The 72,089-nt window shown below is 37.3% G+C and overlaps 2 protein-coding genes across 2 annotated transcripts; one reads left to right on the top strand and one right to left on the bottom strand.

The window, feature by feature from the left end:
• Positions 1-25,990: 25,990 nt before the first annotated feature.
• six2b (SIX homeobox 2b) lies at positions 25,991-27,837 on the top strand. Its single transcript, XM_051668044.1, has 2 exons — positions 25,991-26,550; positions 27,410-27,837. The coding sequence occupies exons 1-2, from the start codon at positions 25,991-25,993 to the stop codon at positions 27,711-27,713; spliced, it is 864 nt and encodes a 287-aa protein (XP_051524004.1). The 3' UTR covers positions 27,714-27,837.
• Positions 27,838-39,128: 11,291 nt separating this feature from the next.
• LOC127423594 (homeobox protein SIX3-like) lies at positions 39,129-41,461 on the bottom strand. The gene is made up of 2 exons (XM_051668040.1): positions 40,633-41,461; positions 39,129-39,986 (listed from the first exon to the last, which is right to left on the bottom strand). The coding sequence occupies exons 1-2, from the start codon at positions 41,322-41,324 to the stop codon at positions 39,797-39,799; spliced, it is 882 nt and encodes a 293-aa protein (XP_051524000.1). The 5' UTR covers positions 41,325-41,461; the 3' UTR covers positions 39,129-39,796.
• Between the last annotated feature and the right edge of the window lie 30,628 nt (positions 41,462-72,089).

Genomic DNA, 72,089 nt, shown 5'->3' with positions numbered 1-72,089 from the left:
AAAGTATTTACATGTACATAATATAAGAAAAGAAGACTAAATATACAGTGTACAGTTAAAAAATAGAAAGTAGAAAGAACCATGTTATATAATGTAAAATAATTTACACATGAAGAAAAAACAAAATTAAAACTTTATTTTAAATATTATGTGATGTTATTAAGTATATGGGCATGCAATTCTCATTGAATACATTAATGTGTAATAATTGAGATTTTTGTTGAAAAAACTAGGAGGACATGGCTCTCTGATCATTTTCGACTTTTGCTCAATAAGGTTATATTTTTATCAGCCAGATCAGTAGCATATGTTGGTTCTAGAGCATGGATTAATGATATTCAGGAAATGTATCACATAGAAACACAGAGCTACTTAGAGCTCTAGTTGCTACTCATTCAAGTGATTTGTTTGCAGTAGAAAGTGTATGGTTGTTTTATTTAGTGAACTCTAATGGCTGAAAATATTGCTACATAGGTAATATTGCTTGACCTCACAGGAGTTAGTCCTGCAGGCCAAACAGATATAGGGGTGAAAAGTTGACAACTGATATGGAACTAAACAAACAAACAAACAAACGAACAAACAAACAAACCATCCATGTAAATGGAATTCTTTAAGAGATCAAACAGTAAGGATTACTTGACTGAGGCACGAATGCAATTAAAACAATATTCCAGTGGGTGGCACTGTAGGTTTAGGTTATATTTTACCAAGTCGCACATACCATTCCTGTCAAAATCAGAACCATCTCTCTTTATTTGAGGATTTAAAGTGCATATATGATTTTTATCTGTTTTAAAAGTTCAGAAACCATTGATTATTATTGTTATTAACAATGAAGAGAGAACAGGTTTTAAATTGAGTGTGGCTCTCACTCTGCCCCACCATGGGGGTGCAGTACCATTCCAGCAAGGCAGAGGGTAGTCTTGTGTATGGGTCAGGGGCTCAGACACCAGAAGGGGGATTAGAAAGAGTGTGGACCTCTCATTCATGGGAGCACAAATGCAGAGCAAAAAAAAAAAGATGATACTCTGCCATGCGTGATGGCCATGAATTAGAAAGCTTACTGTCTGCAAGATAACACAGGAACATGCTATATTATTTCCTCACTGTTTTTCCTAGCTACTTCCCTTGAGGCATTCATGCATTATTTTATGTTTACATTTTTAGATGACCATGAAATGAATGAGTTAAAGTGCTGCACTTAGATGATGAAATTATTGCAACAATGTAAAAATCTGTGTTTATGAATACACACTTTTTTCTGATATTACAACAAATCTATAGATAGAAAAAGTCTGTCGAGACGAACTTTGATGGTGGCTTGACAAAGCCTTGTCTGACAGTTTAAAAGTTTAAAAACCTTTTTGTTTTAAGGTTATACAGGACTTACAGACAAAAAGAACAGGCAGACAGACAGTGCTTTACTAAATACTGAAGTTCCTTACCAGGGTGGTATCTGGGTGTTGCTAGGGTAGTCTGGCTGGTTGCTAGACATTGCTAGGCTGTTCTACTGGAGCTGAAGTGGTTGCTAGGCTGTTCTGGCTTGTTGCTAGTCATCGCTAGGATATTTTGACTGGTTGCTAAGCATTGCTAGGGTCTCACAAAGACCATCAGACAGACAGATAAACTGCCAGATGGACAGACAAGATGATTGATAGATTTTTGAAGTCCGCTATGGGAAAACCGTAAATCTGATCAGGTAGAAAAGACATAATCCGCTTTTCCTCCTTCGGACTGAACGGTTCTGAGCACAGTAAGGAACGGTTCTAGCAGGCCCAACTCCAGGTGAGCTATCGACGCTCCTAAGCACTTGTTTCCCTTTTAGCTAGTCTGGGAACTTTTACATTTCTGTGTGTTTAATTCGGTGGCATGCACAGTCCCTCAGCAAATAACGGTAAACCTCTCGCCTTTTTCTCTTTTTGCAACATGGGACATGTCTTCCTTGTACTTTAGCAGAGTAAAAACCAGGGGAAAATGCAGTCAACCTCCATAGCACACTTGCTCCAATGTTTGCCTCTCATGCCGTCGTCAACTGATGTATTTGTTACATACATTCAAGCACCGATGGTGGAAAAGCAGCTATAGAAAACCGAGTCAGAACAGTCTGAAGGTCTGTGCTGAGATTGGTGGATGTTGCTTGAAAGCTCCATGAGTTACAATTGGACGTTTCGGCCTAGGTTTAGAGATTTTAGAAAAACAGCATGTTGTTGTAGTTGTTTTGAATGCAACATACAAATCAGATCCCTAAAATGATTATTGTGAAACAGAAATAACTGTCTCAAGTTGCCCTGAGTTCCAGTATAACAACAGGGTGAAGCCAAAAAGAGTAAGTCTATATTTCCTCCTCTCATACAACAGGGAAGCATTCTGCAGCTTGAAGTTTTCTGTCATAATACTCAAATGTTCCATATAAGAGAAAGAGAGGGGAACAAGCTTGCTTTAATTATACATGCTGCCAGAATCATACTCATGCCCACGATCACACTGATTAGCACAAGTCAGTGCAGAGTAAGGAACCTCATTGTTGCTTTCCTCCATTTTTCTGCCTTGGGTTTGGTAACATGTACTCATCACTTTGTATTCAGGCAAAACTGAAAATAATTTGATCCCGTGTTGTAGTGGAATCAAGATGGACCAGCGCGGGAGTCTTGTGGGCGAGTACTGAATCCTAGATCGTAAACAAAAACAAAGGAATGTGTATGATCAAAAGGAACATTCCTTTGTTTTTGTCTTTGAAAACATGATTAATATTTCAATCTGACATGTTTAGGTGCTTAAGCTCTGAAATTTGTTTGGCAAGCAAGTTCTCATAAACAACCACAGATTTATTAAAAGGCAAAAGATCTTGCTCTTTGAAGTAAGTCTGGGACCTCAAACCTGGCTGGCATTAGTTCCTCTCTGCTTAAGGTGCACAAAGGTGTATTGATTTGGTTCATTCCAGCCATGTGAGGGAGAACAGCTCTTGTTCTTAGATTCAGCTGCACAGGTGTGTGGTCCTTTTACAGCACACTCCTTTCTGCTCCTCTCAGGTGTGCAAACCTGCTGTTTACCAACACAGGTGTCCACAGTGGATGGGTCATGGGATCTCAAAGCCACGAGAGAGGTCACACATTTGGGTGACTACATGTGCCCAACATCAGTTTTAAAGTTAATATCCACTTTCTAATCAAAGCATGAACCTGCATTACTTTTTTCTTTTTTTGCTGTAAAACATGTAAAACAGCTGCTCACATGCAGTGCGATTATTGGATGATTATTATTAGATAATCATGGGACTATGATGAGGCAGATGGAGTTTCTTTAGATTTCTTATAGGGATATTCTGGGTTCAATACCAGTTAAGCTCAGTTGACAGCATTTGTGGCATAATGTTGATTACCACAAAAATAATTTTGACTTGTCACTTGTTTATTAAAAACAAAGAAAAATTCAAGGTTACAGTAAGGCACTTAAAATGGAAGTGAATGGGTCCATAAACATTCAAATACAAACTGTTTCAAAAGTATAGCCACAAGACGTAAACATTATATGTGTAAACATGATATTAGTGTGATAAAATTGCTTACTAACATTCTGTACAATATTGGATGAGTATCCAATATTACAGCTTTGTTGCCATGACGATGTAATGCTGAAAAGACTGTAATCAATTTTATCACCCTACGATCACGTAGAGCTGAGACTTTATCACAGTAAAATCATTTAATGCATATAATATTTATAATATTTTTTAAACAGTTTATATTTTAGCATTTATGAACTGGCCCCATTCACTTGTAATCAAGATTTTGGCTTTTTGCAAGTAATCAAGGGATGAGCTGAAATAATATTCTGTGGTAATTTTCAACATTATGTTACAAATGCTGTCAACTGAACTTAACTTGTATTTAAACTGAAACAGTCCTTTAAGGCCAGTGGTTATCAATAAGTTTTGTTTCATGACCCATATTTTATATTGGACATCAAGTGGCAACCCAACACAGTACCAACATTTTTTATTTTGTAATGCTGTCAGTCGATCAAATATTTAAATTTGTAGTTAAACGCGATAAATCTGAAATAAGTGCTGAAATTTGACCAAATATATATAAATATTTTCCTGTCAAAATGCATTTATTTGCATCTTAGGAAAGAAAACAAAACAGTATGTAACAATATAGTGCTTTATTAAAATTTTTCAAACGAAGCCTTCCACAGTATAAAGATAGAAATGCATTAAAATAGCACCAATACAAGTAATCCCTGCAGGAAAATTCAGCTCAAGATGGTAGCTGTGTTTTGGAACATGATAGCTGGTCCAAGCAGGTCCTTAGATGGTCATGAGCTGGTCCAAGTTGGTCATGAGCTGGTCCAAGATGGCCCTTAGCTGGTCATGAACTGTTCCAAGTTGGTCATGAGCTGGTCCAAGTTAGTCATGAGCTGGTCCAAGCTGGTCCTTAGCTGGTCGAGCATCTACCATGTTCCAAAAACCAGCTTGACCACCTTGAGCTGGTATGACAGCTAAAGACCAGCTTGGACCAGCTCATGACCAGCTTGGACCAGCTAGAATCCAGCTAACATGTTCTAAAGCACATCTACCAGCTTAAGCTGGATTTTCCAGCAGCGTGAACATTTCCAATGACGTGATTCTGTGGTAATAAACTGCATCTAAAATAGGCTGAAAAATATTTTATTTCTATAGAAAGCCTTAAGCAGTCATTTCTCCATCATTTTATCACTAACACAGAAGCGCTATTGTGTGTGTTTGTGAAGTGTGTGTCAGTGTAATGACTCCGGCGGTCACACTGCAAAGGTTCCGTCCTTCCAACCAGTGTTTATGCTGTATTAACGGTAAATGCGTTAATCACAATTATGAAAAATGAACGCGTTAAACTTTTTGAATCAATCATGAGTTAACGCGTAAACTCTGGCAGCTCTAAAAAATGCATAAATGTATTATTATTTTGTAAAAGTAAAAACATATAATATATTAATATTACCCTGAACTGCATAGGTCAAACAATATGCAAAATTATTAACATGACTTAGGCTGAAGAGGAAAGTTGTCAATTTTATAAATGTATAAACAACAACAACATAATGTAAGTGTTATTTCCCAGCCTAACTTTTATTGGAATTTAGAATTGTTTTTTCTCTGCTGTCCACAACACTATCAGAACAGACCTGCGACCCACAGCTGCAAGGTGCAAGTTAATGTGATGTCAGTGTTTACAGTTTGATACTGCATGCTTTTTCAGAGGGCTATGCATTGTTACTACAGTGAGAGAGACACCTATTGAACCTGAGCAAGTTTTGCTTGTTCATAGACTATGTTTTAGCCAAATTAAATTGGTTTAAGAGGCGTGTGTGTGTGTGTGTGGCTGAGTGGAGCCTGTAAGTTGATGTGTGTGCCCTTGAGGGAAGTGTCATTTTCTGTTCTGAACAATGGTAGTATAACATTGCATTGTAACATTAGTGAGAGGATGTGCCTGCGGCATACACTGTAAACCTATACACCCCAAACTCTTCCAGTGAATCACAGAGGGCTCATTTCAGTCCAACAGACTGGGCTAAAAATACCTGGTTTGTGTGCACATAGAAATATGAGTGTATATGGCTGGGTGAGTGTGTACCTCTATGCAAAAAGCTTGTGATTTAAATATACATTTCTGTTTTGGCATTATAAATGATAAGGCAAAACAATCACTTGACTGACTCTCAAAATTCATCTCCATCCCTTCTCTCTGGACTTATCCTTGAATATACACCAATCAGTCACAACATTAAAACTACCTGCCTAATATTATGTAGGTCCCCCTCGAGCCACCAAAACAGCACCAACCCACATCACAGAATAGCATTCTGAGATGCTGTTCTGATCACTACAATTGTACAGAGTGGTTATCTGAGTTACCGTAGACTTTGTCAGTTCGAACCAGTCTGGCCATTCTCTGTTGACCTCTCTCATCAATGAGGCATTTCCATCCACGGAACTGCCGCTCACTGGATGTTTTTTGTTTTTGGCACCATTAGTAAATTCTAGAGACTGTTGTGTGTGAAAATCCCAGGAGATCAGCAGTTACAGAAATACTCAAACCAGCCTGTGTGGCACCAACAATCATCCATGCGATTATCTAATCAGCCCAGCAGGGGCAGACTGGCCATAGGGAGCACCTGGCATTTTCCCGGTGGGTCGCTGGGTAATTTGGGCCAGCCCGCCGCTGTGTAAATACTGGCCCGTCTTACAGGCGATACAGGCAGCCACCCTGGGCTCCAACATGCCCGCACAGACCTCGTAACAAAAAAAAAAATGTAATAAACTCTGCAAGTCAAGTAAATATAATAGCTTTTATGTTGAATTAATGTAATGGCTGGCTTTTGATTTGAAACAGCCTACACATCTGAATGCATATCTATATGTACATGTCAACTCCATGTGGACCTCATTATCTGACATATAAATCACAATAATGGTGACAACTAAAAACAACATAAGTATAAGGTGAGCTCAGAATAATCACTAAATGACAAATAACTGCAAGTTACAACAAGTACAAAAACATTAGCATAAATAAAATTGGAAAACAGTAAAGCTATGAGCAGTAAATATTAATTTGCATAATTATTCATACCGGAAAGCATTTCTGGGAGCTGAAGCGCGGCTTGCTGATCAATGCTCACCCCTATAAACATACAGAAAAGAAGTCATCAACAATATTACTTAGTGGCTATTTGAGTCTTTGAGGCTTACTTTGTTTAAAGGATAGCAGAAACAGCACTTGTCAATCATAGGGCTTTTCTCTTTTTCTCAAGAATAATCTGGGGAAGAAATATAAAAACTGCAGATATAAAGATGCAACAAACTCACATAGAGTGAAAATATGAGCAATTAATCTGCAAAATATCGGCAAAGCTCTACACTTCAAGAGGTATGTTTGTTTATTTATTTATTTATTTTTTACATATATTTATATTCATATATTTATATATGTACATATTCTGGCCATTTGTTTTTTTTTTTTTACTGATATTTTAAAATAAACATTTACACATAGTTATGTGAGTAATTAATTAGCTGTGTGACACTTTCTTCATCTAACTATTGTAAACCACATATGATTTTGTATAGCTATAAATAAATATATAATATATTATTATTATACTTGTTGTTTTCACAACCTCATATTAACTAAGACAACAGTTTATTTGCACTTCTAGAAAAAAGTTGAAAGGTGATTAAGATCTTTAAAACTTTGATGAAATGCTGACATGTCACAGCACCTAAAATACACACTTTCCCTTGTATTTTCATTTGTACATTTTAATCTAACATCTGTATGTTGGAAAAAAAAAAGTTTTCGGACATGTTATCTGTCTGATTTATAAAGTACTTATTTTTAGTGCTTTCTCAAAAAAATCCACTCATCACATTTACAGTTGTTTTATATGTAAAAAAAAGAAAACGTGAAAATTGAAAATTGTTGCACTGGTGGGGCCCATTGTCATAACTAGCAGTTAATAGAAATGTCTTCTTTTTTTTTTTTCAACACAAAAATTTGAAATTGAGCCAGAAAATGAAATTAATGAGCCAGTGTGTTATGGTGTGGTGTGTTGGCCCAGAAAGTCCAGGGCCACTTTTTAGTCCGAGTCCACCCCTGAATCCAGTAGCGGATCCTGGCATAGGCGATACAGGCAGCCACCTAGGGCGACAACGCTCTCTGGTGCGACATGACAGGATACCTGATTGGCCAAAAAAGAAACTCTTTCTCTAGAAACTCATCAGTCATTCATTGTTTTGAGGAATGAAGGATATACAATGCTTGAAAGTGCCAAAAAACTGAAGATTTCATACAAAGGTGTACACTACAGTCTTCAAAGACAAAGGACATTTGGCTTTAACAAAGACAGAAAGAGATGTGGAAAGCCAGATGTACATGTAAACAAGAGGATAAGTACATCAGTCTCTAGTTTGAGAAATAGATGCCTGCAGGGCTTATGGGAAGAATTGTAAAGAAAAAGCCACTTTTGAAACAGAAAAACAAAAAGAAAAGGTTAGAGTGGGCAAAGAAACACAGACATTGGACAACAGATAATTGGAAAAGAGCGTTATGGATTTTAACCCCATTGAGCTTTTGTAGGATCAGGTAGACTGTAAGGTGCGTGAGAATTGCCAGACAAGACAGCCACATCTATGGCAAGTGCTACAGGAAGCGTGAGGTGAAATGTCACCTTAGTATCTGGACAAACTGACAGCTAGAATGCCAAGGATCTGCAAAGCTGTCATTGCTGCACATGGAGGATTTTTTGATGAGAACTCTTTGAAGTAGTTTAAGAAGTTCAAACATTTTTTTTTTTCAAATTATAATAGTAATTTTTCACGTTATTAATGTCCTGACTGTACATTGCGATCAGCTGAATGTCACTTTGGTGAATAAAAGTACCAATCTCTTTCCATAAGAGCAAAATCTGTACATTATTCCAAACATTTGGCCACCAGTGCATATATATATATATATATATATATATACAGTTGTGCTCAAAATTTTGCATACCCTTGGAGAATTGGTAATATATGTACCATTTTTAAAGAAAACATGAGTGAGCAGGCAAAACACATTTCTTTTATTTCTTATGGGATTCATATTCAAATGTAGGTTATAACAGAATGGCACAATCATAAAACAAAACATGGCATCAAAGAAAAGAATGAAATGACCCCTGTTCAAAAGTCTGCATACCCTTAGTTCTTAGTTCAATGACAGCGTGCAGTCTTTTGTAATAGTTGTCTATGAGGCCCCAAATTCTTGCAGGTGGTATAGCTGCCCATTCGTCTTGGCAAAATGCCTCCAGGTCATGCAAAGTCTTTGGTCGTCTTGCAGGAACCGCACGTTTGAGATCTCCCCAGAGTGGCTCGATGATATTAAGGTCAGGAGACTGTGATGGCCACTCCAGAACCTTCACCTTTTTCTGCTGTAACCACTGGAGGGTCAACTTGGCCTTGTGCTTAGGGTCATTGTCATACTGGAAAGTCCAAGTGCGTCACATGTGCAGCTTTCTTGCAGAAGAATGCAAATTGTCTGCCAGTATTTTCTGATAACATGCTGCATTCATCTTGCCATCAATTTTCACAAGATTCCCCGTGCCTTTAGAGCTCACACACCCCCAAAACATCAGTCAGCCACCAACATGCTTCACAGTGGGGATGGTATTCTTTTCACTATAGGTCTTGTTGACCCCTCTCCAAACATAGCACTTATGGTTGTGACTATAAAGCTCTATTTTGGTCTCGTCACTCCAAATTACAGTGTGCCAGAAGCTGTGAGGCGTGTCAAGGTGTTGTCGGGCGTATTGTAATCGGGCTTTTTTGTGGCATTGGTACAGTAAAGGCTTCTTTCTGGCAACTCAACCATGCAGCTCATTTTTGTTCAAGTATCATCATATTGTGCTCCTTGAAACAACCACACTGTCTTTTTCCAGAGCAGCCTGTATCTCTCCTGAGGTTACCTGTGGGTTTTTCTTTGTATCCCGAACAACTCTTCTGGCAGTTGTGGCAGAAATCTTTCTTGGTCTACCTGACCTTGGCTTGGTATCAAGAGATCCCCGAATTTTCCATTCTTAATAAGTGGTTGAACAGTACTGACTGGCATTTTCAAGGCTTTGGATATCTTTTTATATCCTTTTCCATCTTTATATAGTTCCATTACCTTGTTACGCAGGTCTTTTGACAGTTCTTTTCTGCTCCCCATGGCTCAGTATCTAGCCTGCTCAGTGCATCCACGTGAGAGCTAACAAACTCATTGACTATTTATACACAGGCACTAATTGCAATTTAAAAAGCCACAGGTGTGGGAAATTAAACTTTAATTGCCATTTAAACCTGTGTGTGTCTCCTTGTGTGTCTGTAACAAGGCCAAATATTCAAGGGTATGTAAACTTTTGATCAGGGCCATTTGGGTGATTTCTTTTATCATTATGATTTAAAAAGGAGCCAAACAACTATGTGATAATAAATGTCTTCATTTGATCACTATCCTTAAATAAAAGATAGTTATTTTGCACGATCAGTCCTATTTTCAAAATCAATGCCAAAATTTCACAATTTCTGCCAGGGTATGCAAACTTTTGAGCACAACTGTATATATATATATATATATATATATATATATATATATATATATATATATATATAATTTATATATTATATTATACCTGTATATATGTATATACAGTATATACATACACACACACACACACACACACACACACATATATATATATATATATATATATATATATATATACTGTAGTTCATTTCTATATTCATTGTCTAGTTATTTTTAGTTAAAGGGATAGTTTACCCAAAAATTTTAATTCTCTCATCATTTACTCACGCCCATGCCATTCCAGAAACATGGCTTTCTTTATTTTGCAGAATACAAATTAATATTTTTAGAAGAATATTTCAGCTCTCTAGGTCCATAAAATGCAAGTGAATGTTAGCCAGAACTTTGAAGCTCTGAAAAAGCAAATAAAGGCAGCATAAAAGTAATCCATAAGACTCCAGTGGTTAAATCTATGTCTTCAGAAGCAACATGATAGATGTGGGTGAGAAACAGATCAATATTTAAGTCCCTTTGTACTTTGTAAAAAACTAAACAGGCATCAAATGTGACTTTCAAATGTGAAAGTCGAGATTTAGAGTATAAAAAGGACTTCAATTTTGATCTGTTTCTCATGTTGTTGTTGTTGATATTAGGGGGGCGCCAGGTCAGATCTCATCTAAGGCACCAAGTAAGCCATAACCGCCACTGCCTGAATCAGCCAATCGTGTGGCAGCAGTGAAGTGCATAAAATCATGCAGATATGGGTCACGAGCTTCAGTTAATGTTCACATCAACCATCAGAATGGGGGAAAATGTGATCTCAGTGATTTGGACCGTGGCATGACTGTTGGTGCCAGACGGGCTGGTTTGAGAATTTCTGTAACTGCTGATCTCCTGGGATTTTCACGCACAACCATCACTAGAATTTACTCAGAATGGTGCCAAAACAAAAAGCATCCAGTGAGCGGCAATTCTATGGATGGAAACGCCTTGTTGATGAGAGAGGTCAACAGAGAATGGCCAGACTGGTTCGAACTGACAAAGTCTACAGTAACTCAGATAACCCCTCTGTACAACTGTGGTGAGAAGAATATCATCTCAGAATGCTATTCTGAGATGCGGGTTGGCGCTGTTTTGGTGGCACGAGGGGGATCTACACAATATTAGGCAGGTGGTTTTAATGTACTGTATGGATATGTATATGTTTAGTGAGTATAGTGTGTATATGATTTATCTCTTGTTGCCAAAGCTTGTGTGTTTTTAGGGCACTGAATGTCAAAACTGGTGGGGGAGGTGGATTCTTTGCAGAATAATATGCATGTGAAGGAAAGGATGTTTGTAAAACAGATTTATTTGTGTTAAACACACAAACTAACACAGCTATGACCTATGAGCTGAACCATGCAAATGTATTTGCATTAAAATTCCCATCTTAGGTAAAAAAATTTAAATGAGTGGTAAAAGGATCCATAGGGTGCATTTCAAACACAATCATTTGTTTTGTTCTTTGCAACAATTATTGTTTATAATTGTGATAACATTCATTTAAAATCTTAATGAAAGTCATTTTGTTGGTTTACAGTAGTAGATGAACTTGGACATCATTGCTCTCATCTGATAATCTAGAGTTTTATGATAGGGGAAACCAGGGTGACTAAAGGGGAAACTCAGTGGCAGGCAATGAAAGTGAGAACACACATAAGAAACTGAGTCAGCTCATACAAAAGCGTATGACTTATACTTCCATAGAGAAAAATGAACAAACCAACGAACCACTTTTCCACCATCAGGCTGAACGTTTCTCGTTGCGAAACTGTCAAATACATCAGTTGACGACGGCGTTAGAGGTAAACATTAGAGCTAGTGCGCTATTTAGGATACATTCCAGTTTTTAGGACTGCTTTTTCCCCTGGTTTTTACTCTGCAAAAGCACTGGAAAGACACGGCCCATGACGCAAAAAAGAAAGCAAAGAGTAAAAGGCGAGAGGTTTACCATTATTTACAGCGGCGTTGTGCACGCCACCAGAAACTAGCACACAGAAAATTAAAAGTTCCCAGACTAGCTAAAAAGGACATTTATTGACAAAATATTCAAGTAACATAATGATATATTATGTGAGTTTTAATGAGCTAGCTTGTGTAATCTACTTCCCTGAAGAAAATGTTGTATAGAAAAATATGTACTATACTAGTTAAACCATCATCATAGATTCATGAAGAAACACCAAACATACACTATTTTTATTACATTTTATTATCCTCACCATAACAAACTTTGCCAGCTAACGAGAAACAAATGAGTTAAATTGACAATCGTCAGTCACCACATATTAAAGCCATTTCACCAGCATGGCCAAGCGCGGTTAAGCACTGTTAACCATGCTGATAAAATCAGGACCGAGAACAGTGCTGTAACGTAGGCTGGCAGTAACAATGACAGGCAGATGATGATGAAGTGTAGAACCCAAATGCAGTTTAATACAAACGTGAAATCCAAAAACAGTCAATCCAAACGTGAACGTGAACGTGAACGTGAACATGAGCATGAACATGAGCATGAACATGAGCATGAACATGAGCATGAACATGAGCATGAACATGAGCATGACTAGACTTGACGATGCTTGACTTAACTACCAAACTATGTTACAACACACAATACCTGACAAAGGACCAAGGCAAACATGAGGGTATAAATACATGGACAAGTGTAACAAGACAACCAATGAACAGACAGAACTATAAACAAGATAACAAGACAATAAACCAATGAAAACAAGACACATGAACATGGAGGGAAACAGGATGATCACATGACTTGACATGGAAACAGGGAATCACATGACATGGCAGGGAAACAGGAAATAACATGATATGGAACACATGACTATAAAACAGGAACTAAACTTCCAAAATAAAAGACATTAACACAAAACACGAACAAAACACATAAAACCATGACAAGTGCTCAAGTGGAAGTGCTACTGAAACCGTTCCTTATCGTACTCAAAACCGTTCGGCCCGGTGGTAGAAAAGTGGCTCATGTTATTACGATTCCTAACCCAAACCTAAACCTAACCATAAAGTGTAACCCCTTACCCAAACCCTAAACCTAAAAATGATTTTAGGAGGAAAATCACTGTTGTTTACCACGGAAGAAAGAAAACATCCAGGAAGCATATTACAGGTTATTGACACATCAGTCATTAGTACTGCATAAATAAATTTGGAATGAGTAACCAGATTTAACCAAATTTGTACAAGCCAGCCAAGTTTTATAATATCTTACAATTTCACCATATTGTATGCATTATTACGAGTTGTTATGAGACTATGTTGACACACACAAACAAGAATACTCATATACATACATGCATTGCCTGAAACAGTGTAAAATCCTGCAGTTGGCCTACAGGGAATTATGCAGGGTTAGAGTGTCAATAGCAACTCAACCCTCCATTAACACTTCATCATTAGCACACATTTAAACCTATCAGCACAGGCCTAACAACCTTGTTTAGACATGGGAAACTTCAAACATACATGCACACTGGCATGCATTGCATACAGACTTAAGCTTACATACGAAGGGCTTTACACACAGTCCACACTGACAGACTCCAAAAACAGGCCCCTGCTGTTGATTTATAAACCCTCATGACAAAATCTGATGAAGCTGATTTGTGCGTTATTGCAGCCTTACAAATGCCGTTGGTATTTGAATTAGCAGTTATAGTGTCACAGAGGAAAGGACAGATAGCAAGGAAATCATCATGTAAAGGCTTCCCCAGTATCTACCAAAAGCCTCCCTCTGCTTATTCCTCAAATTGCTCTCAACTTGATGGTTAAACGTGTTGACCCCTCGTTTGGCATGGGGGAAATGGGCTTGCGAATAGGACAGCTGCTTTAGCACAGGTCAGATGACTTAGTCAACTGGACTGATTTCTGTCCCCGAGTCCCAAGATCTGCTTTCAGTCTCTGGCAAGCAGAAGAGGACTGTGTAGTCAGAATGTTTTCCACATTGTAGCGAGTGTATGATTTCACTGATGGGTACACGATTACAAAATATTTGCAGAACACTCTTTATAACACCAGAACAACAACTTTGGGAGTGCAAACAAGAACTAGTATCACGTAAATAGGCTACGGTCAGTTGTGTTCAGTGTCCTCCTGTGTTTGAATAGGTTGAAGTTACTCAAGAAAGTAATTTAAAAATTTTAACCAGATTATTTTACTGATTACTTGGTGGAAAAAATAATCTCATTCCTAAATGCTTTACTGTTAAGTTGCTTTCTAAGGCCACTTCCACACTTATAGTTGGATTTCGATGGAAATAAAATTTATTTTTCTACATTTATGCATCTCATCCACACTAAAACAGCATTTTCCTCCACAGAAAACATAGCATTTTGAAAACGCTCTCTATTAGCGCATACTTTAAAAAAATGATGATGTTAGGAAACTGAAAACTACGTTTTTAAACTTAAATGGATTAGTATAAATGTGGCCTAAAAAACTTTTCAGAGAAAGTTTTTGTATTCAAAATAATATCTATATTTCCTCATTGTTCACTGTTGTTGTCCCTTCAGCTGTGACAGAAACATTAACAGGTGTACATACTGTATGAACATAATTCATATTTTAAATGTATTCTAAATGAAGACCCAAGTAATGTACTCAAAAGTAATTACCTTAATTGAAAGTCAGTAAGTATCTGATTACAAGAATTTAAATTGTAACACTACTTTTCAAACGTTAAATTCTCTCATCATTTACTCACCCTCATGCCATCCCAGATGTGTCTGACTTTCTTTCTTCTGCTGAACACAAATTAAGATTTTTAGAAGAATTTCTCAGCTCTGTTGGTCCTTACAATGCAAGTGAATGTAAAAAGTAATTAGATTAAAGTAACGAATTACTTTGTAAGCAGATTACACCCAACACTGATGCTTGATTGGATTGGCCCTTAATGGTCCATTGGCGATTGAGGTAAACTTCCACATGACAAAGACTGACAAGTCACTCTCCATTCCATATTATTCTATGTTTTCGATGTTTTCTAGACAGCTACATTAAAACACAGACCATATGGTAACAATTTGTTGATTTTAGGCACTGGCAGCTCTTTTGAAATATTAAACCTTTCATAAAACAAACTTTGGATTTGTGGTTCTGAAATATGTTTCCTCTAATCACTGTATGAAAAAGATCAATTGGTTCAATAATCTGATGGAATGATGACAATCATACACCATTCTTACACTGTGCGTGTTCTTGCACAACAGTATACATAAACTCAGCAAAAAAAGAAACGTCCTCTCACTTTCAACTGCTTTTAATTTCAGCAAACTTAACATGTGTAAATATTTGTATGAACATAAAAAGATTCAACAACTAAGACATAAACTGAACAAGTTTCACAGACATGTGACTAACAGAAATGGAATAATGTGTCCCTGAACAAAGGGGGGGCTCAAAATCAAAAGTAACAGTCAGTATCTGGTGTGGCCACCAGCTGCATTAAGTACTGCAGTGCATCTCCTCCTCATGGACTGCACCAGATTTGCCAGTTCTTGCTGTGAGATGTTATCCCACTCTTCCACCAAGGCACTTGCAAGTTTCTGGACATTTCTGGGGGGAATGGCCCTAGCCCTCACCCTCCGATCCAACAGGTCCCAGACATGCTCAATGGGATTGAGATCTGGGCTCTTTGCTGGCCATGGCAGAATACTGACATTCCTGTCTTGCAGGAAATCACGCACAGAACGGGCAGTATGGCTGGTGGCATTGTCATGCTGGAGGGTCATATCAGGATGAGCCTGCAGGAAGGGTACTACGTGAGGGAGGAGGATGTCTTCCCTGTAATGCACAGTGTTGAGATTGTCTGCAATGACAACAAGCTCAGTCCAATGATGCTGTGACACACCGCCCCAGACCATGACGGACCCTCCAAATCGATCCCGCTCCAGAGTACAGGCCTCGGTGTAACACTCATTGCTTTGACGATAAACACGAGTCCGACCATCATCCCTGGTAAGACAAAACCATGACTCGTCAGTGAAGAGCACTTTTTGCCAGTCATGTCTGGTCCAGTGAAGGTGGGTTTGTGCCCATAGGCGACGTTGTTGCAGGTGATGTCTGGTAAGGACCTGCCTTACAACAGGCCTACAAGCCCTCAGTCCAGCCTCTCTCAGCCTAATGTGGAAAGTCTGAGCACTGATGGAGGGATTGTGCATTCCTGGTGTAACTCGTGCAGTTGTTGTTGCCATCCTGTTCCTGTCCCGCAGGTGTGATATTCCGATCCTGTGCAGGTGTTGTTACATGTGGTCTACCACTGCGAGGATGATAAGCTGTCCTTCCTGTCTCCCTGTAGTGCTGTCTTAGGCGTCTCACAGTACGGATATTGCAATTTATTGCCCTGGCCACATCTGCAGTCCTTATGCCTCCATGCAGCATGCCTAAGGCACGTTCACGCAGATGAGCAGGGACGCTGGGCAACTTTCTTTTGGTGTTTTTCAGAGTCAGTGGAAAGGTCTCTTTAGTGTCCTAAGTTTTTATAACTGTGACCTTAATTTCCTACCGTCTGTACATGTAGGTGCATGTTCATTAATTATTTATGGTTCATTGAACAAGCATGGGAAACATTGTTTAAAGTGCACCTATTATGATTTTTAAACGTGCCTAATTTTGTTTTAAAGGTCTCATACAATAGATTTACATGCATCCAAGGTCAAAAAACACTTTAATTTGCTCAAAATTTAAATTGCAGCATTACCTTTTTTTCCCAGTGTCAAAAACGACTCCTTCAATGATCCGTTCTAAAGGATTCATTCTAAACTCCTCCTTTCAGAGAGCCTACTCTGCTCTGATTGGTCAGATGTCCCAGTCTGTTGTGATTGGTCTACCGCTTACAACGCGTGTTGGAAAGGAAACGCCCACTGCTATATCCGAGATTCAGCTCCGTCTCAAAAAATTTCTGTTTTACCAATTTGAGCCCGAGTCTGATAGTGATACATTGGAAGATCAACCTGAACCACCATCGCAAGCACGACGAGAACAGGACGTTTCTCTGTGGTAAGTTTATATGTAGTTTGACAATAATGTGAGTTAGCCGGTTAGCAGAGGCTAACAGCTAAAAGGCTAATAGCCTGCACTGGCTGTACATGTAAACAGACCAGAGGCGGGTTTTTTGTTACCAAATTACGTAAGTTATTACAGGAAATAAGTCTGGAGTTCAGAATGTTCAAAATCGGTTCTTTTTTTGGGTGTCAATAACTCCATATTTCATGTACTTTGATTTTTGAAACTTTGCAGACTTTTTTTACATTCACAAACAGCTATATAACACACTACATGAAAGGTAATATTTGAAAAACCATAATAGGTGCTCTTTAAACCTTTACAATAAAGATCTGTAAAGTTATTTGTATTTTTAGAAAATTATCTTTAAAATACAGTGTCCTGAAAAAGGGATGTTTCTTTTTTTGCTGAGTATGAGGGAAAAATAATTTTTCTGGAAAATAAATCTAACACAAATTTGCATTTACAGATAATGCTCAGAGACGCTCATATGGCATTGTTCAGGACTCAATTTACTGTTCCGGTATATGTATAGTAGAGTGCAAACAATCCACCATTTAGAGAATAGCAGTAAACAAAGCCTGCAAAAAGAGCTCTGCAGTGACTGTTCCCTTCCATGACGCTCTGTGCATGATGCAGTCGGTCTTCTTACACTCTTAAACTACATATATATATATATATGTATATATATATATATATATATATATATATATATATATATATATATATATATATATATATATATATATGTATATTTGCAAATATCTGAATATTTTGCAAAAACAAACAATAATATATTGCTTCCATACTTACAATCAACAACTTTAAATCAATTTATATTTATCCATTGTTTTTAATTCAACTGCATCATTGCAATGCTTCATGTGATTGTAGTTCATGTCCTCGTTAAAAACATCACACTGTCTGTACAAAAATTTAGCTTTGTCTGATTTTTTTTTTTTTTGGGTATTAAAATAAAAATCTAAGCTGGTTTGGATCATGACTTAGAACTCTTTATGAAAGATTTTATGAAATCCATATGGAAAAAAATGTATGAGAAAAATTCTTCCGGAACCAAGACAGCTGAAAAGGTGGGCGGGCACTGTTGCGCTTTATAGCTGCTCTGCTGTATGTGTATGGAGACATTCCTCAAATATATATGAAGCATTATGGAGAGTCACTTCCTGGCCAAGCCTTTCATTCGCTATAAGCCAACATGCCCAATGAAACACTTGAGAATGCAGAGGATCAGCTGTTTATAAGATCTGTGATGAAGTTAGATTTATATGTCACAGGTGTTTCAACACTTTACACATTGTAACAACATTACTGTAATTGGTATGGGATTAACAAATACAGTATATTCACACTGGTAATTATATAATTTAACAGAAACACTATTATAGATCATTCATACTGTAGCTCAAGAAGTTATATATATATTAAAAAAAAGAGAATAAGAGACAATAAGAATATATAAGAGTAAGTAAATGAGATAAAGAGATAGAAAGAGAGGGAGAATGAAAGATAGTGCTTTGATTACAGTCTGAGAAGCATGTTCCTGCCCAGACACTGGTGGTGTCACTTCCCTATGCATGAACATTTAATCCCTCTGCCTGCCAGGAGGACAGAGGGCTGAAACTTGATCACCCAGGGGGCCAACACACAGGAGGACAAGAGAAGGAGAGTGAGAGAGAGAAAGAGGGCGAGAGAACAGGCACTGACATGATTTAGCACCATAGATAATGGTGCAATACTCTGATTCTCTGTGTTGAAGTCTGAAATGATGCACGTGGTGGTGAAACATGTGCTTATGTCTTTCGAACTATCAATAGATGTGAACGCAATCAAATGACTGTTAAATTGTTGCTTCTATCAAGTTATCGCCTGCTACAAAAGTGTCACTGGTACACTACTGTGAATTCTCTCTGTGTCAACGACTAGATGGCAAAGATGAAACTTATGTTATAGACTGACATCCCTACTATACGACTCCTCTCGCTCATGCAAATGCACTCACTCACACATATACAGCTATGCGAAGCCTCTCCCGGCGCTATCAGGTTTCGCGTCCCTCCTGAGAGGGAAGGTGAGCCAAATTCATTAATCATTTAGAGTGTGCACTGTGAGTGGAGAACAGTGTGATTGCCGGGTGTTGGGTGTCTCTGCCCATGGCCCCCTAAACAACTGCCTTGATTTGAATAAAGAAAAAGGTTTAGGCCACTGGATGGTCAGCAACGGGCCTCCAGGAAAAATGAACACTGCCCAGTCGCATGGGCAGATTAGCAGACCTCTCCCTCACTCATGGCCCGAGAAACATTAGACAGGTGCAGGTGTGTGCAGAGAGCTGCTTGGATTGCCCATTCTTCCTCTCTGGGTGCAGCTGGTGATGTGCGTTAACTAGGATGCCAAGTCCCAAAGTGTAAAATGCTTTTAGCGTACACAGTGCTGATATATCAGATAACTCTCACAAAGAGATGCTCCAAAGAAAGTTTGCAAGGGTGTGCCAAAGACCAGATTCATACGATAATGATGACTTTTATTAACTCACTTTTATTAAAATCAGAATAGTACCTAAGATGAATATCAGTGTTGGGCAAGTTACTTAAAGTAATCCATTATAGATTACTAATTATTTCTTTAAAATTTTAATCAGAATACTTTACTGATTATGTCATCGAAAAAGTAATCTCATTACTAATTATTTACTTTTAAGTTACTTTCTGAAACACGTCACAGAAAAGTTTATTTTTTCACTCTATGAATTCAAAATAATGTCTATATTATAATGTCTATATTCACTGTTCAGCTGTCACAGAAATGCAAACAGACATACATGCAGTATAAACATAATGCATGTGAATTCTACATAATTATTGTTTAGAAATGTGTAACCCAAGAAATTTACTTTACCGTTTATGGACCAAATTTGGCTTGCTGTGACAAAATAAATCATCCAATTCATGAGTCCTGTCTTAATCAAAACGGGAGGACCCCGTTCTAACTAACAGAAATAAGTATGCAAATGTTGGTCATATGATCCATTTGCAACCAATTTAAATGCTCTTTCAGCAGGTGTACCTGTGTAGCAGTGGCATATTTTCCCCTATGAAAAGTGAACCATTCTGAAATGTTCCTGTCATTTTTCATCAAGATAAAAAACATATCAACATTTATGATAAGTAAAGATGTATTTTGAATAATTTTATATAATTTATACATATATGTGTGATAGAGAACTATGAAAATGTTCATGTTGCCCTGTAGCGACATTGTACCATAATGGAGTTACACTAGGCCAGTATTAGGAAAGTACATTGAATGTATAAGGAACAAAGTTAGAATGATTAAAATAATATCTTAGTTAATGTTAGTAATAAAAATATGATTGTTCATTGTTAGTTCATGTTAGTTCATAGTGCATTAACTAATTTAACAAGCTCAACTTGTAATTGTAAAATATTATTAGTATACGTTGACATTAACCAAGATTAACAAATTCTGTGAAAGTATTGTTCATTGTTACTTCATGTTAACTGATGTAGTCAACTAATGTTAACAAATGGAACCTTATTGTAAAGTGTTACCATTTTTTTTTTTTTTTTTAATATTTACTTTTTATGTGTCATGTGTTATATATGTGATGTATTAGATAATTATATTGGTATTGACAAAAAGGAGGTGCAATGCCTGGCATTCCCCATTACTCTAAAGCAGTGATTTTCTCTTCCACACTGATTCAAGTTTGTTTCATTATGGTGCAGTGTTGCCAAAATTCTTCAAAATTAAAAATATTTAGAAATTGATAATGATTATGTTTCAGTGTTCAGTTATAATAATAAAAAAGTTTTTTTTTTTTTTACCCAGCGGTATCATAATGCATAGAGGGTTAAAAAGTAATTAACTTAATTGAAAGTCAGTAACTGTAATCTGAATAAAAGTAATTAGATTACAGTAAGTAATTACTTATTTATCAGATTACACCCAACACTGGTAAATATACTGCAGGCCTTTCATTTAGCAAGCTATTGGTTTCATTGCACCAAAAAAAAAACAAACAAAAAAAAAAAAAACATACTCAAAAGTTATCTAAAGTGATATGTTTAACTTTGAAGTGAAATGATTGCATGGTGTACGTTCACCAAAAAAACAAAAAAAAATCTGACATCAACCAATATTTATACACCAATATTTAGGACCTTACACCAATAGTGTGGTGGAACCATAATACAATGATGGTGTCAAGATAGTAATACCATGGTTCTGAATGGTTACCATGGTACAAGTCCAAAAAATGATTGTTATTTTTTGAAAGTGATTAGTCTAATGTCTAGGATTCAATTTAATACATACTGAATTTCTATCAACACTGAAAATGACATGACCGCTTATAACAATTAATAAAGCTGTCTACACTGCAAGTATGCAATGTTGGAAATGCGGTTGCAATCAAGTATTCTTTTTATGAACTTACAATTCATAGAAAAGTCTTTTTTTCTGCACTGTTACTCATCAGAGGCCACGCTACTTTGATGTTCCGGGGCAAATTCCCCTCTGCATTTTTGCACCCTTGAAAGGCACTGCGGGAAGGGGTACTCGAAAGTTTGTTCCAAACAAAAGTGAGAAAATAAATCTTTTCTTGAAGGGCCCTTCCACTAGACTGTTAGCGAAGGGTAAATTCATACCATGTTCCCTTCAGAGTACCTACTTCAAGGGCTCAGCACTTTAGAGTGAGTAGGGCATAGGGATAATTTTGTTTTTATCTAATTATTTTATTTCTATTATAAAACAATTTGCACCCCTGCTGCCTCACTTCTGTGCACACCACTGGTTGACTATACTGGATGGGCACGTGTGAGCTCCAGGTTCCAGGTGTCGACAGATAGCACTTTTCCACTGAAATGGCGATGGTTCTCGTGCTGAGCCTGTGCTCGGCTGGTTCATGGCCGTGCAATCCTGAGCCTATTGTAAACTGGCCTTGCTTTTCCACTGACTTAAGAGCCGAACGGTGACGTCATGGGTTACCTGGCTACGTGGTAGTTTTACGTGACTGCCTCAAACTTAAACAAACATGGCGCATCACTGTGTTTGTGTAGCCTACAGTTTTAACACCTGTTTTTAGAAGACATATTTAAACATACAGAGAAATGCAATCCAACATTATTACATTGCTCAACAAGATTGCCAGAGATGATACTATGCCCATGATGACAGGTACTGTGATTACATTATTATAAACTTTTTAAAGTGGCTTATCTTGCTAAGTTCTATAAACTGTTACAGTGGAATCCTTATTAACATTGGTGTAGCAGATGGAAATATTTGGATTTTTGCAATTGCATATAATATTATGTTTACGTCTTGATTGAGAATACCACCGGTTTACATAACAGATATAGCAGTGATCTTCCTAACTAAATGAGATCTTATTTTGTGCTGAACAAAACAATGCACAAAATAATATAAGAAGAGTGTTAGGAAAGCTAACAAAGTTGGCAAATATAATTAATTACAGAGATTAGCTGCAGAGGACACCAGATATTCCGTGTTTATCTCAAGTGAGACTGAATTCAGTGCCAAGGTTAGTTATCTGACTTGTCTGTGTCCAAGCACAGAGTCCAAGACATCGTTGCTCCATCCACCAATGCTTTTGCTTTGGTCTTTTATGCTCCCTGTACTCTCTTTAAAGTTTAAAATTTGTTTAAGATTTGGTCAAAAGTCCAATTGAAGCCGGTGTGTATCTCCTCGTACATTTTTTTTTTTACCTTTGTGATCTCTCTAGTTTGTCTTGGATCTCTGTAGAAGACCGTATCGCAAGTATCACTCGTTTAGTCCATGTGTCCTGAACGCTTTTGATTTCTGACATTTTTGTGGGGTTTTTATTGTTGTTATAGAGTAACAAAAGTACTTCTTGATGCAGACAGTAGCTACTGTTGTGGTTTGGAAAACTTTGGTGACTAAACATTATCCTGCCCTCCGCCCCCCAACATAATTGGTTCCTATAGAGACAGCAAGCTTTTGGGGCTGGTGCGGAACCAGATTTTCCAACCCAATCTCATGAAAAAGTTAGCTATTTTGTATGATTTTGTATGATTTTGTACGATTTTGTTCGTATGAATTTGTACAATTTCATCACGTGCAAATGCCCGGATGTTTAATGCGAAGCAAGCATGAGTTCCGCGTGCAAGGTGTCAAGGACATGCTTATTAATATTATGTCCATACCTAAACCCCTTATCTAAACCTAACCAGTCAGTAGAGAGTGTAAACATAATAAGAAGCTGTTGTGTGTGACAGAAGCAAGTAATTGTCTAAATCAATAGATGGAAACAATGTCCAGCAACATCATTGGCTGTAGTGAAACTCATATGAATTCATACGAGTGCAGTCGTATAATAACATACGAATTAGCCAAATTTAGGAGAGTTGTACTAATCCTTACAATTTTGCTGTGAGAGTATGTTGGATTTTCCGCCTGAGAATGTCCTTTACAGTGGTATAAACACGCAAAACAGTTCAAGAATTCGCACCGGCCCAGTAACCCACCTCTGAACCATGTCAGTGGACAAGGGGTAAGAGTGGTGCCAAAAGCTAGTTGTATTTTTTGTTGTAAATGATGTAATACAGTCAACAGGAATGCATATTTATTGATTCTACCCCTTAACCCAAAACCTAACCATCAGTGGAGTAAAAAATGAATTTTAGAATGTAAATGCAACCTCTGAATCACAATCACCATTGTTTATGTGAGCGTGATTATTTCCAGGTTCCTATGGGTCTTTCGTTTTTGACTTTTTGTTCAATTTATTTGTGATCATGTTGTTGGAACACAAAAAGAGGATGTTAGGAATAATGTTAGGGACAGAAAGCCTCAGTCACCATTTCCTTTCATTGCACCTTTTTTTCCATACAATGTAAGTAAATGGTGACTGAGACCTTTTGTCTCCTTTTGTGTTTCACGGACGAAAGAAAATCAAGTGGGTTTGAAACTACATGAAGGTGAGTAAATTATGACATAATTTTAATGATTATTTATTAAGCTGAACTATCCCTCTAAAGAGAATGGCTTTTAGAATAGACTTGTACTGACTCCCTCTGTCCAGCTGCAAGCTGAACACACTCACTGAACTTCCACCATCGCCCCTCTTTGCTGCCGCTGCTGTGGCTGCCTTCAGGAGGTCTCAGACTGGCTAATAACTGCTCAGACACCTCCTCCCCTTTCCCCTGAAAATGATCCCAGCCATGTATAATCAATCAGGTCATTTGACTGAAAACTCAACCTTTTCCGTCTGTGTGTGCTTGTATGTGTGGTGTGTCTGTGTACATGTGTGAGACAGAGAGAGAGGATTTGTGTTGGCAGGCAACAGACATGGGTGTAGACTTTTTACAAAAAGAGACTTGAAAAGATGTAATACAATGTCACACAATGCAAACACATGAAATACGCAATGCAAATTTAAAGGTACTTGGGGGATTTACGCAACTACCATTTCTGAATAGGATATTATGGTAATAATGTTTCAGTTTCGAATGTACCAATGGGCTACTTTTGTATAGCATATTTAGCTGAGATGGCATATAAGAGAATTACACAATACATAAAGATACATTTGAAGTATGGTAATTGGTGACTCTTTGTCCTTTTCTTTAAAGACTTATATATATAGCTTACACATTCATATTCAAATATTTATGCCTACTACATTTGAAATGCATTACATTTTAATACCAGTGAGGATGATATATATAAAGCAACCTTTTTTGTCAACACATTAAATTATGTTCACGACTCTGAGAGATCTGGCAATATATTAGCCATCGAAAAAACGAATTTGGAAAATATATGTGTCCCTCTGGAAGCAAATGCTAGATTTACAATGTCCATTTGAAAAAGTACGCTGGAGTCGCGTTACATTCCAAAATAACTCGTCAGACACACGACACCAGAGACTTCTCGTCACAAACATCAATCCAGCAAACCTTTGATACTCTGAGCCATCAATCTAAACGATCATCTTAAAGCGATAATAATTTTTTTTCCTTTTTCCCCACACTCATTTACTAAATGTTTAATAATAATAATAATAATAATAATAATAATAATAATAATAATAATAATAATAATAAATATATTTAAATCTGATGCTTATTTGTATTGGTTTGGAAAATGAAGTAGATGAAACTATGTTAAAGTACATTTCAGACACTGAAAAAAATATCATGTTTGCAATTCACTTCCTCTTGTTATGAGATTACAATACACTAGTGTCTGTTTTGGATGTCGCGCTCTGAGTGGGTTGCGCGCACTCCTTCCCCCGAGGTGCATGACATCCAAGTGCCACTCTCTCTCCAAAAGGCAGGGTCAGTTTCTGCTACACAACTTCTCTCCACACTTGCCCGTATGACTCCCCAGGAGGATGCGCTAACCGTCCTTACACACTAGCGAATGTGTAAGAGATATGACAACCAGAGGGCGGGCTGATAGCGAAGGACAGTCGAGGAAAGAATCTATTGCGCACGACGAGAGCGCGTAAGACAAGAATGAAATGATTAGAGCGTCGTGATAGTTCAACTAATGTAATCGAGCAGTGCATAACACAGAATCAAACTGTTAGTTTGGGTTTTGTTTTGCGACTGGTAATTTTCTTTTGCTTTGGGCTGATTTAAAAGCCATTTTTCATGGAACCATGTACATCAAGTAGCATACTGATTGTTATTTCTGTTGGGAAAGCTTCAGTGCCTGAGTCTCCATAGTGGATACTGACTTATGGACTTAAGAGTGGGTAAGATACGTGCAGCACATCAGGCACCCCATTACCCTCAACTATGTCTATGCCACCAACCTTTGGATTTACCCAAGAGCAGGTTGCTTGCGTCTGTGAGGTCCTTCAGCAAGGTGGAAGTATCGAACGTCTCGGGCGCTTTTTGTGGTCCTTGCCTGCTTGTGAGCACCTCCACAAAAACGAGAGTGTTTTGAAAGCCAAAGCCGTGGTTGCTTTTCACCGAGGCAACTTCAGGGAACTCTACAAAGTTTTAGAGAGCCACCAGTTTTCTCCGCATAACCACCCTAAACTGCAACAGCTCTGGCTGAAAGCTCACTACATCGAAGCGGAGAAACTGCGTGGCCGCCCTCTGGGTGCCGTGGGAAAATACCGCGTGCGCAGAAAGTTCCCTCTACCTCGCACCATCTGGGATGGAGAGGAGACGAGTTATTGTTTCAAGGAGAAGAGCCGGTGTGTGCTTAAAGAGTGGTACACTCACAACCCGTACCCTTCCCCAAGAGAGAAGAGAGAACTGGCCGAGGCCACTGGCCTCACCACGACGCAGGTCAGCAACTGGTTCAAGAACAGGAGGCAGAGGGACCGTGCCGCAGAAGCAAAAGAAAGGTGAGAGAAATAGTAGTTTGTAACACCTAAAACTTTAAAACAAGCTGAGTTCTGTTCTGTAAAACAATGCAGAATTGATCACCAAAATAATCGAAACGTGAGAATAATTCCATTAATTGTAGTGCTCTTGAGCGTAAATCACAAAGAAATTATTAGGCTAGTGAAGAAGATACAAAATCAAGCAAGGTGTCAAAATTATTATTGCACATTTGGAATCTTTAAAGGTTTTACTAAATTAGGCCCTAAAAATGTTTAATTTCACTTAGCACATTTTTATGTAGCAGACTGTATGAATGACCTGTTTAATAACATTTTTAATTTTTTTTTTTTTTTTTTTAACCTGTCTTTTTACTCTGGGTGTGATGCCAAAGTCAATTTTAACCACGCAAATATATCTATAAATAAATAATACAGATATATTATTAAATCGTATGTTTACCTTATTGAAAAATAATCGTCTCAATTAATAAAAAAATAAAAAAATTCATCCAGAAATTGGAAAACATGTTTAAAGGAGCTAAAGGAGAACTTATAATCATGATGATAATCATCATTATCATAAATATTATGCTATAATTATTCTAGCTATATAAAACAGCCTATCGTTTATAAATATAAATACCGTTAACATAAACCGAAATAGTATTGATATGTTGATTTAAATGTTTTATGCCAACATTTAAAATACTCTAACAGGCCTTTTTTTAATGGTGAAAAATAAAAGCACGATGCTCTATTAGCACCATCTGATTGTGCATATGCACGCTCAAGGTGTTTGTACAGTATGTGCAAAAGTTGGTTGTTGTTGTTGTTGTTGTTTGCTGGCCTGCCAATGAAACTGAGTGATGTCCTCCAACAGGGAAAACGAGGGCGCAAATCCAAACGGCAACAATTCACTGACCTCTCACGTGAACGAAAATAAATCTCTATGTGAAAGTTCAGAGGACGACAAATCTCCCGCGGCGACCCCGGATCACACTTCCATGAGCCCAGGCATCCTCTTGCCCTCCAGTTCAGGTCTGCCACCCCTGCACAGCTTTGCTCCACCCGGCCCCAGCGTCTCCATCATCCCCGTCAGCGGCTCAAACACTCATCACCACTTCTCCATGCACGACGGCCTTCTCAACCCCATGACGGCAAGCCTGGTGGAACTTGGATCATAAGAAATGAAACTCATGATCTTTGACTTTTACCCCCCAAATAACTAGCTTCGTTATCATTATTCAAGCCTAGAGGACATTAGCCAAAAATCCCCAAACTACCAGATGACGGGAAATATCTGATTGTATCTAGCCTATACGTGGAGAATGATGTTACCATCAAAAAATTACTGTAACAATTTATTATAACCAAGGGATAGTTTTTGATATGTCTAGCTATAAAAATAACCAATAAAATGTATATTTAATGAAGTGTAAATGTGTTGTGTCCTTGCAATTGAACAATATGTGCGTTTGGTGTAATTTACATGTCACTGTGGAGCACAGAACTGTATATATTATGATCGATAGTGGGGAGGAAATATTTCATTTTTTGAGCAGAACCGCTGCTGGATCATTACTGCGATAAAATACATGCGACAAACATAATATTAATAAAGTATTTTTAGATATTTTTGTGTGTTATCATGACTCCCCCACCCAAATAAAATGTCTTAATCATTTGGATTTCTACTTTCATAAACCATACTGCATTATTGCCATGTTTGGATGGAGGCCTGTTTTTTATTTCTAATTTTGCATACATTTTTTATGAACTGTATTCATTATTATTATTTAAAAAAATAATATTATCAAGGCATTAGTTGGCTAAATGTAACAATTTGAATGTGGAAAAGACACAAAAGTAAGCAAAAACAGAAAATTAAAGGTGAAATATAGCTGCAAGCAGCGATGACAGGCCCAAGCACAACTGGTCCATTTCCACCAAGTGGCTTTTGGAAAACAATGCAAGGTGGACACATGCATTTGGCATTTGACATTATTCTAAACAATTTTGAAGCACTTTGGGGAAATATAAGAGGACTATTTTAAAGTCTGTTGTAAGAGCCACACTTCCTGCTGCCAGGTGGTGGCACTATGACCGTGACCCAAAATAGTCAAATCCATGTGATTAGCCCCCAAGACTAAACATACATCTCAATTTTGATCTAAATCACACATGTGCTGTGTGGAGTGATGACGAAGGAGGGACTACAGGCTTTAGTGTATGCAAAGGGAAACTTGCATGAATATTGATACCTCCCAGCTGACAAGCCAGGTTCTCTCTGAAATCTATCTGGGTTAAGTTCACCGGTCTACTCTCATCCCCTGGTGCTATATAAATATGTTGCCATTCCTTAAACAATATGAAACTATTGAGGACGGCAATGTCTATGAAGTGGAAAAAAAGAGTCTTCCACCACTTCTGAGTTTTTTGTAGGATGTCGTAAGATTTTATCATTTGGTCTGACCTATCAACACCGCCCATGTTTTTGTTATAATCGCTGATGACAGTGGGCTGGAGGGCTACTTCTTTTGTCCAGTCGCCATCATTTTTTACAAACCTAGTAATTTCGGTTGAGCCATTCGCATTGTGGAAATTGGAGAGGCATGCAACTTCACGCGTGTCCTTCCACTAAATTACAAGTATATTCCCCTCAATCCTACACCACCTCATATCCCCACGAGCTGTCTTGGGTTCCCGTCTTCTGATGTCTTTAAATTCTGCAGGAAACAGTTTACGATTCACCCTGCATGTCCCACAGGCATTAGTTCCCATTTCTAACAACTTAACCATAAGAACTGGGGACGTGTAAAAGTTGTCAAACCAAACATTGTGGCCCTGGTCTTTGAATGGCTGCAGTAATGATTCAACTACTTTGGTGGCCAAGTCAGTGACACGCCTATCATGACTACCTGTGTAAACATTAAAGTCAGAGTATACCCCGAGTCTGATGTTGCAATTACCCATAATTTAAAACCCCACCGAGTAGGCTTGTCCTTCATGTATTGTTTAAATCCTGAGCGAGCTTTAGACATGACCATACATTCATCTATTGCGAGATTTTGGTTAGGTTGAAAGAGCTGCTGGCATTTTTGTTTGAGGTGGTCCATAAGATAATGCAACTTTCTACGGTGATCCTGATTATCCTCTGTGGTAGGGTCTACAACATGTAGAGCTGCCAAAAGAGCACTGTAGCGGTCACACAACATAAATACCCTCGCCCACGAGCCCTGAAGTGTCTTGGTTCCCCAATGACGATGGGAATCAGGGAGAATTGAAAACCCCATGTAAATGAGCAACCCAAGAAATTTGTATAATTCATTGGGGGTCACCTCCATCCAAGCTCCTTGGTAGCTGGAATATGACGGACAGTTTAGGATGAGCTCCCACTCCTGACAGTTTGTAAAGCTGCATATCTCAGCAACTACAGCCTGAGTAGAAAACAGCAAGAAAAAGTCAATTTCTCGCAACATCATATTGGAGGTTGACCTCACAGCCTGACGCACGCTACCCAAGTCAATACCGAATGGACGGCTAGGCTTAAATGGGAGAGGTTTTGGTGCCTGTGAATCGATGTCAGAGTACGAGGGATAAGAAACAGAGTCAGGGAAGCGTTTACGCTTCCTAGCTTACTTGGGACCTGTGCAAGAATGGCTAGCCATACCCAAAATAATAAGAGTAACAGTGTTAGTGTTACTGTGAGTATCAGTCATATGAGAAATAGAAACAAACAATACATACACATTCATATATACCCAGTTGATGGTCTTGACTGGGGATCAGGTTCCATCTCATCCTCCATCTCCTCATGGTCCGGGTCTTCCTGCAGTAGTTCCTGGTCCAGCAGATCTTCCTCCTGTGTGCTCATGCCCTCATGAGCCATGTCCTCCTCTGCTATGAACCTAAGCTCATCAGCAGCCAGCTGCCTCCTCCTCTTGAGGGTGCTGAGCAGGGAGCCATTGTCTCTATCCATCTCTACAACAGAAAAAAGTACACAATTGGTAGCCAGCAGTGTGTTCTTCACAAATCGGTACACTGAATAGTCACCAAAGGCTTGCAGACTAACCAGAATGTCCAACTGCAGACAGCCCTCTCACACTTTCCTTGTGAACAGGAAGCTACACACAATCTAAAATCATGTCTGTGTGATGGATGGGTAAGGCTTTCTGCTAAATTATAGAAAGATATCTACCATTTTTTTTATTACATGGGAAAATCAACAAGCTAGATAACTTATCTAATTAGCAGGCCAGTTTCCAGGCAGGTCTGAACAGCGTCTGCTCTCTGCCTCACATTACTTCAGGCGGATTTTCACAAGTGACAAAATTGGCAAAAAAAGTTATTGATATTTAGTTAAAAATGTACATAGTATTGCTAGCTAATGTTTATTTAGCAAGTTTCACAGAAACTGCCATAAAAAAGGTTGATATAAATAGAGGCTCGCCGATGATGGTCACATACATTTTTCCAGAAAAAAAAGTAGCTAGCGCAAATAAATGCTTCGTAACTAAAAAAAGGTTTGACTATCTTCCACAAGTGACAAAATTGGCCAAAAAGGTTATTGATATTTAGGTAGAAATGTACATAGTATTGCAAGCTAATGTTTATTTAGCAAGTTTCACAGAAATTTGCTTAAAAATAGAGGCTAGCTGCCTGTCATATGAACGCTGACGGTCATGTAAATGTTTCCAGAAATAACTAGCGTTACTCCTACAAATAAATGCTTCGTAACTAAAACTTTTTGACTTTCAATAGAAAATACTGACAACACATGTTAAATAACTTGTCTTACCTCGAAAGATCGCCTCAGTTTTCAATTTGAAGCAGTAAGTCCAACACTGGAGGTAATCTCCCTGGATATCCTCTCTGGCTCCGCCCAGGCAAATGGAGGATGACAATGATGACAATATATTTATTATTCACGGCCAGTAACCCCTTAACCAATCATATGTGCTTTTAGCTTATATTGTTATGAGTATCTGGCAGTTTTCAGAAATAAAATTGGTGATTGGACGGCGAAGATACTGGGACAGGAAACATGGGAATAATTGTTCCCAAATTTGAACGCTCCAGCTGGTAAGGGTTAAAGGGGGCGCTACAAAGCCGCCCTACATGCCCATGCGTGAACTTTTGGCCAGTCCTAATGGCCAACGACTCTGATGTGTGTGCAAAATTTCATGAAATTTTAAGCATGCCAAGTGCCTCAAAAACACCCAAATATAGGAAGAAAGGAATAATAACATTTAATGCGTTGCCATGGCAACAATATTTAATATATCAAATATTCCTTTACAATTTTACATCAGCAGTGCCTTGACATTATTCTAAAGAATTTTGAAGCAATTCATGTAAACACAAGAGGGCTATTTCAAAGTTTGTTAAAAGTGCCATACTTCCTGCTGCCAGTTGGTGGCACTATGACCGTGACCCATAATAGCTGCATCAGTGTGATCAGCCCCTCATTACCAAACACACAGCTGAATTTTCATCAAAATCACACAATGCACACAGAAGATATAAGTCGCTTCCTGTTTTCCATTTTCACCAAAAATGTATTGCTTCACCATGGCGAATATCAAAATAACAAATATCAAATCAAATATCAAATATCACCGTTCAAAATATAAAAAATCCGTTTGAAATTTGGCATCTACAATGTCTTGGCATGATGTTGTACAAATCTGGTGCCAATCATATGAATCCCCCAGCAGGAGTATTTTAAAGTTCAGAGCCTGTGATTTTCAGGAAATCCAAAATGTTTGACTTCCTGCTGGGCGGAGCTAATGACTGTAAGTATGAAAGTTGTTTGGCTTTATGAGAACTATATTTGTACCAATTTTGGTGACTGTAGGTGAAAATGGGGGTGCTACAGAGCCCCCTTACATGCCCATTTCCCTCTGCACACAACTTTGCCCTACCCTATTGGCCGACGACTCTGCTGTGAAATTTCAAGAGTTTTCAGGCATGTTAAGTACCCCAAAAGTACCGAAAACCTTGAAAGAATATATCCTTATAATAATCCTTAGAAGAACAATAGGGTCTCTGCACATTCAGTGCTTGGGTCCTAATTACAAGTGGGATATTAAAAAGATTTAATATCTAGCTAGGCCAGGGGTCGGGAACCTATGGCTTAGGAGCCACAAGTGGTTTGTTTAAAATCAAGTGGCTCCCCGGATGTCTCACCATTCACCAACACATGATTGTTTAAAACTTTCTAGAGATAAATTTCCAGCAGAAAGTGTGGGTGCGATTGCAAAGTTTGAAGTCAATAACACTGTTTTGATTTCCTGTCTTCCGAATTTGTCGTACAGCCTACTCCTGGTGAACAAGGTTTGCAATGAACGCCTGCCAAATGCGGATTTTTCATGCAGAGTATTTTGCTGATGTATCAGCCACTGTGGAAGGCGACCAGTAAGACTTCTCGGAGTGATATATTACAAGAAATTAGACACCAAGATGCGTGTTTGAAACGTGATTATATTTTGAAGAACAGACGAAAGAAAATGTGCGTGTGATTTTATATGTGCGCAGTGAGCTCCGCTGTTCACCAGTGCAATGAAAGCGCTTCTCCAAGACACGCACATTCATAGAGTTCTGGGCCTCCTTTCCCAATAACTATTGATCTTAGCTGTTAAGAGCATTCTCTACGAGCGATTATATGAACCTTCTTTATTTTTTATGTGCACCCAGGGTGTGATATTGCACCCGCCACCCGCAAAATCCAGTTCGTGAGCCCCTCATCCAAATGTATTTCATGCGCGAGTGATTTTGCTCATCTACCCCCAACAGGCAGGTGACCTGTAAGACATCTCAGAGTGACACATGACAAGAAATGCTGTTAGTCAAAAAGACGCGCTTGAAGAAACACACTTTATTATATTTTTAAGAACAGAAAAAAGTAAAGCGGTCAATGCTCGTGTCTGATTCGCTGTTTGTTCAGAGACTGCAACGGGACACTGTCTCGTGGAACAAGCGCATGTAAAGAGTTATCACTCCTTTTTCTCTGTTTCACTCGACTGAAAACTGTTTGGAAGAATAATGTAATCTATGAGAATGCTGCAAATGATCTCCGATCATCTCGTGAGGTGCTGTGAGTTTTGCTTTATTTCCACGGAGCAGTTCACTCTTTCACACTGTGAACGCAACTCTGCAGGTTCAGAAATATAGACAGGTATCTTTGTATTAAAGAAGCAAAGACGAAAGTGATTAAATCATAAAGTAATACAAGACACGTTCACCTTGAACCTAAAATGTAATTCTGTTTTCTTTTCTTTAGGCAGCATAAACTGTATTACCAAAACGCAAAACAAACACATTCGATAAGAACACACATTTGGCAGCATTTTTTGGGAACACAGGGGAATTTATTAGGTTTATTTATTATGATGATTATTATAATTATCTTTACATGTATAATTGTCTTTAGTTCTTAATTTGTATGCTGTTAGTAATTTTTCACCTGTTGATGGTACTGATACTTGCGTGATGGCATTGGGGCTGTCGGAGAGGGTAAATGTTTGGATTTGGGGAGGTGGTTATATATAAGATTTTTTAATCACTTCGTTATTTTAATTTCTTTTTTCGTTTCGTTTAAAGTGCGATTTGAATTTAGAAATGTCTTTTGTTTAAGTTTTTCGTGTTTCAATAAATTAATTTAATTTTTAAAGCAAAATCAATAAAGCAAAAATATTCACCGACCTTGGGGGTTGACCATATAATCGGATATCGCGATATTTTAAATGAGATTATCATTCAAATATTTTATTTACATATCGCCAAGCCCAAAATGAAGTAATTTTATGGAGACCTGCACAAACGCCTGTAAAAACGCCAAATCATTTTTGCATATTTGTTTGTTTTTGAGTAGTCTATGGGCAATATAAATATTTTATTTGATTGAAAAACTTTGTTTTTTGAAAATAGTAAATTATTCGTTTGTGGTATGGCTCTTTCGAAAAAATGCATCAACCAAAAATAAAAAAATTGGCTCCTTAGTGAAAAAAGGTTCCCGACCCCTGAGCTAGGCTATATGTGGCTTTAATGCAATTTTGGGGGCATTTATGCATTTGAAAAACATGCCTCGAAGATCCTTTATAACCTTGCCTGAACTGGAATAAATTAAAGCTGAATATCTGCGTGTTGTTTATCCTGAGACTCACAGTTTTGAAAACTGGTTGCAAAGTGAAGCTAGTGAAATTCTCTGTTGTATGAAACGCAGAACTCTGTCCACTATCCAAGCAGATGAAAAGTGTATATCAATGTATGTACTCCATTAAACATAACTTTATCATCTTGTAAAGTGCAGTATAACATTAACAACAAAATTCCGTATGATACATAAATACTAAACTATTTAAAAATGTTAATTAAAAAACCTTACGACTGACTTCTAACCTTACGTTTTCACTTTATAAGGTTACTTTTTCTTCAGACCGAAATTATGAACGTATAGTGCCTCCTATTGGTGATGTTACGTCATTAAAAGCAGTAGGGTACAATGGGGCTAAAGGCCCTCGGGGTAAAAGGCTCCTTTGATTTGATTTTCTCCCAAATCACTAAATAGCAACAAAAACTACCACAGAACTTTCCTAAACACCTGTTTGTCACTCTGCATTGCAAAATTTTCCTGATCCATGAGATCTTTGCATGTGGTGTATGAAGTTTGATTTTGAGGTAATTTGATCTAATATATTTTTCTTTTTTTTTAAATGTTGCAAATGTATGTAGCTAATGAAAATCCCTGAAATTAACACATTTATTTTGAGACAACATACTTATTTATCATTTTCAGTTATGTTAAAGATCATTACATTTTTATTTATTTATTTTTTTTTTATAATTTTTTTTTTTTTTTTGTAAATATAGGGACAATAGATATAGGGCAACATTTTTCAACTTATGCAAATACTTTTGAGACAGTAAGATGCTTTTCTGAGTAACAAATTAAGATAATACTTAATAAAAAAATAAAAAAAATAAAAATAAAAAAGGGTTAACCATTTCCTGTTAATTTCAATCATGTTTGGCATTTCATAACATCCCAAGTATTCTATAAACAAATTAATCTCCAGTGTGATTGGATCAGTCAATGTGAGCCAACTTTGAAAATTTTTCAGAACAAATCTATTCACCCCACTCAAGAACAATAATGTGTTTATGGGGGCATTTAACCCCTGAAACAGGGGGGCTTTTTACCCCAAACACTATTCTTTCACTACTGGACAGTTATTAAAAACATTTTATTTTGTCAAATTGAACAAAACTGAAAATTAAAAATAAGTATTTTGTCTCAAATTAAATGTGATAATTTAAGTGATTCTTATTATCTACATGAATTTGCAACATTTTGAAAATGATTAAATATTAGATCAAATTACCTCAAAATCAAACTTTAGTTACTGCATGCGATGAACTCATGAATCAGGAATATTTTGCAGTGTAAATCGACAAACAGGTGTTGAGGAAAGTACTATGGATGTTTTTGTTGCTGTTTAGTGTATTGGGAGAAAACAAGATCAAAAGTGCCTTTTAACCCGAAGGGTCTTTAACACCATTGTACCATACAACATGTAAACTGACATCTTATTTCTTCAACATCTGTTTTTATTAAATAACATATATTCTTGAAACTTCTGGCATCACATGATTAATTATTTTAATGTATTTTGACATTTTCTGTTAAAGGAATTGTTCACCGAAAAATGAAAATTCTCTCATCATTTACTCACCCTCATGCCATCCCATATGTGTATGACTTTCATGTATATGTATTTCAACATTGCAAGTGAATGGGTGCCAAAATTTTGATGCTCCAAAAACACATAAAGGCAGCATAAAGTCATCCATAAGACTCCAGTGGTTAAATCCATATCTTCTAAAGTGATATGATAGGTGTGGGTGAGAAACAGATCAATATTTAAGTCAATTTTTGCTTGAAATTCTTCCCACTGCCCAGTAGGTGGCGATATGCATGAAGAATGTGAATCACCAAAAACACAAGAAGAAGAATGTGAAAGTTAAAGTTAACGTGGAGATTGATTTAGCAGGGAGAATTTATAGTGAAACATTTACTAAAATATTAATCCGTATTTCTCTGTATTAATAAATATTAATCTGTTACTTTTATGCTGCCTCTGTGATTTTTGGAGCTTCAAAATTTTGCCACCCATTCACTTGCATTGTATGGACCAAAAGAGCTGAGATATTCTGCTAAAAATCTTAATTTGTGTTCAGCAGAAGAAAGAAAGTCATACACATCCGGGACGGAATAAGGGTGAGCAAATAGTGAGAGAATTTCCATTTTTGGGTGAACTATCACTTTCATAAAGCTTGACAACAAGCAACTTATTTCAACAACCAAATTATTAATTTTTATTAGTCATAGACTTGTGGATTATTTGGCATTATTTGGCATCTGGCGAATTTTTTTAGTATCTAATATAAATCATAAATTAAAATTCGATGGGATTGAAATGATAAATGGACTGAAATTAAACAACCTCTCGGAGATTGATTTATCTATTGTTCACCACACGATGGCGACATAAGCTGATGAATAGAATGAAAAGACTTCACAGTTGTTCATGGCAGGCTGTCGATTTGTAGCCAGCACACTGGTAATATTCAATCGAAACTCTCACAGTCGTGAGTTTGTGGACTGATTTGTTTTACATTACAGTTTTAATTGTAACATAAAAGTGTCAGTATGTTTCCAGCAACATGAGCGTGTTTAGGGTGGACAGTGTGTAAACTATATGAAAACTAAGTATTACAAAAAAGCATAAATGCTTATCAAGGTTAATACCATTCTGTCACAGTAATTAGCGCAATTTTTTTTTCTTTATCAAATTGACGTTTAAACGGATTGTAATATAAAGGATGTTGCGTTCCTTGTCATGTCCCTCAGCCTATGTGTAATTGAATTGCCAACATTTTGCGCGATCATGAGAACGGTTGATTAATGTAACATTTATCAAACTATCTGTCTGATTCTGGTGATTCATACTGTAGATATAGGTCTACTACAGAGGCTAGAGCTACACTGCAACAATCACATATAGACAGTTGTTATTGCATTTGCTTCACTGTTTACTTGTTTGGTTTAAATTAAGTTTATACTTATTAAGTGTGGTTGTGTCTTAAACTTGTTAGCTGGTAGTAGTTCCACAACAATGTGCTTAAAAAGGTGCGCCGCGTTTGGAGCGCAGCAGAATGAATTCAGGTCAAGGGGATCTGCCGCGTGAATAAACACGAATAAAAAGCTGTGCTCAGTTAAGCGATCAAAACAAAGCGGAGAAGAGAGAAGAGAAATCCTCTCCGTAAATGGCACATTCTTTCTTGTATGGAATGATATTAGGAAACTGCAAACAAGCCATTCTCTTGTTATTTAGCCTTATGGCGGTGTGAGCGAGGACTGAAATGAAGTAATGACATTAAGCACATACATGTTTGAACATTGAGGTGATTGCATCTTGCTTTTATATAGGTTGTATAATCTTTTTTTCATCATTATAAAAATAATTACATATAGATATTGTGTAAGTTATATGGTTGCGCATGTTAATACCGCGTAGCGGCGGGTGTATTATTTCCGTTCTGCAATGACTGCTGACAGCTGATGTGCATGACCAGAGAAAAGTAAGTTTCTTGTTCTACTCACCACAAGTTCAGCTCAACTGGTAGAGCAACGCGCTAGCAACGCCAAGGTCATGGGTTCGATTCGAAGGGAGCACATAAACTGATCAAATGTGTATATTGAATGCACTATAGGTTGCTTTGGATAAAAGCGTCTGCCATATGCGTTAATGTGAACATCGGAATTGCAAGAATAATTTAATATATATATTAAATAATTATTTAAGTCTACGTTATGTAACATGTTTCATTTTTTTTTATCAGTATTATTATTATTTTTTTATTATTTATTTATTTGTTTATTTATTTATTTTTTAATGACTGCTGTTACGCAACAGCCAATACGCAAGCGGGTGTAAACTACACAAAGTCTTAGTTCTTATGGACTTATTGTTCTGCGAATATAGTATTTTATTCTGCTCCACAAAGGAACATTTATACCTGGCAAAACGGAAAATGTAAGCTACTTTCAAGCTTTTCATTTTTTTTTTTTAAACCCCGTTTCCGCCAATCATGTGCAATGCCACAAGTAATTATTGCTGTTTTGATTATTATTCTTGTTGTAATTATTCTTAACAATAGTATTATTGTTATTAATAATAATAATAATAGTAATAATAATAATAATAATAATAATAATAATAATAATATGAAGAAAAAGAGGACAAGTTTATAAATAAATGAAATGAGTCCAAATAAAAAGAACGAAATTTATATTAACCCCTTTTTGCACCCTTCTCAGTGCTGTTGAAAATGTAATTATGTTCTCAGTTGATCAAATAAATGATCTTAGTGCTAAGCTTGATTTGAACACTCCTGAAGTGAAAAGGGAAATCTCGAGAAACGAAGAAATTAAACTAATGTACAGAAAGGATTCACTGAATATGTGTATAGTTTTTTTGACAGAAACTGTCACAGTGTTATCTCACTCAAGGAACAAAACAGTGATAGTCATTATATTAAATTATATTTATTTGCATAAAAGTGAGCCACAACACTGTTTTCAGCGCCATTGACCCATTTACAGTATAAAAACGAGCAGAATGAACAGACACTTAAAATCTCCAAGCACTTAACAGACAGTTACACAAGCTTTATGGACACAACATAAAGAAATTTGCAGGAAAGATAGTGGCGTAATTGCGATATCATACAAGCATGTCTTGACAACCCTAGATCTAAGGAAAACTTCGAATAGGACATGGACAATTCAATATAAATCTCGAGATAAAATTAGTACGAACATCTGCTGCCCAATAAAAGATCTGCAAGCACTTAACAGGGGAATAAAGGTGCTTTTGACTGCAACGATTGTCTGATAAACACAAAATAACAATATTGCCTCTCCGGTTCACTCATTTCATGGGGAGCGGCAATGAGTTCTACTCCACTTCATAAATGCCTTTTTTAAATGCAAAATATTCACAAATGAACATGCAAAATGGTCAAGTAGGCCTCGGAAACGAAAGGAAAGGGCGTCAGTCCGTTGAAGCGCTGGAAAAACAGCATGCTTTTCTCCTTTTGTTGAACACAATGTGGCAAGATGGCCGGCCGCCTTGTTGCCCACATTTTCTCACAAGTTCATACTTCTCTGGGCAAAAATGTTCCATATTTGTCTGACGGGGTATCATACGTCGAAATCAGAGTCACTGTCTGTAACTGAGAGAATGGTCCCGGCGTCTCCCCGTTCGTTCATACTTGACACGCTGGTAGTGGGACTGGCGGCCGCGCACGGGGACTCGGCCGAGCTGTGCGGTGTGCACCCGGACTCTGACATGGAGCGCAGGCCGCTTTGACCCAGTCCGTGATGCTGCAGCCTAAAATCCACAAATATTTTCAGATTAAGATTATTTATGCAATGTTATATTCAAATGTACATTTATCACAGACTGTATTCTGTAAGTTCAACTGGGCACAAACTTGAATTCACCATTTGTAGCCTATACGGTCTCATATTTACAAACCTGGTTTTTGCTAAATGAAGTAAGTTAGAGCAACAATATTTACTACTTTTTACAAATGTTTCGGGGTTCAAGAAAAAAAACTAAAAACTAAATAATACTTAACAACACAGGGCAAATTAAGAATGTCAATATTATATATTTATATATATATATATATATTCTGCCTAAATGTCAGTGTTGTGCTATCACGATTATACTTTATTTTCTATTTCCAAAATGCCAATACAATAACACGTTTAATAAAGCTAAATTCTAAAACAATTAAATCCCAGAAATTGTCTGAAATTATTAGGCTACAAAAAAATATTTTTCTTTTGTTTTGACCAAATGAATAAAATGACAAATAATATAAAACAGTAGCCTGTCCGATTTCTTTAAAACAAGATCAAGCACAAGCATAATCTTTGATTTAGTGTCAGTATTTGCTGTTTACTGCATTGTATCAACTCATGTATTGCACAAAGTCCTCGCTGATTTCAATTTAAACCATTAAACTGACCTGTTTTTTGCAGCTGCTGCTCTGTCTCTTTGCCTTCGGTTTTTAAACCAATTGCCCACTTGAGTGGGAGTCAGTCCTGTGGCGTGTGCCAGTTCCCTTTTCTTGCTCGGATTGGGGTATGGGTCCTGTAGGTACCACTCCCTCAATAAGCCGCGAGTACGTTCCTTGAAACAGTGGGTCTTCTGTTCGCCATCCCAGATGGTCCGTGGCAAGGGGAACTTCTTTCGGACCCTGTATTTATCGACGGGTCCGAGGGGGCGACCGCGCAACTTCTCGGCCTCTTGGTAGTGCGCTTCGAGCCACATTGCTTGGAGCTTTCCGTGAGAGTCTTTGGTGAACTTGTGATTTTCCAGGATGTGGTACAATTCACGGAAGCTTCCCGTGTGATACGCGACCACCGCTCTGGCTCGCTGGATGGACTCGTGCTTGCTGATGGCATCGCAAGCTCCGGGTGCCACGGGCAAGGACCAAAGAAAACGTCCGAGTCTCTCGATGTCCCCGGTCTCTTCCAGCGTCTCGCACACGCTGGCCACCTGTTCCGCCGAGAAGTTTAGGGTGGGTAGCTGAAACATCGGTAAGTCCTCCGGGGACCGCGCTCTGGGAATGCTGCCCGCTAAAAGCAAAGGGCGATCCGCGAAATTGGGTAGGAAAAGATGTGAGGGATAAAGTTCTAAAGGAGATCTGAACACCATGGAGTCGCCGGACAGAAACAAACAGATGGGGAAAGACGACAAAACTGACGTCGCGTTTGCGCTGCTATCGCTGCAGTGCTACCGTACGAGTAATATCTAGCCTACCCTTAATCAACTTCGAGTGCAACGTTGACACATTTTGTTTCGCTTTTCTATTGGTCTCCCTGGTATCGTGCTGTGGTTGTCATGGCAGCCCTGCCAATCACTGTCAAGCAGTGCAGTGCGCGCTGCCCTTCTGCACATTCGCTTGGCGCGCAAGGTTTTATCGTCGCTCCAATCAGAACTGGTCACTCACTGCTGGATGTTTTCAAGCAGGCGAATGGTGCGCCAGTTCTCTCGACGGTAGGAGGATCAATAGGTGAAATACTGCTATATTACTGCAAGGGTTTCGTATATTAAAGGCGAATATGCTTCTGTGCGTGTGTGTGAAAGTTTGCGGGCTTTTCAACAAATAAATAACACATCGTTTGGCAATTTTTATTTTTATTTTTTTACATTTAGATAATATAGTAGGGGTGAGAGATATGCTCATTTAAAAAATAGGTGAACGCTAAACGTTGGGGGAAAGAGTTAACGTGCTGGATTACGCCTAAAAGACTAATAACTGAGTCTAAAGGAACATTGCACTTGCTTGTAAAATGATCATGCTTTGAAATAATTTTTGTTCACTCTTATTTCCACGGGCGTGTTTTTCTTTAGGGATTTCTTTTATTACTGCAACGTTGTTCCGCGCAATTATTATTGTTGTAATTATTTTGCCCCCTTATCATTTAAATTGGCCAGATAAAATGTCAGTTGGAAACAAGATCGGCATGAGTCAAATAGCCTTCTTTTACAAGGCTTTTAGTTTGCACAAAGCGTGTAATTAATGCCACAAACAAGTTAATTCAGATGGCCTAATTGTCTGTTTATCCTGGCTTAGCGCTTAATGGCCTTCTCTCCAGTGGGCATATCACTAGTGTCTTAGATTAAAGACTGATGTGTGTACAGTTAAAAGGCGACGATGACCTCAGATTTATCTTTAGTCATTAAATCGGGTGACTATTAGTAAAAACTGTCGTTATAATAATGTGCGTTTTGAATGATTTGAACAAACGGCATTGCTCCAAGGCACGATTTAAACATAATCTAAGGCTACCGGTGTTGGCATAATAATAACTGCAAACAAAAGCACTGATCTCGCGCCCCGTTGACGCAAGTAACGAGGCGTCTTTGTTCATCAGGATTAGTTAATTGGTTGAAGATCGTGTTCACTAAAAATATGAATCTCTATTTATGCGAACTGAGAACAAAATCGACCTGGAGCAAGTTTTGTTATTTCACAGAAAAACAAAAGGTCTATTTGGGATCATATTGATCATTTACAGTTTTAGAATACTAACAGCCTATAATTAGGACTACTAGATTTTTATGGCAGGAAAAAAATTCTGCAATTTAACCGAAATAATTGAAGAGTTATTCTAAGTGTAATCACTGTATATCATATATTCTGGTAGATATGCATTACTGCTGAGCAAGCTATATATATATTTATGTGTGTGTGTGTGTGTGTGTGTGTGTGTAATATTTTTCATTATATATATATATATATGTGTGTGTGTGTGTGTGTGTGTGTAATATTTTTCATTTCTTAAATATCAAATGCATTATAAAGACCAACAGATCGGTATTATACGAAATTAAAAAGATTATAACGAAATACGCTGGTGCCTTTGAGTTTGTTTGGCAATACAGTTGATAACCGGCGATTATCAAATTATCAAACGAGACAACCTGTATCGTTATACGACCTTAGCAAATGACCTTGAAATGACACAGCGCCTCGCATTAGATCGGATGACAACTAAAACTTTCAAACACTCATTAGGTCGACAGACAAATCTACTTATTAAAGTTACAGATAACAGGATACAAAATTAATCTGCGATTACTTTTGGATTTTCGTCGCTGGAGAAGTCTCAATAATCCATGGTAGAGTATAAGGCAATTTATCAGTAGGCTAAGGGTTGGTTTACGAACAGTTATAAATCTGTTACATAATTACACAATTTAACACAAAAGCAAAATTTGCCAGGTGAACTTATTCATCATGATTTGCGGCTGTTGAATAGCCTTTTGAATAGAGTTTTGATGGAAGCGCAATTTTCCTTGTGGATCAACACGGCAGTGTCTGAAAAAATATCCATAATATCATCATGCAACAAATAATCTGTAACCATTGCTTTCTCATGCTGATCATATCAATAGTTCAACGTGTTAAACAAAAGCCTATTCATGGTTGACCTCACAACTAATATTGTTTTTATATAAATGAATAAGGTATTTAAGGTGTTTTTTTATTTTATTTTTTTTATTTAAGAGATTTTAATTTGATCATTTTTTATATTATGTTTAAATGAAATGTACCCATTGAATTATTATTATTAAATATGCTTTTTACATTTTGAACCTTTTCAAATTATAATTAAATGAGCAACAGGTTAGTTGAAATTAAAGTCCTTCTGAACAAAGCTTGATATAATTTCTTACATGAATAGCTTTGTATGACAAAGATGTAATCAAATGAGCTAGCACGAATGCATTTTAATACCTTCCTCTGACAACTATGTCCTTGACAGTCTCACAAACTACAGTATATGTGTAAATGGCATACATAAAATAAAAGTTGCTGTTAACATTAAACATTACAGTTAGACAAGAACTGTTTGTGTAAGTAAAAGCGACTGCATGTGTATTTAAAACTGAGAACAATATGTGAGGGTATAGAGGGGGTATAAAAATTAACAGTTTGTTTTAGATACCCCATGCATATTTAATTAAAGACTGAAGTGTGTTAATACTCTCCTACAGAGCAGCTGTTGAGCCGGCTGAATAATAATCGAGTGTGGCTTGTTGTGCTGGATATGAGGACATTACCTGGGCACTAAATTAATGATTCATTAGACAGCTGTCAAGAGCCACCAACCATATTCATCACACTGCATTTCAAATATTTATTGCATATAATTATACAGTATCTGCCCTACTTGCTTTACCTGCCAATCCAATAGTTCTATTCTGATCTGCAAAAATTTGTGTAAAGCATACTCCTACAAAACCATGATCAAGAGGCAAACATTTGCCACATTTTGTCAACTGAACTGTAAGGTCTGCTTACAGATGCAAGTGTTTTATTTCTCAATACGTTAGACTGGAAATGAACAGAGATGAGAGCCCAATTTAAGCCTGAGATGAATCTCCTATTGCCCAGCCTGCAGTGTGAACCATTGCACACTGATCCATGTAGCATATGGCTAACACGCATGTAGTGTTTTAGTAAGAATGAGATAAATGATATTGAATAAAGTCTCCTTTGTAAAAGCTATTCTATTAATCACAGCTATTAATCTAAACCTCTACTGACTACAATAATCTTATTTTGTTTTAAAATGTTTTCTGGCCTGAACATGCCTGGTCATGCTGTTGTAAATGTAAATTGTGGCTGCCCACATACAGAAATATAAGCTCATCCTGTCTGGAGTGAGATTTTCCACAACAGTGGCCCATAAACCTCTGTTTAACAGTATTGTCATTGGGACAAGCTGCTTAATGGCAGTATGCAATTTACCTTGATCCATGTGGCAAAGGTTCAGAGTATTTGATTAATAATGGTACTGGCCATATAACAAAGGATTTCAGGACTCACCAATGAGACATATTGTGCGCGTCAAGATGTTTCTCCATGTACGTCTTTTTTTAAATGAGTAAAGAGAATGAAATTTAATTAGGATCAAGTGATCTTAATTAAACAGTACTTGTAATGTCACATTTTGGAATCATAACTCAAATATTCAGTATATTTTCTATGGCTTAGAGTACTACTAACTCAAAATGATCAAGTAAAAAACTGCGGCTGTGTGGGATACCCAAAAGCCCTTGCACTTGAATAAAATATGTATGTTTGGTCAAGACGAGGGAACTTATGGAGAAATATAATAATTGGTATTAAAAAGTGAATATAGTTTTAATACTTATGCCTATTGTTGTTGTTTTGTTGTAGCTGGTTGATAGTTGTGATTTGTGTGAAGTCACCATTAGGTTGATTAGTGTTACATCTGGTGAACTTGGAGCCTGTTAAATTGGAGTAATTCTTCTTTACTCAGTTGTACTTTACGAAAGTGCAGATTTATGTACACTAAGAAGTACTGAGGATAATCCAATGTGCCATATAGGTAACCTAGAGTCTAATCATAATTTCCCTTGTATAAGACATGCTATAACTCAATTCATATAATTAAATAAAATCTAAGATACTTTAATCACGGATGAGTTAAGTTTACTTGTAACTAGTAAACTGTACTTAAATAATTAAGTTCACTTTACTTGGGCCAAATAAGTATGTTTACTTAGAAAAAGCATGCAAACCGATTGCCTTAAAAGGTGAACTAATTAGATTTAACAGTTTTAACTTTATTCAAAGAATCATAATTTACACATACTGTGTAGAAGAGGTATACACACACACACACACACACACACACACACACGCACACAGACACACACACAGTATATAGTATGTATTACAGGGAAATTGTGACATGGCTACTATATCAGAGTAACTATAAGGTTTTGAATCAAAAGTCAATTTTTTCCTCCCTCTTAAATTATAATAGTTTTTCATAAATGTCAGGATGTCACATTTTTATTGGGGCAAGTTGTCACATGTTTTAAATGTTAAAAATATATGCAATTTCATCATTATAAAGTTTATAGGCCAAAACAATGGCTTGGTATTTCCTTTTACATTTAGTCAGTTTCATGAATTACTTTCTGTTTCAAATTTCACTGTTAAGGTTTTGCTCAAAATCTTTTAATATGATTGTTTCACAGCATGTTTCATTAAGTCAACCCATTTAGTGTGCCAACGTGCCCTGCCATTGGGGCCCCCAATTAGATAAACTAATTAGAAATGAGCTTCAGAAGCGTATGTAAATGCAGACTATGGTAACTTAAAATTTCTTGTAAACTTAAAAAGTGTAAAATTTCACATCTGGTTTATTATTTGATTTGCGATAATGTTAACTGATGACAAATGACAGAAATGGTATCATCTGAATTTTTTTTAAATTTGATTACCACAATAAATTCATGCAAACAATTTAAAATATTGTTTAAATGTAGTGGGGTAGGTTGTAAAAACAGCACTCTGTGTAATGGACACTAATTTAGTCAGTTTAGGGATAAGTAGTACATTTCTGCTTTAATTTGTAATAGATAAATACTGTATAGGAATATTACATCAAAGTGTGAGACACACACACACACACACACACACACACACACACACACACACACACACACACACACACGTTGGTGCAGCTATCATTATGAGGTCTCTCCATAGACATAATGATTTTTATACTGTATGAACTATAGATTCTATCCCCTAACCCTAACCCTACCCCTAAACCTAACCCAAACAAAAAACTTTCTGCATTTTTACATTTTCAATAAAACATCATTTAGTATGTTTTTTAAGCGATTTGAATTATGGGGACACTAGAAATGTCCTCATAAACCACATTTACAGCATAATACCCTTGTAATTACCAGTTTGTAACCTAAAAAAAGTCCTCGTAAAGCACTTAAACCTGCCCACACACACACACACACACACACACACACACACAACACTGAGTTACTGACATTGATACAAAATGTGTTATAACACTCCCCGTTCTCCCCTATCTATTTGTTTATTTATTTATTTATTTATTCTATCAACACGGAAATGTTAGCTCTTGATTTCTCTTGAAAGTAATAAACTAAACTTTCCACATTTTATAGATAGAACAAAAGCATTCCTGAAAGAGATTATGAAGGAGCAAAAAAAAAAAATAAAAAAAAATAAAATAAAATAAAGAGAGAGAGAGAGAGAGAGAGAGAGAGAGAGAAATACAAGCTTCAGACACAGAGGGAAACTGAATAGGAATTGAATTGGCCAAGGCATTCAAGACAGAACTAGTGGATAGTTGCAGTACGCTGTGGAATGCCAACATGGAGGCTAATTGAGTGTTTTGAATGACCTCAGAGGACTGTACAGAGTGGAAGACTAGTGTAACAATTTAGGACTACTTTTTGTAGAAAATTCCTACGAATAAAATTACAAAAGAAACATCGCTGACCACTAACTGGAAAACATATCTGACACTGAAATTGGGCGAGACATAAGAGGTTAATGCCAATTTACGGTGGTAGCAGGTGTAATGTTGCACAAAGCACTAAATCCATATACATCATGATTAAAGGCAAGATGGTAATATGGTGACATTGAAGGCAGTGTTGCAAAGAGCTTCCAGCTGTGTCACAAAGCAAAGCCTATCATACTCACAGCATTTACTGTCTCTCTAGTAAATATACAGTTAAGTGAATATATGCATGTTTTATTATAGATGCTTTAAATATTTGCAGCTAAGTCAGTTATTTGCCTGATGTGCTGGTATCAAGTTGAACTCATAAACCACTCCACAGGTGGAAATGCAGCAGGCATGCTAATACACAGAGATCAGGATTGACAGATCGTGCAGTCCTCCGCTTTCATGATGAGCACCATTCCACAAGAGGTCAGCGTGTAGGCTTAGCAAGAAAGTTTCTGTTGAAAAGCATGTTCGCTGTGTGTGAGGCTCATGCTGTTCCAATCTCCCCATTCCACTTATACTCAGAGAACAGTAATGAGTAGAAATCCATCAAGGCAGAGAGCAAGGAGGAAAGGGAGGAGGAACGCAATTAATTCTCAATTCAGCTAACACCGAGAGATCAGAGCAGGACTGGGCTCATTAAGTGTCACACACTAAATTAAATGCTAAACAGTCACTAAATGCCAAAAACATTCAATTCCGCCTCAACAGGCAGTCCCCGGCTGCATGATTTCTTTGAAAGCTCTGTCTCCTCCTTGGACATACAGATGCCTCCCCCTCAATCCATGCTTTTGCGTCTTGTAATCAAATGACCAGCAAACACAAGTGCCGCTTTTCCACTCATTCAATCTATAATTGCTTGTAATTAATCTGATACAAACTGATTAACGTCCCCTTCAGTCTCTTAAATAAAAGGTCAGAATTCACTTCATCAAGGAAAAGATATGCAGCACTTTGCTTTGGGCTTATCGTTTAGACTCTGTTGAGGTCTGTTAAAATATATATTAAAATACCCATCCTTGCCTGACAGACTCCTCACCGTTCAGCATCAGTCTATTTGTATTCCTAGAAAAGCCTTGAGACTGGGGGTGGGTTGAGAGACAACAAGAGGATGGCTAGATCAGGGCAGGCCAGTGGAGTGCTGAGGGAAACCACAGCCTGGATCTACACGGAAATGCACTCTTCAGACAAGCTGATTCTGGAGAGCTGAGGACAAGCGCACCCCAATACCAAAAGCTCCCTCCCAGCCCTGTCACGGGCCTCATGAAATAATTATAGTTCAGGCCCTGTCCCCATTCTGCCTCTGTCCTCCTCTCTTCAAACAGGAGCAGACTTAAAATTTTGCATGTATTTAGCGAACATGATGTGTCACACTGCAGGACAGGACCACGAATGTAAAGTTCAGCTTATATTGTCTGAAGACATCAAATACTGCTTATAGTTTTTTTGTTTTTGTTGTCCTTTGGAATGCTGCCTCATTGCCCAGCCTGGAATATGGGCACGCAGAACTATGCAGAATTTGAATGTCTCTTTGCACATTGATTTTTAAAGTATTTTGGTTAATTTGATAGGGCTTTTAGCTATCAATAAGTGTAAAATTAGCACAGGATATGTGAAATTAGTCCGAAAGAAAATTCCGTTTGGACCTGATTCTTTGGTCCATCTTTGGTCAGTTAGTAGAGCTTCTGAATTTGATGACCTCCTCATAGTCTTTTTCGGTTAATGGTGTGCACAGTAATCCTTCTGATTTCTTCTTGTGGGATCTCAAAGGACAAGCAGAAGCAAGACTAAAGCCTGCAGAGTCAGGACAAAAGGGGCTTGTAATATACACAACCTGGGGTGGAGATTTGGGGGTTAGCCTCTCATCTTCAGATCCAGGTCTGCTGCATAGATCAATATGAAATATGGAATGCTAACATAATCATTATGGATGGCTACCTACTTATTTATACAGAGGCCCATGAATCAATCTCACTGTGCAGTTTTTCCTCTCATCTTTCCCTTTTAACATCCTTGGCAGGCTACCACACTTTGTCCTTTGTCGTTGCAGAAATACAGCACTGTAGCCACCAAAGGTCAAGCTGTAATGCATGTCAGAGCCAAACAAGTGCTGACTTATTGTCATAAGAGAGAATAAATGATTCACGCTAAAAATAAGTGTAACACAGTAACAGTATTATCCATCTGTTATAATATGAACCCAATGGCTTTCAGTACCTGAAGTCTTGATTGTTTAGAGTCTAAAGGTGTTTTTCCACCACCATGCCATTCCGTACCGATCTGGTCTTGTTGGCACTTATGGTTTCTTTCTCTGTCGTGGTGTTTTAAAATCAAGAGTTGAATGGACTGACTGGGCAAGTGACCAATCATGAGTTGCCACATACTAAAAAATGGTCCATCAGCATGGTTTAGCACAGGTAGCTAGCTGTGCAGAGAAATCCAGGCAGAGAACAGTTTGTTGTTGTACCACACCAAACCGTGCTCAAATGCAAATACTACTGGTACCATTTCTCACTGTGCTCAGAACCACTCGGCCCACTGGTAGAGAAGCAGCTAGTGGCCACATACACATCAATACATTTTCATTTGAAATGCACTGATTTCACTATGTTTACACCTCTCATCCACATTGGAACACCGTTTTCCTCTACAAAAAATGGAGACTTTGGAAAACAATGGCATTAGGAAATGTGGCCTAAGCTGGGTCAGAACAGAACTTGGCTTTGTGATATGATATGACATAACACACAGCCAAAACCTCAAGAGGCTCTGTGATCTCCTCCTAGTGTGTGATCAAGCCAACAAATTGCAATGGCACTTGCGACTTCTCATCATGACAACATGTAAGCACTGAGAGAAAAGGATAAGAAGGAACATAGTCTAAAACAAGATTCTAAAATAGAGTCTAAAACAAGATTGCAAGAACAAGAACTCCACTCTGCAAGCTTTTCCACATGTGTTGGAAGTCTTGTGAGTTTCTTGTATGGACATTATTACAGAACATACTGTAAGTGCTTGTCTAGCCTCAGTGAACAAACCTGCAATAATAATCACTCCTTAAGGGGAAAATTTAGCATTATCTTAGTCATGTAGGCTACGCAGAATGAAGCTGAATTAAGTTGCTCTTGTATCAACATAATTTGGAGAGGATTATTAGTACATTTCTGAAGTGTGTTAGACAGTCTTGAAATTTCTATATGTGGGATTGCTTCTCTCTATGAGGCTAATTTGAGAGATTTGTGATGGTAAAGGCATAAACTCAGAAACACCAGCCTGGCACAGTCATTTCTCTGTGACTTACCTGTGACAACACAGAATACTTTTTCATTGCAACTCTGGGAGGTCAGAGGAAGTGGCACCAGCAGCGCTGCCTGCAGCCATAACGATAGGGCCGAAAAAAGAGAGACAGAGCCATGAAAAATTCATCAGCCCTATGCATGGTGGGGGGGAAGGGAGAGACAGGACCGGTGAGGGGTTTAATTTGCCCAGGGAGAAGTGGCGCCGTGTCCTGTGCTCCAGCGCTGCTGTAATTAAAGGGACGAGGCCTGCGGAAATTGGCTCAGACCCCTCTGTAGAGCACTGTCAACCCCGCCTGCCCACTCTCTTCACTGCCTATTCCAAAATCAATTATCTCCACAAAACAGCTGTAAGGCCCTCACTGCAGCCTCTTGCTCCTGAAGTGAGGACAACATTTGAAATTCATTACCATATAAAGCAAAAGGTCCTTTACGTATTGTTTTTCCCCCCTCAAACCTGATGACAATTTTACCCCTTTCAGCCTCCTGGTGTGAAAACCAAGCAGTAAAGGTTGATTGCATAATTTATAAGCCAACAAGAAAACAAGTGATGGAACATTCATTTCTGAATTTTACATTGAAGGCTGTCTTTGTTTATCTTGATGACGAACAAATCCCAGTGCATTTAATTTCAAACCAATTTGCTGCACAGTATAGCCACTTTTACACCATCTTGCCAAACGGTTCACAGTCAATAATCGTTCCAGTTGCATTTCCATTTGAGCATGGTATGGTATGAAAAAAAGAAAAAAGAAAAGTTCCTGGCCTGGTTAGCAAACCGTACTTAACCATGCTGGTGGAGCGCCTTTAATATGTGCCAACTCACGATTGGTAAATTGCTCACTCATTCCATTCTTATCCTGATTTCACAGCAACACAGTGGAAAATGAAACCGCAACCATGCCAGAGAGCACAGAACAGTACAGAACGGCATGGTTTCGTAGAATCGTTTGGCCCGATGGTAGAAAAACGAATTATGTAAAAGTTTAAGAATGGCCTTCCCTGCTAAAAAAAAAAAAAAAACGTAAAAAACTGCATGGCTGGTCACCAGCGAATGTGCTTTGAATGCTGGATGTTGGTGTGCTGGCAATCCAACTAAACCAGCAAGACTTCTTTGGTTTCCACTGGTTTTGCTAGTAAACTACAAGGACATGCTGGTGCACCAATTAAACACTAGCCAGCATAAACCATGCATGCTTGTTAAACAGGTCTTCTCAGAAGGGTATTTGTGCCAGAGAACTCAAACTTGTATTGCTTTGACAGATTCTCAGATAGTGTGAGGCAGTTTTACTCATTTTCACGACAAAAACCCTCACTGAACTGAACTTCTCTGCTATCCTGCCACATCTGAGTGTGAGCATACAATGTAAGAAAACAAGTTGGAGTAATGACAGAGAAGTGGCAGGAGGAGAAGAAAAGCTGATGAAATATTAAACTGCACAATGAGGTTATATCTCTTCAGCAAGCCAAAATAAAACAGGAAAACATCACCATGGTGTTTTTCTCTCACACTTTTATCACATTTGTCTCCATCCTCCATGCAAGGCACTTTTAACAAGTCTTTTAATTACTGCCTCTTACACCAGCTTCTAGGTCACCATGTTCTGCTTGGGTAAGGTAAATAATTCACAAGCAACCAACTGGGTACATTTCTGGACTGAAAAGAGCTGCCTGCCACATGTCTCTATTTTCCTGGATCATACCATCGTTGGATCATCAGGCCAAACACAGAGAACATTGGCCATAGAGTGCAGTGTGAGGGAATTCACTAAGGGGTGTGCAATGTCAGGGAGTGACTCATCGTGTCTGACTATTCCAGGACAAAGAGATGATAACAGACGACTCACCGGGGACCTGTCTTCTCCCACTATACACAGTTCGCTGCACTCTCGGTGCTCTAAAGTTTGTCAGAGGGGGGAGAGAGTTCGAGTCAGTGAATCACAATACTGATGTAAACCTCCCAAAAAGTGTTAGTGGGGTAGGGGGAAAAGACACGCAGGGTGTTCAGCAGGTCAGTTTTGTGTAGTTGATGCAAAAGGGGGCCAAGATTAACATCTCGGCAATAAGCAGCGCAAATGCAAAAGCGAGAATTCCACCATACTCTGGTGAGATATGGATAAATCTACAAGAACAGAGGATTGATACCAGGGCTCATGCACATACATTGTTGATGTTGAAACCAGGAGTGAGGTGTGTGTATGTGTATGGTGCACCCTAGAGACCAGGGTGAATGCAGTGTCAACTATATGGTGTCACGAGTGCCAGTTTCTCAGTGATAACACACAGCCAGTCTGAATTATTCCACTGCACTGAATGTCTTTAAAGGAATAATTCACCCTAAACTGAAAATGTATGACTTTTTTTCTTTTGTGGAACACAAAGGGAAGAATTTAGTCTTCACATGCCTTAACATAAAAGTGAATGGTGTCTCCGGGCTGTCAAGCTCCTAAAAGAACAAACAAAAAAATATAAAACTCACTAAATAGTCAAATTCTTCAGAAAACCATATGATCACTTTGTGTGCTTAAAGGAATATTCTAGGTTCAATACAAGCTAAGCTCAATCGACAGCATTTGTGCCATAATATTGATTACCACAAAAATTAATTTTTACCTGCCCCTTCTTTACTTTATTAAAAAGCAAAAATCTGGGTTCAGTGAGGCACTTACAATGGATGTGAATGGGGCCAATTCGTAATCACTATTTCAAAAGTATAGCCACACAAGACATAAACAATATGCGTGTTAACGTGATTTTAGAGTGATAAAATCACTTACTAACCTTTTCTATGAAAAGTGATTTTGAAGCCAATTTTACAACTTCGTTGCCATGAAGATGTAATGTCAACAAACCCTAAAACACTACAATGAATGTAAAAATGACAATTTAAACAAATCTACAGCTCAAATAATACATGAGTTTTAACAGAAGAATTAATGTAAAATTATAAGCTTCACATTTCTGCCTTTAAACCCTCCAAAAATTGGCCCCATTCACTTCCATTGTAAGTGCCTCACTGTCACTTCGGTTATTGCTTTTTTATAAAAAAGGAGGGACGAGTCGAAATCATTTTTTGTGGTAAATCAACATTATGTCACAAATGCTGTCGATTGAGCTTAACTTATATTGAACCTGAAATATTCCTTTAACTAACCGATATTTGATTTGGTTTTCACTCTCAAATCAAATCATTGATCAACTCATTGAAGCAGCACTGAAAATAAAATATGCCGGCTGTATGGCATCAATAACTGTGGCAAGGAGGAGGGCGGGGCCGGGCCGTGATGATGCACGCCCGGCCCCTAATCAGGCTAATCAAGCCAACAAGAGGGATAAAGGCCACAGGAGGCTGCAGTTCGAGAGAGAGATGTGTTTATGTTTGTGTTTATGTTTGTGTGTTTTTATTTAATTAAATATTATTTTGATGCTTCGTCCGGTTCTCGCCTCCTCCTTTTCCTTTTACCCCTGTTACAATAACATAGAACGTCATTGGTTCTCACATGTATTGTGACAAACCGCCATGACGTCCAACCTCCACCGTATCTGGCAAATTTGATTTGTTAATAAGTTGATCAATGACTTTTTAAAAAAAAAATAAAAATTATGAGTGAATATACATTTTAATTTCAATATGTTTATTGCACAAAGTGATTGTATGGTTTCAGAAGACTTGCAAAGTGCAGAAGTCAAGTAGTATTTCAAATTTTAACTGTGATTTTATGGTATTTTTTGGAGCTTGACAGCCCAGAGTTCATTTTCATTCTATGGAAAAAAGCTGTGTTAGAATAAATAAAAATAAAACATCCTTCTGTGTTATACAGAAGAAAGAAAGCCATACAGGATTGGAGTGACTTTAGGTTGAGTAAATAAAGGCAAAATTGTAATTTTGTGTGAACTATCCCTTGAAATATAAAGACAAAAATTTAATTTGGTGTTTGGAAATCCAGAAACGTGATGTAAAATCTGTTCATCACACAAAGTCAGTGTTTGGTTTTAGAAAACTTGTAATATAGTGGATGAGTTGGATGTGTTTTTATGTTATTTTTAAAACATTTTTTTTTTTACCTTTTTGGAGTTTGACAGCACATAGTCACCATTCACTTTCATTATAAGCAAAAAGCCATGTAAAGACTTTTTTTTTATTATTTCCTTTTTTTGTTCTGTGGAAGACAGTCATATGTGTTTGGAGAGACTTTAGGGTCATTAAAAAATGGCAGAATTTTATTTTTTTGGGTGAACTATTCCTTTAAGACAAAAATCGAATTCAGTGTTTGGAAATCCAGAAACTTCATGTAAAATACTCAGTGCTCCCATTAACTTAAAAAAAAAAAAAACCCTCATGGTACAAAGACAATACTCACAGTTAATATTTGGATAAAGTCTCTTTCATTGTGAGGCCTGTTCTTACCCAGCTAGCGTAAACATATCAGCAGTCAACGGCCTACAGCTGAGGCAAATAAGCCCCTGAATCAATTAGTCCTGAATGGGGGCCCTTTAGTAATGTTAATGATGTACTCATTGACCACAATGTTATCTGTTGTTAAAGGGGTGGCCTGAAGCTCAAGCCTGCAGGTGCCCTCATGCTGAAGGAGATACAGCCAGATGTAGAACAGAATATAGATGTTATTATTGACTACCTGTTTGACAGACTTTTTTAGGGTTTTATTTAATTTTCCCAAGTGCTCATTTCTCTGAGCATGAGAGAAGATGAATGAGGCAATTTGTTGCCATTGTTTTGCGAGTCTGCGCATATATTTGTTGGCCCTTATGTCCTGGTTGAGAACTCTGAGAGCTCTTGAGAAAGTCCTCCACAGATGGAGCAATAACTTCCCAGACTTTTGTCCCATTAAGCTTTGTGGTGGACAGCCAAAACACGTTTGTCACAGATACTTGAGACACACATCTTGTCAGCAAACAAGGGCACTGAAAGAACACCGGAGTCAGCAAGTCCTTTCGCTAACTGCCATTAATTTACCCTTGAATCTTTTATACAGTATGTGCTGGCAGTACCGTATTATGTTTGCACACAAATCACAAAACGTTATACATTGTAGAAAGTAAGTCTTTGCCTGTAACCCTTTCTTATAGCGTCACAGTCTATAGTAACTGACAGATTGGACATGTATTCTTGTACAGAATATGTTTTTCTGACAAATTACATTTTGATATTACTAATATGGCCCAAAAGTGAGAACACACAATGCCAGTGTATTAAGGAGACACCAATGGGAGGTCGGCCTTTCACCACAGAGATGCTTTGTTGCGCTCATTTTCATTATACCTTAGCAATGGCATACAGACCTTTACAAGTAAATACTCATATGTTTACATCAAGACTAATATATGGTATAGCCATGTGCTGCTTACAAAGAGTATCTCTATCCATGTTACAAGGACACGACATATTGGTGACAGTTTTTTCATGTTCAGGTATGTAGCTTGTTACACTTTTTCTGCCTTTGTATATCGCAGGAAGACTGGAAGAATCTTTCCCTCTCGTACTATAATGTAGCAGTTCATAGCACTGCATTACAGTAGACATCAGCAGTGTCAGTAAAAAACACATAAATTATGTGCAATATTAATTAGGTCGCATTAGCAAGTGATCTGTGTGATCTTGTGTGTGCCTGTAGACTAATAGAGTTTCTGTGTTCTGCACATTGATCAGGCAAATAACAAAGTGGCAGATTCAGGTGAACTGTTGCTGTGGGGGTGGAAATGGATTCTGGAGAGGTGTGAAAAACACCCAACACTGTATCATCATTTTCATAATATACTCTTTTTGTCTTTTTATTTCCCAGAAAAAATATCTAAACATCCTTAAAACAAGATAAATGTAACTGAGATGCAAAATTGCAAGCAAAGAAGTTTTATTAAGTCTTGTTTTAAGACTTAGAATATATCTATGAAATGACGTGATGTTTAAAAAAAAAAAAAAAAAAAATGATAGTGGAGGAAGAAATACTTAATCCATTACTTAATATATTAGATAAATTCTCTAAAAACAACTTTTATCTTACTTCAAGTAAATAACTTGCATTAAGGATATTTACTGTAGATATACTGGTAACACTTTACAATAAGGTTTCATTTGATAACATAAGTTAACATCATTAGTTACCTTGAACTAAGAATAAAAAATAATTATTAAGCATTTATTAATCTTAGTTCATGTTAATTTCAACACATAGTAATACATTTTAAAAGTCAACAATGTTAACTAACATGAACTATCAAACAATAGTATTTTTATTAACTAACATTAACAAAGATTAATAAATGATGTAAAATTATGTTGTTAATTGTTTGTTCATGATACCTAATGTATTAACTAATGTTAACGAATGGAACCTTATTGTAAAGTGTTACCGATTTATATTTACTGAAAATAAAGGCAAAAAATAAAAAATAGAAATAAAAATGCAAATGCAGAAATGCATATTTCCACTGAAGAGGATGCATTTTTGGAAATCAGATTTGAAAAACTGTAACAATGAGCAATTTTATGATATATCTATAATATAAAATAACTTTATTTCTCTTGTCAGTAATGTTCTACCAATTAACCATATATAATATATATATATATCATGGTTACACTAACACACTTGCAATGGAAGTAAACAGGGGCCAGCATTCTGGAGGGCTTAAAAAAAAAAAAAAAGGTGACGCTTGTATTTTTTTGGTAAAGCACAGTAAAAACCTAGTATATTTGAGCTGTGAAGTTGTCTAAATCATCCTGTTTGAGGTTGGACTATTTTTCTAGGTGGATGAACTGGTTATGTTAACAATGTTACTCCTGTGAGTGGAGTTTGCACCATGTAAAGTCCCTTTCTGGTGTCCTAGCACATGCATGCAAAAGTTACCAGGTTTACTTGCTTTACTGCCATTGCATATGACATTGAACTTGAAAAATGGGACTTACTGTAACTACACAGACAAGGTCAGTAAACAATTCTGTCTATGCCAACACATATAATGTTTCAGTGTTGTGGTTAGACATTTCAAATTGTTTATTTTAATATTTATTGCCTGGCCCTGTGTGCCTTATTGGTATTGAACTGTGAAAAATCAAATGCTGTCATTGGAGCTTGTCAAAGAAAATTCTAAATAAGCATCCATCTTTTTTTAACCTTTAGATTGAGTAAATGAGCAACTAAATGCCCTTCTGCACACAGATTTTATGTAGAAGTATTTATCTATCAACAATAAGTGAAGAAGTGAGATGTCACTTCCACCCACACAAAAGTAATTCCTGTACTTTCAACAAGATCCCAAGAATAAGACAATAATGACATTACCAATTAGCTACACATGTCAAATGTCAGCATCATGTTCCGTTGCTTTGTTTGTTTTGGCATTAATAATGGGAGAATCTGCTCACGGTGCATTTGAACCTGAGTCTTTATCTCCTGCCAACAGCAGATTGAGTGAAGCCACCCAGTCTACTCACTGTCTACACTCCATTGATTCTCCTAAAACCCTCAACAATGGTATTTGTATGCCAGTTTATTCTGTAGTAATGCAGATATGCCAGGCAGAATTAAAGTGGGCCAAACAAACGCGAAGGGCGCTGGCTAATTGTGCTCCAAGATTGTGTGTGTGCATGAGAGAAACAAATGAGAGGTTCAATTTTATATAACCCGCAGCTTTTCCGTCAGGCATCTTGCTAAGTACTTTCAAGTCTTTGTAAGGAAATAATTGATTTGTGGATGTGCCTCGGGGTGTGTGAAAAACGTATTATGATATTTGTTGAATAATAGCAAATAATCACTTGCAGGGAGGAAAGGGCTGGTTAATGGATTACTGACTAATGGAGAAAAAGTGATTGACATTTGTGTCAAACTGACAAATTGTGTGTGCGTTTGATTATTTATTCTGCTGAGGTGAAATAAAGCTTGTATGTGTTCAGTTATGCCAAATATTTAACGTCTCAGCCCCATGTTTCATTGAGATTGTATAAGTGTATGTGCGCATGTGTGTGTGTGTTTACCTGAGCAAAAGTGCCTTGCAGAATAAGAGTGTAGTCAGTACAGACTTAGCTTTTTTTCAAACTAGCAGAAGCTCATTTCTGGAGTCATACCTACAGTAATGATGTCTAGTCTAATCTGAACAGGGAGACAGCAGAAAGGATATTGAACAGTGGAAAGGTTAATCACCACTGCCTGGTTAGCCAGGGAAGACAAGCTAATTCCTCCGAAAGGAAAATGGCACACAGCTCTATCTGAGTGCAGATAAGCAGCGTTAATACACAGACAGAATGGGGGCTCAAGGGCTGAGTCTCTGTTATCGGCAAGCCCTGAGACAGGGCAACCTAGAAACAGCCCATCCCCTGCCCTGAGCACAAAAAAACCCTCAGACAGCCTCTCAAGCAGAACTGTCACGAAACCCAGAACCCCCAAACCATCCCCCCATCAATCCGGACTCATTTACACCATCCCTTCATAACCTCAACTTCCACAAACCACAGCAAAATCTTCCCACCCAAGCACAGCCCCCCAAAACAAGCCTAATAGGTGGCATAGCTAATTGGAAGATCAGGCAAAGGCATTAAAAGATAAGCTACTCTGGCAGCTTGCCTGAAGTGTGGATCAGCACACCAACATTAAATCATCTGGTTTTGTGACGTAATTACTGAGTGAATTCAGTCAAAGTAGCACTGAAATATCTGGCTCTCCAGTTAGCATTAACAAAGTCGTGTTAGCATGTGATTCTATGTATGTAAGCAGAATTTAACACTTATAACTCCACAATCTCCATCGCTCTGATTCGCCCCTCTCACTCTCTCTTGAGAAAACACAAAATACACATCGGAAACTCATCAGCCATTGTTTCTTAATGTGGTATAAAATCCCATTTTCTGGTATATGCAAATTCCTTACCCCCTGCAGGATAAGCCTAGTCTTACATGTAGCACTCTTTCATTCAGCATGTTACGGTGTCACTCTGGAGGTATAAGCTCTGCAGCCGCCTTTCTCTTTCTTAGTATTAAGAAGTATAAACATTCCTCCATTATGAAGCAGATAGTTCACAGCAACAGCTATGGGGATAATTGATCCGAATATATATATATATATATATATATATATATATATATATATATATATATATATATATATATATATATATATACACACACTACCGGTCAAAAGTTTTGAAACTCTTGACTTAAATGTTTCTCATGATCTTAAAAATCTTTTGATCTGAAGACATATAATTAAATGTTTGAAATTAGTTTTGTAGACAAAAATATAATTGTGCCACCATATTAGTTTATTTCATTATAAAACTAAAATGTTTATAAAAAAATATATTTTTTTTTAAATTGATGAATTGGACCAAATAATAAAGAAAAGCAGCCAATAAGTGCCCAACATAGATGGGAACTCCTTCAATACTCTTTATAAAGCATCCCAGGGTGATACCTCAAGAAGTTGGTTGAGAAAATGTCAAGAGTACATTTCTGAAAATTCTAGGCAAAGGGTGACTACTTTGAAGATGCTAAAATATAACACAGTTTTGATTTATTTTGGATTTTGTTTAGTCACAACATAATTCCCATAGTTCCATTTATGTTATTCCATAGTTTTGATGACTTTACTATTATTCTAAAATGTGAAAAATAATTATAATAAAGAATGAGTAACTGTTTCAAAACTTTTGACTGGTAGTGTGTGTGTGTGTGTGTATATATATATATATATATATATATATATATATATTGTTTTTCATCATTTATTCAGCCCTCATGTATTTCAAACCCATATGACATCCTTTCTTCCCAAGAAACACACATGGAAAAGTTTTAGCTTTTGTCACCATTCACAAAAGATGCAACATTTTGTCTATCATTTTGTATTCCACTGAAGAAAGAACACAAAAGAAGAAAACAATGTTCATGTTGAAATAATAAGTACTTTTGCTGTCCTCCTATTGTACACAATACGTTTTAAATAAACTTGTTTCCTTGTAGTGAAATTTGTGACAAATGTTTTACATGGCATATTTGCCCTGGAAGGTGAACCGTCCACTAAATGGTAAAGTGGGCTAAATTTGGCTGAATTTGATGTTGTTGTAATGTTGGAATTAAATTTGTAACATGTTAAAATCAATAAATGTTTTCAATTTGTTTTGAAACACTTGTTAACTGTTACATGAGACAATTAATCTATAAAAAAAAGATTCTAGGGACTATTAAAAATAGATTGAATGAATCAAGTATTACTAACTTAAAACTTGTGTAGCTTATCGGAAAAATTAAGTAAGCATTATTTAAAACCATATTTCCAGACAAGATAAATAATGTTTTTATTTACTTAAAGGTGAACTCAGTAATTTTTTCAACTGCTAAAGGCATGAATTGTAATTTTGCAATATATGTAGGACATCAGGACCACTCACATTAAAATGAAGACTCCAGTCATATCAGTAATCTTACAAAAGCTGTTTTATTCTACATGGAGAGGGTCCGCACATGGGGGCTGCCATATTAGAATCACATGACCAGCTGAATACTACTCGCTTAATCTCAGTAACTGTCCTGTTATTTGACACTTTCACTCATTGATTAAAGTAATCATGGCTGACTGTGAATACTACATTTCTACAATGGCATCAGAAACTGAAAACTACTGATTTTAAATTATGCTGCATCCAAGCTGCTAGGTGTCAGTTTAGGTCCAAGATGACACAAAGACAAAAGTTACTGAGTGCACCTTTAAAACTAAGGAACAATTTAAAGCTGAAGTATGTAATTTCTGCCACACTAGCGCCACTGAACAGAATTGCAAAAATAAACTATGTTTATTTAACAGCTTTCTGAATACACCCCTCATCTGCTGTTGAGCAAACAAACAAATAGCCCCGCCCCCAACTAATGCCACTGGTTGAGTAATGTTGTTGGGGTGGGTCTAAACGTGTCGCTTAAAACAAACACAGGAATTTTCTTAGCACTACAGAGACACAGTTTATAGTTTTTGAGAAAATGAACCTATGAATGGCTTACTTATAGTTGTCTCTGAATATTAAGCTGGGATAGAATGAAGTATTTTAACAATGAAAAAGTTACATGTTTAAGCTTTAAGAGTAAAAGTTGAAAACATGTAATGTCTAATATGTCAAACAAAAATTGGTTAAGTACAAAAGACTAAAAAAATCTGATGCAATTAGTGCCTGTCACATTAATGGCTGTTTTTGTTCATGTCTTTTATTTTGAAGTTTGGTTCCTGTTTCCTGTCTGTTATGTGAGTTCCTGGTTGTGTTATGTGACCTTCATGTTTCATGTGTTTTGTTCTTATTGGTTCTTGGTTAATTAGTTTTGTCATCTCATTGTCAATTCTGTATTTTCATTGGTTGTCTTGTTATGATAGTCTCCCTAGTCTGTGTATTTCTAGTCCTCATGCTCTCTTGTCCTTTGTCAGGTATTGTGGTTGTTATCCAGTTATGTCAGTTTATGACAGTTTATTCTTGTTCTAGTTTCTAGTTCTTGTTTTCATAGTCATAGTCAAGTCTAGTTCAGTCAGGTTCATGTTTATGTTTCACGTCTTGGATTGCACACCTTGTAAATAAACTGCACTTGGGTTCGCCACATTATCGTCCTCTTCTGCTGTCATTCCTGTTTGCCTTTGATTGACGTTACAGTGCCTCATTTTAGTAAAACCAGCCCAATACTTTTTTGCAGTGTAACATCTCCTTTTGCATTCCACAAAAGAAAGAAAGTCACTGGTTTTAAACAAGATGAGGGTGAGTAAATGATGACAGATTTTTGTTTGTTTTTTTTGGAAGAACTATCCCTTTAAAACTGAGCATTACATGCAGAAGGATATTTCCATCTCCATATTGTTTTTTTTTAAAGAGGTTTTTCCTGTGGGAAGTGAGAGATGGAGAAGCGTTAAACAATAAGGCAGCTAAGGAATTTCGCAATATTGAATAAACATTCAACATGCAGTGGCTAATTAGCACAGTTCAGAAAGACTCAATGAATGCTTGAAGGCCAGATACAGTCTTTCAAAGGACAGATGTCTACATAAGAAGATGCAAGTGCTTTTACCTGCACTGATCGTGCTTAATAAGCTGACAACGTGTAAGGTCATGTAAATGCCTTAAACGGTTTTCTTTTATATGGGTATGGTAATCAATGGTTGGCACATGTAGATTTTTGCTCATTTTGATTTGCATGTTTACCAGTGTTCTTACTGGCTTATTCAAAGCAGAGAATAATATGATGATTTCAAATTTCATGTAAATGTGGTTTTCTTGCATTGTTGCTGATTTTTGGTAGTTATCAGCATATTGGTGTGCTTGTAAACACACTCAATGTCTGCTGCTGACTAATTTAGTATAAAGTAAGAGTGAATTTTGATGCCACTGTCATAAATGTTAACGGCAAACACTGTGTTGATGTGACAGTGCACAGTGGGACATTTCACACAATCCCAGGGTCAATGAAGTTGTACTTATCCCCTTCTGAGGACTGATAATTTGCTGGAGGAAGTGCTGACAGGACCTTTCTGTGCCATGTTTTCCTTTCATGGCTCCACCTCTCTTTATCTAGCAGACCTCCCGTTACAGATCTGGAGTAGTGGGAACCCAAAGGGGCCAGAACATAGAGAGGGAAGGCCACTGTTAATTAACCACTTCACATGGGCGTTTATGAGCAAAGGGGAAAAATGGGGGGCATTGGGGGGGAGAGAGAGTGGCAAGCACGTCGGGAGAAAGGGGGAGAGCTGATTTCAGGACCCTGAGAAAGATGGGCCTGACAAAGCCTAACGGTGGAGAGCTGCATTTAAGGACATTCTCCTGAAGCACACAGGCCCCTCGCTGCAATGGGCCACTCAATACAAGGGCACCTCTCTCACCTGCCAGGCAAACACTGCAGCCTCCACACTCACTGTTTACTACCACCAACCCTCAAGCCCACTCTGGACTCATCTGCCCCAATTTAGACACACTGAGGTCATTCTAAATATTTAGCGCTCAAACAAATGGGTGACAAATACAAGGGGCACAAAAAGGAGGTATGAAGTAGGCATGAGTAATCTGCAAATGGCACAGCCGTGTGCGTGAATATCTTGTGAAAATAACAATGCGTCATGACATGTTTCTTTAGGTAAGTAAAAGGGGAGATAGAAAAAACAAGCACAAAAATAAAGCGACAGAAAAGAAGTATGAAGCGAGTGGTGGCGAGAGAATCAATAAACCAACCTGATCTCATGAAAATTACGTGATGGTGGAGTCATTTTTGCAAAATTATATTATGTGGCTTATGACATGCATCATGGAAGTTCAGAGGTGAAATTTCCACTGTGTGGTGCTAAAAGTGAGTTAAATGTTCTCCCAAACAGATGAGGCTTTGAAGGTTAATGCTCTATCAAGTTTTAAAACAACAAAACTGATTCCCTACCCTAAACCTTAAACCTGATAGTGTAATAAAAGCAAATGTGAGATAAAAAATGCAGACCCACTTTTTATTAGGTGACCTTAACTACTGTGTACTTAACCATTTGATACAATGTACTTATTATGTACATACATGTTGTTGCATTGTAATTACATTTAAAGTACTTGCATTTGATTACATTTGTAGTTACACTGTTAACTTTACTCCTAACCCAACACTTACCCCAAAACCTAACTCTAACCCCTAATCCTAATCCTAACCTTAACCCTAACCTTACTTCTAAACCTACATGTACCTCAACCTCAGTAGCAGCAAATGTGGGAATTTTGCAGAACAACATGTAGTTACACAGTAAATACATAGTCTGTATGTATTTAATGTTAGTACATAGTAGTTAAGGCCACCTAATATAAAGTGTGACCAAAAACGCAATTGCTGAAGCAACCATGTCATTTTGTGGTGCTTCTATGACACTTTCGACAGTCGATCAAATTTTTTAATCGCGATTAATCGCATTGTTTTGCAATTATTCAGGATTAATCACAGATTTTGAAAGTGCTGAAATTTGACTCTAAATTAGGGTGACCATACGGACATGTCCTCTTTTACAGACCTTAAAAAAGCATCCAGCCGGGATTTCTAAATTTGCGAAAATGTCCAGGGTTTAGTTGCATTATGATTTACATCTGGTCTAATACTTCATTGTGTGTGCATGCATATTTGCATGGCTTTAACCCCTCTTTGTAAGTCCCACCTTCTTGCACACAAATTGGTCGATTATAAGAGGCTTGCAGCAACTATTGACCAAATTCCTGCCTGCCAATCTCTCCGCGAACGCGCAAAGTGCTGTTGTGTTCGGCATCAAACAGTTGCTAGACAGTAGCAGCAAATGACAGCTGAGTGGAAACAATGCCCAAACGAAAGTGCAAATTTACAGAAGATTTGCACAAACAATTCCCATGCTTTTGTCCAGGTCGAGATTTGTGGGAAGCAGAATGTATGACATGTAAAGTTGGCACTTATGTGTCAGTTGCTAATAAAGGTGCAAATGATTTAGAAGCACACATTAGCTCTGCGAAGCATAAAGTGTCAGCAAAAGGTGAAAGTTCATCAGGTAAATTAACGACTACTTTTTGCGACCAGGTAAAATTGTTATCACATTGCTTCATTTTCCATGGCCATTCAAAATAATAGTAATAGTAAATGAAGGTACACTCATGGCATCAAATATTTTAGTACATGGACATTCAAAAGAATGTTGGAAATTTTTATTTATTTATATATGTTTATGTTATGCTAATAGAGTGTCTTTTTCACTGTATTAAAGTTTGCATTCATAGTAACACTGTTTTGAACCCTGTTATGGAATAGACCATAATATGGTCACCCTACTCTAAATATACTTATTTTCCTGTCAAAATGCATTTATTTCCTTTTTAGAAAAGAAAACAATATGTAACAATATAATGCTTTATTAACAATTTCCAAACAAAGTCTTCCACATTATAAAGATAGAAATGAACTTCTGAACTACTTTAAGTAACATTAAACATTTCCCAAAGTGAAAGTGGGAGGTTGAATAATTAAAAGAATTAGTCCCCATAGATTGAGTATTCATTGCAGTGGGCATGAAATCTAAACCTCCACAATATTAATCAGCCGGCAGACTATGGTTATCCGCTTTGCTACAGCAATCGTGATGCTGTGTTCACGATTCGCGTCAGGTCGCCAGCGCCAGCATCAAGCGCTGCTTTGAACTCCACATGAAAAGCACTTGCAGATAAAAACAGCTCATTCTGCGTTTTGGTGATAGTTAAGACTTGATGGTAATTAAAATGCTTTATAAACTGTAAATGTGTTAATCGCTATTTAGAAAAATTGAAGCATTAAACATTTTTAATTAATCACATGCATTAATGCATTAATTTTGACAGCTCTAAATAAAATGTATTGCCTTTAATGTCATAAGATAGCAATCTGTCCTTTTTGTGTTAAGGTGAATAAAAGTTGTTATTGTAGGGCCTCTAGTGTACATTTTACCAGAAAACTGTTACAGGTAAAAAGCATTTAGCAAAAATGTAGGTATAGTAACGTGAATCTATGAGACCAGTTTTCTATAATCAAATCAAATCAAATCAAATCACATCACTTTTATTGTCACACAACCATATACACAAGTGCAATAGTGTGTGAAATTCTTGGGTGCAGTTCCGAGCAACATAGTAGTCGTGACAGTGATGAGACATATACCATAAACTGATGTTTATGGTTTTACTCTTAATGGTTTTATAGAAAAAAGAAATAGACAAGAGATACTGTAGATGGCAATAGTAATTTGATGGGACTGTATTGACAGGTCTCAGTGTTGTGTTCATGTGTGGTCAACGGAAGCAACTAATACAAAGCAAACTAGAGCTCACATTCTCAAATAAAGACAACAGTTTGGTCTGATACACCCAGAATACAAACAATGACAAAAACAGCCCATCTCTTTAAGATATCAAGAAATGTCTACTCCACCCTTTAGCCTTGTCTCCAACCCAGCTCTTTTTACTGTTTGGACAATGACTTCCTGCTTCCAAATTAACCACCATTCTGACCCAAGAGGCCCCTGTCTCTATTGAGTGGCCCTCTAAGCCTCCCAAAAAGTTACCCCAATTTCCGCTTTGCTTTTGTGCTCTGTTTTGTCAGACTGAAAAGCTCAGTTAGGGCATTGTTGCAGAGTGGGACAGAGGGAGAGAGGGACATTGTATAACATGATCTCCTTTAAGGTGGTTCTGATTGTTGGAAGCAGCATGGGTCTGAACCCTTAGGACAGAGCCCAGGATATGACCCATAACTTTCCAGGGGCCAGGAGAGAGTTTGCACAGTAATGAGCACTTTCATACAGGATATCTCTGGCTCTTTATTAGCAATCAAACCTTAAAGCCCTCCCTTTTTCTTTTCGCTGTTTAAGGAATTTGAAATCAAGTGCCTTTGTGTAAATCATAACACAATCAGTGACAATTCAATTGTGGAAGGTGTCACGCATACAATAATAAAGCTGGACTGATTGACTGATGGTGAATTTTACAGTTCATTATCCAATCAGGCAACAGCGTCATGATGGGTGCTTGTCACTTGGGGAGCTCTCCTGGCGGGGGCAGATGTCACTCTGATGCAGTTAAGATGACAAGTGCCGGAGGACAGCGCAGAGAGACTGACATTTTCTCTTCCCTCCCTCCGATGAATGGAGTGATAAAAGAAAGGAAAAGCGAGCGGAACAAGACGATGTGGAACTGGAGGGAGAGGGAGGACACAGTGTGACAAGCACCATTTTGGCATTTGAATTAAACCTCAGACGGAGGAAAATAAGACAAAGAAAACAACAATGTCTGACAGCGTTATCATCCTGTTTATACTCTTCTAGTTATACCGGACAGATAGACGCAGAATGAAAGCGTTACAGGTCTTATATTATTGCACTATTGAAACAGTCTTATCTCTGTTCTGTTGAGACAGAATTGAAGAAAAAAATATGAGGATGAATTGAACTAGGCTGAATGTAAGGAGAGAGGGAGTGAATAAGTTGAAATGAACAAGAAACAGTTGGATAACAGAATGAAAGAAAAATAAGTAGGAGAATGCAACATTCTGACATATACAGTTGAAATGCCAAAAACAAACAGGTAAAACAAGAAAAACGTCAAACAGGAAAGAGGGAAACCGAGGGAAAGAGACCATAGGGAGACCATGGGGAGAGAGAGTTAAAGGGAGCGATCTCTATCTACTCAGAGTGAGGGCCCCATTAACTTGACCACATGCTCTTTGTACACAAAGGCTGTAGCAGCCCTCAACTCCTCCTATCCAATTATGTGTGATTAGGCTGAGTGTGCTGTGTCAAGATGGAGGGTAACAGTAAAGACATGTCACTCTCACTTTCTTTTTCCCTATACAGTTGTCTTCCTCACACACACACATACACATTGGCACACAAACCATGTAGTCATCCATGTACCATTGCAGTCACAGCATAGACACAACTATCAACTATCACACCCATCCACACAATCTACAAAGGACACTGCACATCCAGATTAAAAAATTAACACTCGCCAATGTGAGTAAAAACTGGCTTTGAAAATTAATTAGGCTATTTGGTGTGTAACTTTACTTTTTTTTTTCTCCAGAACTCCATGTGGCAACAATTCTGTGAAAAATTCCTTGCATTAAGCCACCAAAATGAAAATATGAGGATCATATGTTTTTGTGACAGATGCATTTTCACTAAAAGTGGCACAATGACCTGTGCTGTTTGTCATAGCTAAATAAATCAGTAAATTAAATACATCCCCTTGTCATAGGGTCAACATAGGTTTTTATATTAAAGGAGAGTTCACAGAAAATTCTCTATTGTGTATGACTTTCTTTCTTCTGCTGAACACAAACAAAGATTTTTAGAATAATATTTAAGCTCTGTGGGTCCATACAATGCAATTGAATGGTGACCAGACCTTTGAAGCTCCAAAAATCGCATAAAGGCCTCATAAAAGTAATCCACAAGTGGTTTAATATATGTCTTCTGAAGTGATGCAATCAGTTTGGGTGAGAAATTGATCAATATTTCAATCCTTTTTTACAATAAATATCCACTTTCACTATTAGAATATGAAAGTGAAAAAGGAGATTTATAGTAAAAAAGGGCATACATTTTTATCTGTTTCTCACCCACACCTATTATATCGCTTCCGAAGATATGGATTTAACTACTGGAGTCTTATGGCATACTTTTATGCTGCCGTTGTGTGCTTTTTAGAGCTTCAAATGTCTGGTCACCATTCACTTTAATTGTATGGACATACAGATCAGAAATATTCAAAAAAATCTAGAAATTTCATAAAATCTTCATTTGTGTTCAGCAGAAGATAAAAGTTATGCACATCTGGGATGGCATGAAAGTGAGTAAATGATGAGAGAATTTTCATTTTTGGTTTAACTATCCTTTTAAAAGATAGTTCACAAAAAATCTGTTATCATTTACTCACTCTCATGTCATTCTACACAAAATATGACTTTCTTTTATCTGTGGAAATTTCATACAATGAAACTGAATGGTGATTGAGGCTGTCATTCTGCCTAACATCTCCTTTTGTGTTCCATGAAAAAAAAAATCATACCTTGCAAAAAATCTTGAGAAGCCTATTTTTGTTAAATTTTCCTGTAAACATATCTAAACATCCACATTAAAACAAGAATAAAAAAAATAAAAAAATAAAAAATAAATAACTGAGAAGCAAAGTTACATAGGATATTAAGTATTGTTTTCAGATAAAATAATGTTTAAACACATATTTATGTCCTGTGGCTATACTTTTGAAACATTGAGTATTTTAACATTTACGGTTTGGCCCCCACTCACTTCCATTTTTTTTTATAAAGGAGGGGCAAATAAATGTTTTATTTTTGTGGTAATCAATATTATACCACAAACGCTGTTGATTGAGCTTAACTTGTATTGAACACGGAATATTCCTTTAAAACAAGAAAGATTTGTGGCAAATATTTTTTTCTTGTTATGAGCATAAATGTTACTATATTTTGTTAGATTTCTCTGAAAACAAGTCTTAATATATTACGTAATTTTGCTTCTCAAATAAATGTATCTTGTGTTAAGGATGTTATTGTTGAGCATGAAGGTAAATTAAGGTAAACTATCCCCTATTAAAAAATAATGCAAAATACAGTTTCATAGCTGGTTTTAAATTATCGCAATTTTCTCAATAGACCTTTTTCACACTTTTTTTTTCACACTTTTGTAATGCAGAAGTAAACTATTGCTGGGTAAACTTCCATAGTGTTGAATGGGAGTCCGCAGCAAATTTTTTTTTTTTGCTTATGCTTACCCATTTGCCCCAACAGCAAATGAAAAATAATCTACTATTACTGTTCTAGGACTTTTCACAAGAGGAAAAATATAGAGACAGGTGGATTACAACAGTCAGAAGAAAGAAGATGCCAAATTTACTGTCACTCCCTCAGCAGCTCTATTAGAAACCCCATAGTTTTAAAAAAAAATTTTTTTTTTTAAAGTAATTCCAAGGTAATGTAACTCAAAATGTTATAAATGTACACTAATAAAAAAATAAAAAAACGTAAAATATAAAAAAAATGCTAGATTTATGCTGCTAACTATTGTGAAAACACATCATCACAGTCTGTGAAAAAGGTCTATTGACCTGCCATTGGCTGGTGTGCAAAAGGTGAAATCTGGTTCCTGTGCACACCCCTTAAACAACAACTGGTGAAAGCAGCTGTCATTTCCGGCACACATTCGCGGTTACCATGGTGGTTGGTGGTGCGCTGTTTAACGGAGTAGGCCCTTGTGTTGATTCATTGGTGATTCAAAGAGCAGAGCTGAATGTTGTTTTCAGAGACAGAGAAGGAGGGGAGCGCGCTCAATTAGCAGCCTTGTTAGAGGTAGTGATTAGCGAGGTCTCAGCTCTGAGAGAGGCCCCCTGGGGCACGAGCAGGGCCAATGCCTCTTCAGCATCGCCACAGGAACCCCCAGCGTGTCCCACAAACCCCAAATGATAACAGACCACTTTTGTTGTGCAACTGTTTCTGGTAATTATCAAGGCAAGGGCTGAAGCGATATGCTAGAATTACTGACAGAGAAAAAACAGCCATTTACAGGGGAAAGAAATATTAGCCACCAGAGGAAAATTATAGACATATTATGCATTCAAATATGCCTACTTCCCTGCAACACAGTATGCAAAAAGCAGAATTTATACTACACGCCTGCATAACTAAAGAACATACAGTAGGCTCTTTAGGCTAATCAATGGTCGCGGAGTAAGTTCTTCATCGAATTCAGTACATACTATGAAAGTGCTGGAATTTGAACGCAGCCTTGCAGTAAGCAAATGGAGAAGAAAACCATCAATTCATCAAAAGAGCAGCTGAAAAACACCCAATGAGATTTTAAAAGAGTTTGTAAGTTCATGACAGAGAAAAAAATGTGTGTGGATTCTGAACTGGCGTATAACTATGCTAAGAAATTGGGAGGGGGAGGGGGCAATATTAAAATTCATGACTCTCTCTGCCAGCATTTGTATAAGAAAAAGATTAAGAGGGGCCCGGGTGGAGAAAGAAGCAGCATTATCAGCTTCTCTCCTGCACCAAGCAGCCCGTTTCTTCGCTTAGAATCAAGGGTTAAGAGGATAACTGCCCTTCTGAGTCTTATGCTAGTGGACAACACAGCTGCCTCTGCTCTTATACCCTGCTCCATGCTCCAGAGACATCACATCACTCTCTGAGGATATGAAATGATCACTCAATAGTACACATTCTGACATCACTGAGTGGTATTAAAAAAGGGAAAACAACAACACTGCTTCCATGAAATTAAATGTTGCAATGTGTGACATTAAAAATAAACAAAACACTAAAACAGTGCTAATACAAATGCATGAAATATATTTCTGTGTAATTATAGGCAAAAATTACCACCCCAAAATATATAAAAACAAACAAACATTAAAACTGTTTGCTTATTGCTGATAAAAATAAAGTGCCTATAAAATATAGTAAAATATAGTACCTATGATTTTTATAATAATAATAATAATAATAATAATAATAATAATAATAATAATAAACTTCATTTTAATATATTTTTTGTAGCATCGCAAGGTGCTTTACATAAAAAAGACTTGCAAATAAGAATATAAAAATAAATTTGCAGAGATGAAAAAAATTATGTTTTAACAGAATTCTGCACGTGTGAATCAAAGGACAAACTCACATCAAATATAACTTCAAGATTGTTCAGTTTTGTTTGAAACTCAGTTTTACTAAGCTGATAAAGAGAGCCAATAAGCATACAGTAACTTCATTTATCAAATGAATATGG

Source organism: Myxocyprinus asiaticus, chromosome 32 (genome assembly GCF_019703515.2).
Source record: "Myxocyprinus asiaticus isolate MX2 ecotype Aquarium Trade chromosome 32, UBuf_Myxa_2, whole genome shotgun sequence".
NCBI classification, from domain to species: domain Eukaryota; kingdom Metazoa; phylum Chordata; class Actinopteri; order Cypriniformes; family Catostomidae; genus Myxocyprinus; species Myxocyprinus asiaticus.
The sequence above is the reverse complement of the archived record's forward strand: the minus strand, read 5'-3'. Positions and strand labels throughout refer to the sequence as shown.

Coding starts and splice junctions, on each gene's coding strand:
- six2b (XM_051668044.1), top strand. CDS start 25,991: ATGTCTATGCCACCAACCTTTGGATTTACCCAAGAGCAGGTTGCTTGC. Junction 26,551..27,409: donor GCCGCAGAAGCAAAAGAAAG/GTGAGAGAAATA, acceptor GTCCTCCAACAG/GGAAAACGAGGGCGCAAATC.
- LOC127423594 (XM_051668040.1), bottom strand. CDS start 41,324: ATGGTGTTCAGATCTCCTTTAGAACTTTATCCCTCACATCTTTTCCTA. Junction 39,987..40,632: donor GCAGCAGCTGCAAAAAACAG/GTCAGTTTAATG, acceptor TGTGGATTTTAG/GCTGCAGCATCACGGACTGG.